At 42.4% G+C, this 55,770-nt stretch overlaps 1 protein-coding gene across 1 annotated transcript; it reads right to left on the bottom strand.

Moving 5' to 3' along the window:
• Positions 1-7,218: 7,218 nt before the first annotated feature.
• MCUR1 (mitochondrial calcium uniporter regulator 1) lies at positions 7,219-34,963 on the bottom strand. The gene is made up of 9 exons (XM_023191014.3): positions 34,267-34,963; positions 27,203-27,322; positions 22,867-22,970; positions 21,927-22,028; positions 20,990-21,031; positions 19,489-19,560; positions 14,912-14,965; positions 12,600-12,714; positions 7,219-11,251 (listed from the first exon to the last, which is right to left on the bottom strand). Exons 1-9 carry the CDS (start codon positions 34,709-34,711, stop codon positions 11,196-11,198), a joined length of 1,110 nt encoding a protein of 369 aa, XP_023046782.2. The 5' UTR covers positions 34,712-34,963; the 3' UTR covers positions 7,219-11,195.
• Positions 34,964-55,770: the final 20,807 nt, after the last annotated feature.

Here is a 55,770-nt window from a genome sequence, read left to right as displayed (position 1 = left end):
TTTTTTTTTTTTTTTTTTTTTTTTTTTTTTTTTTTTTTTTGAGGAGTGTTGCTCTGTTGCCCAGGTTGGAGTGCAGTGGCTCGATCTTTCCTCACTGCAACCTCTGACAACCGGGTTCCAGCAATTCTGCCTCAGCCTCCCAAGTAGCAGGGACTACAGGCGCATGCCACCACGACCGGATAATTTTTGTATTTTTAGTAGAGATGGGGTTTCGCCATCTTGGTCAGGCTGGTCTCGAACTCCTGACCTCAGGTGATCCACTTGCCTTGGTCTCCCAAAGTGCAAGTTTACAGGCATGAACACCACGCCCGGCCTGGAATTTTTTTTTAAGTAACTGAATACTTTAAACATTTTTATTTTATGGGGCGGTTGGTAGGCTTCTAAGGATTCCTGCTCTGTCTTAGGAGTTGTACCTAGGTTATGCTACTTTTATTTAAAACAATATGGAAAAGCCAACACTATACAAGGGGACTTCAAAAAGGTCATGCAAAATGCATATTATGAAAAAAACTATGTATGGATTTTAAAATGTTTTTGCACCAACATAAACGCACACTAACTTGCTATAACATGTCTGAACAGAACCTAGTTTGAGGCAGGAAGAAGGATATTACATCAGTTTGAAAACAGGCTGGGCATGCCTGGTGTGGTGGCTCACGCCTGTAATCCTAGCACTTTGGGAGGCTGAGGTGTGTGGATCACAAGGTCAGGAGTTTGAGACCAGCCTGGCCAATATGGTGAAACCTTATCTCTACCAAAAATACAAAAATTAGCCAGGTGTGGTGGCACGTGCCTGTAATCCCAGCTACTTGGGAGGCTAAGGCAGAAGAACTGCTTGAACCCAAGAGGCAGAGGTTGCAGTGAGCCGAGATCGTACCACTGCACTCCAGCCTGGGCAACAGAGTGACACTCTGCCTCAAAAAGAAAAAAAAAAAAATTAAAAAATTAGCCAGGCATGGTGGTGCGTACCTGTAGTCCCAGCTACTCAGGAGGCTGTTGTGGGAGGAATGCTTGAGCTAAGAAGGTTGAGGCTGCAGTGAGCCAAAATCTCGCCACTGCACTCCAGCCTGGGTGACAGTGTTAGACCATGTCTCAAAAAAACCAAAAAAAAAAAAACCAAAAAAACAGGCCAGGCACAGTAGCTCACTCCTGTAAATCCTAAAACTTTAGGAGGCTGAGGCGGGAGGATTATTTGAGGCCATGAGTTCAAGACCAACCTGGCCAAGAAAGCAAGACCCTGTCTCAATTTATTTTAAATGAAAATATTAATTAATTTTTTTTAAAAAAAGAAAATAAGCTGGGCACAGTAGCCGCACTCCTGTAATTGCTTTTGGGAGGCCAAGACAGGAGGATTGCTTGAGCTCAGGAATTTGAGACCAGCCTGGGCAACATGACGAAATCCCATCTGTACCAAAAATACAAAAATTAGCTGAGTGTGGTGGCACGCCTGTAGTCTCAGCCACCTCAGAGGCTGAGGTGGAAGGATGGCTTGAGCCTGGAAGGCAGAGGCTGCAGTGAGCTGAGATTGTGCCACTGCACTCCAGCCTGGGCAAAGGAGCAAATCCCCGTCTCAAAAACAAACAAACAAAAAAACAAACCTGTAAAGGGCACCCAATTTTCTTCAGTTAATAGTATAAAAAAGACTGCATTGATATGGTTAAGTTCCCAGGACCCTCAGTTCCTTAAGGATGGACTACATGGCTGGTATCATTGCTTACAAGACTGTTGACCTTGATGAAGCTTATATTGAGAAATAAAGTTTATACTTTTAATTTTTATCTTCTAATTCCATTTTTCCACAAAACTTTTTGAAGTCCCTTCATATAAATCAGTGAGTTTTGAGAAATGCCCAAGTGTGTACATGGATTCTTGTTTTTTTGAGGGAGGGCTTCACTCTGTCATCCAGGTTGGAGTGCAGTGGCACAATCATGGCTCATTGCAGCCTTGACCTCCCAGGCTCAAGTGATCCTCCCACCTCAGCCTCCTGAGTAGCTGGGACTACAGGTGTATGCCACCATACCTGGCTAATTTTTGTTTATTGTGTAGAGACAGTGTTTCACCACATTGCCCAGGCTGGTCTCAAACTCCTGAGCAAAAGCCATCCACCCACCTTGGCCTCCCAAAGTGCTACAGGCGTGAGCCACCGCGCCCAGCCTATGTGGATTTTTTTTTTTTTTTTTGAGATGGAGTCTTGCTCTTTCGCCCAGCCTGGAGTGCAGTGGCACGATCTCGGCTCACTGTAACCTCTGCCCCCTGGCTTCAAGTGATTCTTTTGCCTCAGCCCCCCCGAGTAGCTGGGATTACAGGTGCACACTACCGCACCTGGCTAATTTTTGTATTTTTAGTAGAGACGGAGTTTCTCCATGTTGAACAGGCTGGTGTCGAACTCCTGACCTCAGGTGATCCATGCACCCCGGCCTCCCAAAGTGTTGGGATTACAGTCGTGAGCCACTGCGCCGGCCATGGATTTTTTGGTTAACTTTTTTTTCCCCCCTCAAGCATCTGAGTTAATCCAGAATTATAGTGGGATCCTAGAAACTAGTCATAACATTAAAAAAAAAAGTAATTTAAGATTCGGTAGAGAGCTGGTAAAATTATGTGAAACACAATGAACTGAAATTACCACATGACACTGGAAATCAAAGGAGGGGACATTCTGCAGTATTTCCAGCTACTAAACGATGACAACTTAACACTCGCTGTATGGTTCTCTTTAGTGTGCAGCCTGTGTTTTATTTTTGTGAACACTGTAACCAATGCTGATGAATGCCAATCCAAAAACCACTTCCAACTTTCTTCTCCCTTGTCCACCTCCTACCAGAGGAGCGGAAAAAGCTAAAATTCCATTTTGCAACCAGTCTGTGTGACCCAATCCTGGTCTATGAGACACGTGGGGGTTTCTGTGGCAAGGAAGATTCTGGAAAATATCTTTCTCCCTGATTTAAAGGAGAGACATATGAGAAGGGCCCTTTCGCACCTCCCTCCCTTCTTGATAGCACCCTCCTCTGGGTGCTATCATGTGAAGATGTGATGCCTGGAGAGGTGGCAGCCCCCTTGAGATCAGATAAACCCCCAGCCTGAAGCTCAAAGATGACATATGTAGGAAGGTAAGAATGGAAAGATGAAAGGAGCTCCAATCCTTATAGGCACTGTTGAGCTGCCAATCCAACCCTGAGGATCACCCATTTTAGACTTAAGAAACAGAAGTCCTTAGGTGTAAGCCACTGCTCATTTTATACTAACTGCAGTTGAGAGCATCCATGGAATACAAATGTCAACAAAATATATGTAAGTGTTTTCATGGGGTCACTGTGTTGATTCTCTAGGCCTCCATCTTTTCCTCACGAAGTCTAAAGTCTATTCAAAAAAAAAATTTTTTTTTTTTTTGAGACACAGTCTCACACTATTGCCCAGGCTAGAGTACAATGGCATAATCTCGGCTCACTGCAACCTCCACCTCCCGGGTTCAAGCGATTCTCCTGCCTCAGCCTCCTGAGTAGCTGGGATTACAGACACCCACCACCATGCCTGGCTTATTTTTTGTATTTTTTTGGTAGAGACAGGGTTTCACTATGTTGGCCAGGCTGGTCTTAAACTCCTGACCGTGTGATCTGCCCACCTTGACCTCCCAAAGTGCTGGGATTACAGGCGTGAGCCACTGCACCTCACAGAGATTCTTTAGAGAGCGACACTGCCTATTACGCGCCCCTCGGAAGGCTGTGAGTTTCATGCACTCCATAAAATACTAGACAAATGTAAAAGACAAATAGTAACAAAATACTTCTGTGTTAGGAAAGGACACTGACTTTCATGCCACAGGGGACAAGATGCTATGAAGCAACTGTGTCTTTTCCCCTGGGGGAATGAATGAGCCTGTTGAGCCTGAGGTGGCGGAGTAGGAAGTATTTTTAAAACCTTTGTTGTAAGACATTAACTGCAGATATGCCACACTAAGCTGAAATTGGGAGTGCCGCTTCCTGGCTTTAACATTAAGCTGACCTGAACCTTCAGATCATGGACAACTAATCAGTTTACCGAAACACAGAGTATGTGGAGAAAAAAAAAAAAAACTACTTTAAACTGAAAGGGCAAGTTGGGACCTTATAAAGCGCCTACATGTTTCAACTACTCCTTGGGGAAGGTGTTGCTTAAAAATACTTATCTGTATATTTGTGATATGTAAACAAAGACCAAAATTTCACTGATCTCTACTTAAGGATGCTGATGCTTACACCTTGGTGGCTGGCAGTGGCCACCCCAGCCACTCTTCAGTGTCCCGAAGGCCACCCGCTTTGGGTCCTTGGCAAGAACCTCCTACAGAAGCTGCCGAATTAAGGTGGAGACAAGATGGGCAGCAGAACAACTGGTGAAGTTCTGCTGTGGAATGCCAGAGAGAAAGCTGTTTCTAGAAAATGCCTTTAAGACAATTTTCTTAAAGAAATCAGCCAGGCGTGGTGGCTCATGCCTGGAATCCCAGCACTTTGGGAGGCCGAGGTGGGTAGATCACCTGAGGTCAGGAGTTTGAGACCAGCCTGGCCAACATGGTGAAACCCGTCTTTACCAAAAATACAAAAAAATTAGTTGGGCGTGGTGGCGGGCACTTGTAATCCCAGCTACTCAAGAGGCAGAGGCAGGAGAATCACTTGAATCCAGAAGGCGGAGGTTGCAGTCAAGCCATTCTACTCCAGCCTGGGTGACAGAGCGAGACTCTGTTTCAAAAAACAAGAAAAAAAGAAAAGAAAAAGAAATCATGGCTCTGAGAGGTGGCTCCTGCCTATAATCTCAGCACTTTAGAAGGTGGAGGTGGGTGGATTTCTTGAGGTCAGGAGTTCATGACCAGTCTGGCCAAAATGGTGAAACCCCGTCTCTACTAAAAATACAAAAATTAGCCGGGCGTGGTGGCAGGTGCCTGTAATCCCAGCTACTTGGGAGACTGAGGCAGGAGAATTGCTTGAACCCGGGAGGCAGAGGTTACAGTGAGCTGGGATCGCAACACCTTACTCCAGCCTGGGCAACAAGAGCAAAAAATTCCATCTCAAAAAAAAGAAAGAAAAAGCAATAAAAAAAAAAAAAAACTCAAGGCAAAGAAAAGGTTTTCAGTTTGTTCCCCTAACACTGATGTGAAATGGGGATCTAGGGGAGATGTGGAAGGATGACTAAAATCTAACACATTGCCCACCATTTTTGAACTTGAAGGTTGAGTTTGTAAATCATTTACCACCTTTGCCTACCTGATCTGCTGGTTGCCTTCGTGAAACTTTGCAGTTCCCCCTCAAGTCTAGTTTGACTCTAACTTTGGTACAAGATTTCTGGTTGGAGAAAACGAGATGTACCTGAAATTAATTTCCAGGCTACCATTCATTCATTCACTTTAGATGCAGGGTTTTGCTTTGTGGTCCAGGCTAGTCTCGAACTCCTGACCTCAAGTGATCTCCTGCCTTGGCCTCCCAAAGAGCTGGGATTACAGATGTGAGCCACTGTGCCCAGACCTGTGTTTCATTTACCCCCTTTTCCGAGGTGTTCCTTTCCTCTCCTCCTGAGCAGGTATTCATTACACTAAAGATCAACCCACACAGGCTGACTCCAGAAGAGCTCAATTTTTTGGAGGTGGGGAATTTGCTCAACAGGCCCTCAGGGAAAGGTAAAGTATGCATCCCTCTGAGGACCCTTCTGCTTCCTGTGACCCCAGCTGCTTACTTTAGATACTTCCTTCCCAAGGTTTTTCAGGGTGGAGCTCGCTACTCATTAAACTGTAAGGGGATGTACTGGGTGTTTCCTGCAGACACACAGACTCTCTGTGCTTGAAGAAGCAGGTCTGGGAGGATTATGCCCTCCAGAGAAAAAGCGAAGGTAAGAGGTGCAGAGAGGAGATCTCACAATGGCATTTTTTTGGTCCTTCCTGACCCAACATAAGCCAAAAAAGGATATTCTTGGCTGGGCACGGTGACTCACGCCTGTAATCCCAGCACTTTGGGAGGCCAAAGGTCTTGATCCAGGAGATCAAGACCATCCTGGCTAACACAGTGAAACCCTGTCTCTACTAAAAATACAAAAATATAGCCAGGCGAGGTAGCATGAGCCTGTAGTCCCAGCTACTTGGGAGGCTGAGGCAGAAGAATGGCGTGAACCCAGGAAGTGGAGCTTGCAGTGAGCCGAGATCGTGCCACTGTACTCCAGCCTGGGCAACAGAGTGAGACTCTGTCTCAAAAAAAAAAAAAAAAAAAAGATATTCCTTTTTGTTTTGCTCAAGCTAGCCTGATTAGGATATCCATGAATCCTTATAGTTATTTTTATTTTATTTTGAGACAGGGTCTGGCTGTGTCACTCAGGCTAGAGTGCACAACCACAGCTCACTGCAGCCTCTACCACCGGGGCTCAAGCCATCCTCCCACCTCAGCCTCCTGAGTAGCTGGGACTACAGGTGTGTCCCACCACATCCAGCTAATTTTTCTATTTTCTGTAGAGACAGGGTTTCACCATGTTGGCCAGGCTAGTCTTGAACTCCAGGGCTCAAGTGACCCACCCGCCTTGGCCTCCCATACTACTGGGATTACAGACAAGGCCAACCGCGCCCGGCCAGGTATTTTTAAAAATTGTGTATTTCTCAGCCAGATGCAGTGGCTCATGCCTGTAGTAGCAGCACTCGGGAGGCTGAGGCAGGAGGATGGCTACAGCTTAGAAGTTTGAGACCAGCCTGGGCAACATAGTGAGACACCATCTCTACAAAGAATAGAAGAAAATTAGCTGGGTGTGGTGGCGCACGCCCATGGTCCCAGCTGCTCGGGTCCCAGGCTGAGGAGGGAGGATTGCTTCAGCCTGGGAGGTCGAGGCTGCCATGAGCAGTGACTGCACCACTGCACTCCATCCAGCCTAGGCCATGTAGTAGTATCTCATCTCAAAAAAAAAAAAAAAAGAAAAAATTGTCTATTTCTAAAAAGCTGTGTTTAAACCTCACCATTTCCCCTCAAACACGTAGCTTGTATAAAACTACTCATAACATGAACATGCTAAAGAAATTATTTTGAATGATGAAAATTTATTTTGTACATTATATTAAAATTTATTTTCTATCTATACCCAAATTTTCAAGTATTAGATTTACTTACAAATTCATCAGTGTTATCATTATACAACTGGCTGGAATTAACAGTTGCAATAGTTATTCTAGCTTTTCATATTCAATTTGAATGATCAGGAAAGTGTATGAGTCACACAGAATTAAATAGTTTAGATAGTAAGAATCTTACACTTTATTAGATAATAAAACATAATTGAATATCTGCTTAAGTAACAAAACAGTTAAGAAACTGTTTGGGTTATCAGCGAAGGAATGTAAGTGTAAAATGTGTAGAAAGATAAATATTTTCCAAATAAAATTCTTATAAAAGGCTAAACATTCTCAAATATTTTACATACATGAAGAATAAATTATTTCTGGTTAACATGTTTTTGCCTTAGTGCCAAAAAAGCCACAACCAATTTGATGAATTGAAAGTTTTCTAGACATGAATTCTATTATAACATCTCTATATTTGTTTAGAATTTTGCAAAATTCTTAGATCACATGTTAGGGTGGGGGAAGATAATTGCTTGCCAGTACTGACATGGTTAATTAACAGACAGGCTTGAAAGGAGGCGGCTAGAAATGAAGAGGGAAGATTATGTCACCAAGCATAGCTACAAAGGGAAAAGCCACATGGAAGTGGAGACAAAGGCTATCCCGGCACACAGAGGCATGTTTGCTGTGGCTCAGGCTTTCTGTTTTTCAAGTGTTCAGAGACGAATTCCAGCAAGACTTCTGGTTTGAGTCAAGCCTTTCAACTGAGCTGCTTGGCATACTTAATGGAAAAAGCGAGTACATTCAGATTTAGTTTTGCTAGATATTAAGCTAGAAAACTGGATGACAGTAAAACCAATACAGAAACGAAAAGTTGTGTTTCCAGTAAAGAACTGTGCACACAAGCAGGTTTTGCTCATTAATGCAGCAGGAGAGCATGGAAATCGGAGTTCAGATTCTTTAGAAAACATAAAAGGCAGGGGAGGGGAGAGAAGAAAAGAAGGAATGCAGGGGAGCCCTCTAAGAATGACGAGTGATTCGTGCAGGAGAGGGAAGTACAGACATTCTGTCCATGTGAGGTGCTGCTTCAGGCATTGGACGTCGTTCCCTCCACCTGCACCTAGAAGGGTATGTGTTCAGGATCTTGCTATGATTAGTTCCCGCTGTGCTACACACAGGTTGCTAGCTACAAGTTTTGCCAGCCATCTTCCCTCTTCCTAGTGCTAATGCCTAATTTCCTCAAGTAATCTGAATCCTTATAAGCCAGGGTAGCTCAGAAGGTTCTATTTACTTATTTATTTCTTTATTTTGAGACAGAGTCTTACTCTGTCGCCCAGGCAGATCTCATCTGTGGGCGAGTCTCGTTGCAGTGAGTGTTGCAGTGGTGCAATCTCAGCTCACTGCAACCTATGCCTCCTGGGTTCACACGATTCTCCTGCCTCAGCCTCCCAAGTAGCTGGGATTACAGGTGTGCGCCACCACGCCTGGCTAAGTTTTGTATTTTTAGTAGAGACGGGGTTTCATCATGTTGGCCAGGCTGGTCTCCAACTCCTGTCCTCAGGTGATCTGCCCGCCTTGGCCTCGCAAAGTGCTAGGATTATAAGGCTGGGATGATAAGCGTGAGCCACCGCACCCAGGCTCAGGAAGTTTTAATATTACGTCTAGTCGGCTCACAGATGCTTGAGCCAGAAGTGGGAAGGGCACACTTGTATTTTGGGCTCAAATGGTTTTCAAATAGATTTGACCAAATAAAGCGAAACAGTCCTGAACCCTCCTCACTCCAGATATGCATGCAATCCACACCATCAAAAGAAAAGAGTTCACTGTTCCCAAGGCCAAAAAGAGGCTATGCTGTACTGCAAAGAACTCTACAGGAAAATCGAACACCCAAATTAAGTGCCAGAATGATGCAGCCCGCTATCATGAGGAAGAATGACATGTGAGAAAACTTTCAGCAGATGCAAAAATGTCACCCCACCATATGTTATTTTAAAAATATGTTATCAGGATACAAGGACACTTCAGTTTTTAAGCTACACAAGGTTAGGTAATGTTTACCTTGATACATAATTGCATATGGCCCTTTCTGCCACTCACCTAGGCCTTTGATAATGAGGGCAATTGCTAAGTGTGCAGTCTCTTCTGGGGACTTTTCTCTGAAAGGGGGACAATATATTGATAACATATTTTATTGATCAGTTAAGAATTTTTGATCTACTTGGAAAAGACTAAATTATAATATTTCACTTTGAAACTGCTATTGCTCTTGCAAAAGTACTTGATTTTCATATCATATGGAGCTCAGAATCTTTGGACTACACAAACATTCTCTAAAAGGGCAATGATTTATATTTTCCAAAGTTTAGACATGACATCCAAAGGACAAAAGGTAACTCTTTTTTTTACCAATGTGATTGAAACAGTGACAACAAGTAATGTATTCACCAAACTGATCAAAAAACCTGCCTGTGGCTCCTCCGCTGTACCTGTGTGCATATGTGTGTATGCAGAGAAAGGCAGAAAAGGTTCTATCAATGTCATTGTCTCCAAAATGCTTATTCTTGCCCATGTGCCAGTAATTTGAACAAGATGAGAACAGGCCAGGCGCAGTGGCTCATGCCTGTGATCCCAGCACTTTGGGAGGCCAAGGCGGGTGAATCATGAGGTCAGGAGTTAGAGACCAGACTGGCCAACATGGTGAAACCTCGTCCCTACTAAAAATACAAAAATTAGCTGGGCGTGGTGGTGGGCACCTGTAATCCCAGCTACTCAGGAGGCTGAGGCAGGAGAATCGCTCGAACCCGGGAAGCGGAGGTTGCAGTGAGCAGAGATCACACCCGTGCACTGTAGCCCTGCGACAGTGCGAGACTCCATCTCAAAAAAAAAAAGAGAATGTGTTTTTCCAGAATAACCCCAGTTGTATCTGTAATTTGTTTTCAATATAAAGGTAAGGTAGGTATGAGAATGTTTTTAACAACAGAATTAGTCAATCTAGATTACGATGCTGGGTGGCATGACCATTCTCAAATTTTGAAAGCCTGAGCTGGTTGTGGGCAAGGGGATATTCATTAATGACATAAATTTCATTTATGAAATATGTATCCATCATCTAGATATCTTACACATGGAGAGCTGAGTGCATCCCTTGTATAAAAAGTAAATGAAGACCAGAAGGAAGCAGACTTCATCCTACAAACTGAAGCAGATTTCCATGCTAAGAATCAGCAGGTTTTCTAGGTAGGTAATAACACCAGTGCAGTATTATTACAGTTCACAGACCATGAAGGAAAGAGGTGGAGAAGAGGGAGGGAGGAGGGAAAATCTTGCATTATAAGAGGTAAAAGAGTCCCCATTACAATTGCAATGCTTCATTAGACAGCTGATTTTTCTGGCTGGAAGGCACATTAAAAATAACCCTAATAATAACTTACCAAGACAATGGAAATCAAAAGAAAAGAAGGTAGAGGTACAGCTGTCTTATTAACATAACCACCAACTACAGCTGAAACAACACTCTGGTACAGGGACTACCTCATGTTAGAGACTGGGTATTTAGATAAAGAGGATCTGGTGCTCTTGGTTTAGCTTCAGTGATTTTCCAGCACTTATTAAAGCCACTGTACCCTGAACATGGAGACCCTCAAATCCTCTATATGCCAAAGATTTAAGTTGTAGAGAATTATACCAATGTTTGCTGTTGGTGTGAACCACAGGCAAGACCAAGCTCCCTGGTCTGGCTGAGTGGAGTCTTCCATGCACTGTGCGCCGCTCAGTTAGAAAGTCAACTAAGCGGAAAGGAGATAAGGAATGGCTATGGAATACCTGACTTCTTTATCTTAGTTAAGTGTCCATAATTCACTGTAGCCTCTGCCCCCGGGCTCAAGTGATTCTCCTGCCTTAGCCTCCCAAGTAGCTGCGATTACAGGCGTGTGCCACCACACCCAGCTAATTTTTGTATTTTTAGTAGAGATGGGGTTTCACCATGTTGGCCAGGCTGGTCTCGAACTCCTGACCTCAGGTGATCCATTCGCCTTGGCCTCCCAAAGTGCTGGGATTACAGGCGTAAGCCATTGTGCCTGGTCAACAATCTGGTATTCTTAAGGCAAAACAGTAGAAATCTCTTTAAATAGACACTTTATTAGATCCACAGGCGATAAAATCCCAGAGCTACTGTTAGGCATGTAAATATAGACCCTGTAAGAAAGAAACAATTGAGAGTACCATTAGTTCTATTAAGTTACTTGAGGGAACATCTGTTTTTTAAGAAAACACACACTTATTCACTTATTTCCTAAGAAAACCTAGAAACTTAGATTGCTCACTGATGTGCCATATTCCGTGAAACACCTACCTACTGAAAAAACAAATCCCATACCCCTTATTTTATTTTCTTGTTTCAGAGACACAGTCTCATCTGGCACCCAGGTAGAGTGTACCATGAAATGGTGTGATTACAGCTCACTGCGCCTCAAACTCCTGGGCTCAAGCGATCCTCCTGCCTCAGCCTCCCAAGAAGCTGAAGCTACAGGCGGATGACACCATGCCTGGCTAAATTGTTTTGTAGAGACCAGGTCTCACTGTGTTGCCTAGGCTAAGAAAATTTTTCAATAAACATTTCGAATCACAAAAATTATGTGGTCACAAGGTCTACGTATATGCACTATATAGACAGGGACACACAATTTAATATAAAGAACAACACTTCACTGTTAAATACTGCTGTGACCTTAAAATATTTCATTAATCCAAGATGCTAAATCTGACTTGAAATAATGGTTAATTTGGGTGCAGGGGTGGTACATGAATGTTCATTCTCTCTTTTGGGTCAAAAATCTCGAAAGTAAAGTAACTCCTTAAAAGGAGTGTCGCCAATTGAAGCAGAAAGATTACAACTGAAACACCTTCCATTTTATCCATAAAGTATTTCCTGTCTTGAATCTCCTTAAAATCCCTAATAACTAGGCCGGGCGCAGTGGCTCAAGCCTGTAATCCTAGCACTTTGGGAGGCCAAGACGGGTGGATCACGAGGTCAGGAGATCGAGACCATCCTGGCTAACACGGTGAGACCCCGTCTCTACTAAAAAAAAAAATACAAAAAACTAGCCGGGCGAGGTGGCGGGCGCCTGTAGTCCCAGCTACTCGGGAGGCTGAGGCAGGAGAATGGCGTAAACCCGGGAGGCGGAGCTTGCAGTGAGCGGAAATCTGGCCACAGCACTCCAGCCCGGGCGGCAGAGCGAGACTCCGTCTCAAAAAAAAAAAAAAAAAATCCCTAATAACTATACTTCCATTACAGTATCTTATCAAATTTCCAATTCTATCAATTATAAAGTACACAATTACTTTATTCACTACCAAGAAAGAAAAAGTGCCAATTAAAGTATGATACTTCATCTATTAGAAACTGTAAGATGCTTTCCAGTTTCAGAGATGTTAACATATTTCAGAAAGTGTTGGAATCAATGAAATGCAGTATCTGTCAATGACTTATTTTATATATTTATTTTCTTTTCAGGTTGATTTAAATAGATATAAAATAGCTTACCTGCTAAATATTTAATATTATCAAGCTTGTGTGACTCAAGCATGGTTTTAAGGCCAGCAACCTCAGTTTCGATCTTCCTATCTGTCTGGGTAAGGGCCCGATCTTGCTGGGCATGCTTTTAAAATGAAGAGAGTCACAGCGTTAGACCACAGCATGTCCCCTCTGTTCACCATCTGATAGCTCATTCCCAATGGGGTGTAGTCACAGGGAAACCTGGGTAAGACTACGGAGGCCTGGGCTTTAGTCTCAGTGCTAAGATCCTAATGCTACGCTGCATTGGTCAGGACCCTTAACCTCTCTAGGCCTTAGTTTTCTTCTATTTGGAAAAATGAAAACAGAACAAAATGAAACAACCAAACCAGTGGCCCTGCCTTTACCTGGATTGTTTAGAGAGTCAAATGCGATAATCTATGTGAAAAAGCATTTGTAAGCTCTAGGTTGTTATATAAATGATGTGGCAGTATGAGGCCAGTCTGTTCTCAAAGGCAACGGCGGCCGGGCGCGGTGGCTCAAGCCTGTAATCCCAGCACTTTGGGAGGCCGAGATGGGCAGATCACGAGGTCAGGAGATCCAGACCATCCTGGCTAACAGGGTGAAACCCCGTCTCTACTAAAAAATACAAAAAACTAGCCAGGCGAGGTGGCAGGCGCCTGTAGTCCCAGCTACTCCGGAGGCTGAGGCAGGAGAATGGCCTGAACCCGGGAGGCGGAGCTTGCAGTGAGCTGAGATCCGGCCACTGCACTCCAGCCTGGGCGACAGAGCGAGACCCCGTCTCAAAAAAAGAAAAAAAAAAAAAAAAAAAGGCAACGGCTACGTCTCATCCTTCTAAATCCTCCTTAGTCAAAGATATACAGTAAACTCAAAAATGTTTTCAAGAAATGGAGTCTTAGATCATGTAAAAGCGGCAGTGCTTGTCTTGAGCTATTTCTAGTCATATTTTTAAAAAACTTTCTTCTTTCATGTTCAAATATCAAGTGTTTCATTGCTATGAGGCTTGGCTACCCAGGGCCAATCTGTGTCCTTCCCCAAATACAATACAGTTAAACTGGATACATAATCAACCCTCAAAAAGGCAGTGGGTTTGGCCGACCTTACAGGGGGTTGTATAACTGCATTAATGCATAAAAACCATGGCAATGCTTCACTAAAATTCCTAGAGCAACGGAATCTACCAATTCAGGCAGAGAAAGAAAGAAAGAAATGCCTGGATGAGTAGAAAATTATGCCAGAGAAATATCCCAAGATTCTGGAATTCTCTCATGAAAGCCTCTTGGGTGTTTCAGAGGCCCCAGGTTCCATACAGTATGGAAAAGGAGTAATGTATGCTATAAATTAAAAATAGAATAAGACTTTTCCATTCCTCACTATTCTTCAATTAGTGAGATTTAAACTTTCTTAGTAAAACTTTCGTTCAGAAAAACAAACTTTCATGCAGGGTGTGGTGGTGCACACCTGTGGTCCCAGCTACTCTAGAGGCTGAGGTGAAGGAGGGTGCAGTGGAGCTGAGATTGCACCACTGCACTCCAGCCTGGGTGACAGAGCAAGACCCCATCTCAAAAAAAAGAAGAAGAAAAGAAAAGGAAACTTTCATTAAGAAAGTTAAATCTTTCATAGGATAACTATCTTCCATTAAGATACCCAAATATTTTGTGAAGTGCAAAAAAATCCTGTGGCATTCCACTTCTGCACATATACCCGCAAGAACTGAAAGCAGGGGTCCCAACAGACATCTGTGCACCCACGCCCACTGCAGCACTATTCACCAAAGTCAACAGGTGGAAGCAACACAAGTGCCCTTGACAGATGAATAAAGAAAATGTGGTATATACAAATAATGGAATACTAATCAGCATTAAAAAGGAAGAAAGTCCTGTCATTGCAACAACATGGATGAACCTTCAGGACGTTGTATTAAGTGAAATAAGCCAGCCACAAAAAGACAAACACTATGGTTCTATTTATATGAGGCATGTAGAATAGTCAAATCCACAGACAGTAGAAAGGAGGTTGCCAGGGGCTGGAAAAGGGAATGTATAAAGGGTGCAGAGTTTCAATTTTGCAAAATAAAGAGTTCTGTGATAGACAGTGGCGATGGTTGCCCCAAAATGTGAATGTACTTAATACCACTGAACTGTATACTTAAAAATGGTTAAGATCATCATTTTTATGTTGTGTGTATTTTAGCACAATGTAAAAAATTCCCATGACAGTAAACCTGCATATAAGTTCCTATTATCATTACAAACAACCATGCGTGGGATGAAGCAAAGATGAGTACAATGACAAAGAAAAATCAAAGTCTCATTTCTCACCAATGCCACTATTTCTGTTCTCAATTCCAGCAGCTTCTTTTCGTTCAATGAATGCTGAAATAAACACATAACATGGGTCAGATTCTGATCTACTCCTCTCTCCTCTCCTTCTCTGGTGCCTTAAATATTCTGGTCTCAGTAAACTCCTAGAATATGTAACACCAGAAAGTCAACTCTGGGATGAAGTAGCCTACCTGCCTCTTTATATCTGTTATTTGAAGTTTCTTTTTGTTTTTTTTCAGAGATGGGGTTTTGCCGTATTGCCCAGGCTGGTCTCAAACTTCCGAGCTCAAGTAATCTGCCTACCTCGGCCTCCCAAGGTGCCGGGATGACAGGCATGACCTACCATGCTGGCTAAAGTTTCTTATTTATACTTACTCATTCCTCCAATATCTGGATTTCCTTAGTCATCTATCACTTCCCCCTGCATCTTTCCTGTGATGGCTTTAGGTCCCTCCCACTGTTGTAGCAGCACTCTCTGGGGACCAATTTCCACGGATGCTGAGTCATATGGTTTTTGGTTTTAAGAGGGTTGAAAATGGAGACTCAACTCAATTTAGGCGCTATCCCATCATAATTAGTAGCAAAACAAGTCATTACTTGAGTCTCAACACAAGACAGGAAAAGCATGAAGTTGGGGAAAAAACAGTGGCAAGGATTACTATTCTATGACAAAGACGTGCTGTGATTATAAAACACAATGTAAATACATAAATACACTAACTCACCACATGTTGGTTTTTTTTGTTTGTTTTTTTGTTTTGAGATGGAGTCTCACTCTATTGCCCAGGCTGGAGTGCAGTGGCTTGATCTTGGCTCCCTGCAACCTCTGCCTCCCAGGTTAAAGCAATTCTGCCTTAGCCTCCTGCACATGTTGGTTTTAATAACAATAAAAAAACCCATTTGGGCATAGTCATAATCCAGTGTTACTAAAGGAACTAATTCTACCCAGAGTTAAAGTATCTCACCTTTGGTTATTAATGTCAGTGAAAAGATTTAGTGCAGTTTTGGAGACAATAAGATTGAAATCAGACTTATCTCCTTAGTAGTAGGCAACAGGATTTAATTGAGCAAATCACAATGAGTAATTTAAATGAAGACTTTTAAGACCTACATTAACCTTGTTATACAGAGAAAAAGTTAATGCTTTGAAATATATAGAAACTTTCTAGCTGTAAAATGTTCTCCTGGGACTACGGGGAACTTAGAAGTAAAACAAAAAATAAGAGAGAGAGAGAGAAAAACAAAAACAAAAAACCCCAAAACCCTAAGCCAAGGAGTAGGTTGTAAAACCAAGAACAATGAACGCTCTTTAAACCTCAGGGTTTCAGACCAGGAGAGCCCTGTGCATCAGATCACCACTAGAGGGCAGCGTGGAACAAGATTTTGTGCATCACTAAACTTGTCTTCATTAACTCAACATTGACTCACCCACAAAAGAAAAGCCTAAATCTTGATGCTGCCATGGTTTTAAAAATAACATCTATGTAGCTATATATCCCCATGTCCCAGAAGTTTATATGCCATACTGCTTTTGGAACTGGCTGTAAATATCATAGTTAATTTTTAATTTAATATTTAACATTGTAACTTTATCAAAAGAATGAAAGCCAAAAAACTCATCTTCACCAATGCATGTAACAAACACACTAGCTTTATAATTTACTACTACCTTGTGCTTCAGAGTAATCTAAGTTTTTGATTACCAAGAATGACCTCCCAGTTAGGGTACTAAATCACATAAATTCACTGGCTTGATGGGAACTAAGCTATGAGGATGCAAAGGCAAAAGGATGATACAGCGGACTTTGAGAACTGGGGGAAAAGGGTGGAAGGTGGGTGAGGGGCAAAAGACTACACATTGTGTACACTGCTAGGGTGATGGGGGCACCAAAATCTCAGAAATCACCTCTAAATAACTTCTTCATGTAACCAAACATCACCTATTCCCCCAAAACCTATTGAAATTAAAATAATGACACACTAAAAAAAGACTACAAGAACAATTCATAGTCACAGTTACTGTTCAAATATACCATGAAGACACTTTTGTGTCATGTAGAAAAAGTTACTGTCATGATGGATAGGATTTAATTGAAACTCTGTGCATTGGTTGCTTCCTGGAGATTAAGGTCAATATCGTCACTCCAGATAAAATAATTACATGTAAATTATATTTATCAGCATAGTTAACTAGTAAATTCAAGTAAAATAAAATCAGGTTAAGTATTTTGAGTGCTGTATTATCAAATCTGCAAAATATTGTAAGCTTTACTTTTCTTATTTTATAAGAACACTGAATGGATCCACTCTATATATCCAATAATTTAAAAATATGAATATTTGAAGAATGAAATTTCTTTCTTTTTTTTTTTTTTTTTTTGAGACAGGGTCTTGCTCTGTCACCCAGGCTGGAGTGCAGTGGTGTGATCTCGGCTCACTGCAATCTCTGCCTCCCGGGTTCGAATGATTCTTCTGCTTCAGTCTCCCGAGTAGCTGAGACTACAGGCAACTGCCATCAAGCCGAGCTAATTTTTGTATTTTTAGTAAAGACAGGGTTTCACCACGTTGGCCAGGCTGGCCTCGAACTCCTGACCTCAGGTGATCCACCCACCTCGGCCGCCCAAAGTGCTGGGATTACAGGTGTGAGCCACCATGCCCGGCAGAAATTTTTTCATTTTGGCTTAAAGACGAAAACTGTAACTGTGGAAAAATATCTGGAAAATTTTTGTTTGCTGGATGATGTCACTGACTTAAAATGAGTAAAATCTAAATGTTACATGATTGAAAAATGTACATATGTATCAGCCTAGTTATGTTATTAAAATGACTCCACATAAAATTTTTAAAAAATTCACTGGCTTTCATCTACATTCATGCCCTGTATTTCCTGATGTCCTTGACGTAGTTTTTCCCAGATTGGTTAGCTACATGCAGTCATTTTCCTTCGTAAGTGAATTCGGTTCTTCTTGAGTACACAACCCGTAAAGACAAAGGTAACCAAAAGAGTTTCTCCTCTTCTGGACACCAGTGACATGCTATAGCCATTAACTATTTTAGTAATACTAGGTGATTTAATCTTTATGGGTGGAGACTGTTGTTGTAAGACTAGAAAGACAGCCTTAATAATTGTTTTGTATAACGAAGCTCGGATTAACTCTTGAAATCCAGTGGCAGTTCCAAAATACAAGTAGGTTACTTTTTTGAGTTTCAGTATTAGCTTCATTTATTATTATAGCACATTTTAATTAAAAGCAAACTGTCAAAAATGTGAAGACAACAAACAGTTGTGAGTACTCAGTTTCTGCATGTGTATTCAGTTTTGTGTTGGTGCAAGATGCTCTCTCTGTCCTATTTCTCATTATGCTGAGAATAAAAAAGGCACCCAATGTTAACCAAATTCAAATAAAGTCCAAGCAAAAAGACAGCAGAAGATTCAGTCAGGGTTAAAAATCACTACAGGCAACCTGACACAAATCTTTATTAAAACACACTTAGGCTGGGCACGGTGGCTCACTCCAGTAATCCCAGCACTTTGGAAGGACAAGGTGGGCAGATCACTTGAGGTTAGGAGTTTGAAACCAGCCTGGCCAACATGGTGAAACCCTGTCTCTACTAAAAATATAAAAACTAGCCAGGCGTGGTGGCGGCACCTGTAATCCCAGCTACTCGGGAGGCCAAGGCAGGAGAATTGCTTGAACCCAGGAGACAGAGGCTGCAGTGGCTGACGTGGTGCCACTGCACTCCAGCCTCGGCAACAGAGTGAGACTCTGTCTCAAAAACACCAAAAACAAAACAAAACAAAACAAAATACCCTCACAACTTCTCACTGCATTTAAAATACAACATAGAATTTTTTTTTTTTTTTGAGACTGAGTTTTGCTCTTGTCGCCCAGGCTAGAGAGCAGTGGCATGATCTCAGCTCACTGCAACCTCTGCTTCCTGGGTTCAAGAAATTCTCCTGCCTCAGCCTCCTGAGTAGCTGGGATTACAGGTGCCCGCCACCAGGCCCGGCTAATTTTTTTTATTTTTAGTAGAGACAGGGTTTCACCATATTGCGCAGGCAGGCTGGTCTCCAACTCCTGACCTCAGGTAATCTGCCCATCTTGGCCTCCCAAAGTGCTGGGATTACAGGCGTGAGCCACCGCGCCCAGCCCAGAAATGTTTTAATCTTGAATTCCAGTGTATAATTTAATATTACTTAATATTAATAATTTACTATTATTCAAGCCTGAGATAATCAACTTAACTTTTGCAAGATCAAGACCTATGAAGATTTAAGTCAGTATTAAATAGATGAAGATTGCATTTAATTTATGAATGTCTATGTAACATATATCTATAATTTCTGAAACAAAGAGTCAAATTGACTAATTTGACTAGGATTTTAATTTTAATGTTACTTTTGAAAGCATCAAATTTAAGTCTAAATCCAAAATGAATATAATGGAGAAAATACAGCTTAACACTGATAAACAGATATTTAACAGTACCTATGCATTTATATAAACTTAGGCTTAAACAAGCATTCCATACCAAAAATAAATTCATAATGCATTTTTAGTAAAGGAACGTACCAATTCTTTTACTCTGCTCTTTTCTAGGTTGAAGTCTAATTTGGTATCTGTTCGGACTTTGATCATTTCATCCTAAAAGGAAGGCAAACAACAAAGAAGGAGAAATCCAAATTAAGAAACCCAAACTCTCTGAGGATGTGACGGCGGGACCACTGCCCCCACTATCCCTATCCTAGGGGAGGCAGCCCAGGGAAGGACAGAGCCAGGGGCTTCCAGAGAAATGGACCTAGGCCTCCTGGCATCAGGGAACTCCGGCCACGCCACATCCGGAGCCCATCCCAGGACTTCCCAGTTAGACACAAATAACCCCCTTCTATGCTTATGCTAGTCTAGAGTGGGTTGTTGATGCCTTTTTTTTTTTTTTTTGAGATGGAATCTTGCTCTGTCATCCAGGCTAGAGTGCAATGGCGTGATCTCTGCTCACTGCAACTTCTGCCTCCTGGGTTCAAGCAATTCTCCTGCGTCAGCCTCCCGAGTAGCTGGGATTACAGGCGCATGCTACCACGCCCTGCTAATTTTTGTATTTTTAGTAGAGATGGGGTTTCACCATGTTGGTCAGGCTGGTGTCGAACTCCTGACCTTGTGGTCCACCCACCCAGGCCTCCGAAAGTCCTGGATTACTGGCGTGAGCCTTCGCGCCCGGCCTGTTGCTGCTTTTAACCTCAAGACTCCTCATACAATCTCTGAACATAACTTCTGAATAAAGCTGATCTGAAACAACTTTGGAAAGCAAAGATGGACTCAAAGCAGCCAAATATTAAAATCTGGTTTACACAGAGCCTTTTCTCTAATACACATCAAAGTCTTTTTTCCTTTAACATCTATATTTTTGCTATTTAAAAAAACATCAAATAGCTGGCACAGTAAGCATTTAAAAATCATGTGTGTTTCTCTAAAGACAGTCTAAGAGAATTTAAGGGTTCCTTCCATGCAGCTACTTTAGAAAAACTTTGACTTAAAAATGACTTAATTCCTCTTAGAACACAATTTTTTTTTTCTTTTCTTTTTTGAGACAGAGTTTCGTTCTTGTTGCCAAGGCTGGAGTGCAATGGCACAATCTCAGCTCACTGCAACCTCCACTTCCCGGGTTCAAGTGATTCTCCTGCCTCAGTCTCCCAAGTAGCTGGGATTACAGGCGCCCACCACCATGCTCAGCTAATTTTTGTATTTTTAGTAGAGACAAGGTTTCACTATGTTGGCCAAGCTGGTCTCGAACTCCTGACCTCAGGTGATCTACCCGCCTCAGCCTCCCAAAGTGCTGGGATTACAGGCATTAGCCATCGTGCCCGGCCACAATTTTCTTAATGAATATCGTTACACACAACAGTAATTCATTCATTGGCTGTGTTCTTAGCTAAATCTTCCAATGTGTACTTTTGAGGCATATTACACAAACATTTCACATAGAATTAAGTTGTAAAAATATTCATTTCTAATATTACACTTATTAATAAGTTTATATAATTACAAACAAGCCAACAAACAGGAAAGTGAATCTTACCATTACTTGTTGCTTTAACTGATGTAGTTCGAGTTTTATTTTCTAAAAACACATTAAAAAATAAGTCTTTAGAAAGAACAACATAAAATGCAGTAATCAACAAATATTACAATATGTATTTATGCACAAGTTCTTCAAGTTTTTCCTCCATTCAGAACACCGTATTGACTGCACAATGGCATTACAACACATGTATCTTGAAATAAGTTTGAATTCATCTTGAAGGCTACATAAAGTTAATTCAGTTGTGTTTGGCATACACATTTGCCTTCAGTAACTCTGCTTTATTTAGTATCTCCTTCAGTTTATCTTTTAACTAATTCTACCCTCAATTAACTGATTTCAAGGACAACCTAGAGAATCTGAAACTTTACCACTTTACTTTTTGCTAGAAGGTTTCTTACAAGGCTAGGGTCAACAGGCAATAAATGGCCTTCCCTAGAGGACTTTAAAAATGACTGAAAATAAAAGATGCAGAGAGAGCACTTATTTACATGCTGATCCCATATGCCCTATTTAAAGGAATGCAAGAAATATTTTGCAGCAGCAATTATTCAAAATAGCCAAAAACTGGAAACAATTCTAATTTACATTACAATAGAATGATGGGGCATATTCACGTAAGACTACAGACAATGAAAAAAATGATCTCTTGCTACAGGACACACAGCATGATACCATCAAATGGTTCTAGAATAGGCGAAACTGGTCAATGGTGTTATCAGCTAGGACAGAGTTTCCTCTGCGGCAGGGGCAACTGAGAGGCATGAGAAGGACTTCTGGGACACTGGTCAAGTTTTCCTGCTTGATCTGACTGGAAGTACACACTGTATGAAAATTCACTGAGATGCACACTTATGTGAGATCTTTTATGTGTATATATTTTATCTCAATGTCTTAATATAATCAACTTTCTAAGTGTGAGTGGCTGTTTTACCTCATTTTCTGCTCTGAGGGCTGAAAATTCACTCTTCTCCAAAATAATCATATCCTTTTTCACATTCGCAATCTGAGACATTATTTGTTGAAAAGTGATTTCCTAGGAAAAGAAAAACAAAACACATAATCTAGTCTACCCTAAAAAGTCCACTTCCTATCATCTCAACGTGCTATTTTCTTATTGAGAAACCAGAATGTGGACACAAGAAGAGGTTCAGTAAAGTCATCCTTTATTCCAAAAGTGGAAAAGGAAAAGGAAAAAAAAAAAACACATATCTGGCCAGGCAAGGTGGCTCACACCTGTAATCCCAATACTTTGGGAGGCCAAGGCAGGAGGATTGCTTGAGCCAAGGAGTTCGAGACCAGCCTAAGCAACATGGTGAAACTCCATCTCTACAAAAAGTACAAAAATTAGCCAGTTGTAGCAGGTGCACACGTGTAGTCCCAGCTACTTGGGAGGATTGTTTGAACCCAGGAGGCCAAGGCTGCAGTGAGCTGAGACTGCACCACTGCACTCCAGCCTGGGTGAAAGAGTGAGACCCTGTCTCAAAAAAAACACCCAAAACACAAAGAAAACAAAAGCCACATATCTGGTTATCATTACCAAGTGAATCACAGCTAAAAGGGTGGTGATCTGAAGACTTGAGAACATGATGCTATAATACTGCAATTCAGGCCATGTCTCCATTTATTAAAGTATATTTCACTGGAATAATTTTGAACAGTGAGCTTTCAGGCATAACAATTCTACAACTGTTGACTAAATAGCTCTGAGTAAGTATTTTTTATGCCACTGTAATCTTTTGCCTCTTAATCATGGTAAAAGTTACTATATACTTTTCAACTGGGTATTATCTAAAAAATTACATGAAAACATTACTACAAACAATACCCCATCTTCACAGTCCTGATTTGCTAAGCCACCCGACAAGGCTAACCTGCTGCATCTTGGTGACCATATCTTTGTAGACAACGTCCATGTTGGCTTCCAGGATCTTGACCAGTGCGGACACAATGATTTCTGCTTGTTGAGTAGCAAACCCTAAACAAGCACACAGGCAAAAAAATTCACGCTCAGAGTTACAAAAGCCCACAGCAAATGCACACAATTCACGTGAATGTCCGAATCCAGGAGCAGAGGTACAGCACAGTGTGGTAGGAGGCAGGGAGGAGGGCCGAGCCACCAACTACCATGTGTTGGTCACTCAGAGCAAGCACGAAACATAAGCTGGCTTCCCCAGGTACCAGTGGCTTTGCTGACTGATTTGTAAGTCCTTCCTAGCTATCAAAAGTCATGTTTTCAGAGATTATTTAATGACATAGACAATGCCGCCAACTCAATGTCCAGTGAAAAAAGGCAAGACTCAAAATTACAGATGCAATTCTTGTTTTTATAATTTAACAAAGATTCATAGTAATTTTTGTTTTCTTCTTTATGTTTCTCTGCATTATGTAGATTTTCTATGGTGGACAATATTTCTTTAACTTTGTAATGTGTACGTTATTAAAAAATAATTTCCTTAAACAGGAAAGCTCAGCTGTTTTATGTCTAGCATAAGGCAGTCAAATCATTGACTATATAGTCATCTAGCTGTTGGCTAACTTAATGTTAAAAGACAAAATCTGTTCTTTCATTTTTCCTGCACAATTCTCTTCAGTAACCAGTCTGGGGGACCCAAAGTGGAAAAAATATGTTCTTTGGTAGTCAATAAATGATACTGAATTGAACGATTAGAGGATTCAATGCCGTACTTGTTTTTTTTTTTTTTTTTTTTTTGAGACAGAGTTTTGCTCTTGTTGCCCAGGCTGGAGTGCAAAGGCATGATCTCAGCTCACAGCAACCTCCACCTCCCAGGTTCAAGACATTCTCCTGCCTCAGCCTCCGGAGTAGCTGGAATTACAGGCATGTGCCACCATGCCCAGCTAATTTTGTATTTTCAGTAGAGATGAGGTTTCTCCATGTTGGTCAGGCTGTTCTTGAACTCCCAACCTCAGGTGATCTGCCTGCCTTGGCCTCCCAAAGTGCTGGGATTACAGGTGTGAGCCACCACGCCTGGCCAGTACTTGGTATTGTTTTTAAAAACGTTGCACAGTAACTCATATTTCACATAAATTCTAATTAAATGCTTAAAACTGAGTGCCTGGGAAACAGTTCTATTAAATGCTTCCAGCTTTAAGAATTTCAGAAGAATCTATTGATTCCCTTAATTAATTGTGTATTGGAATAAAGTAGTACTTAATTAATGGAATTTGGATGAGATGAAGCATGGGACTATAATGAACAAAAAAACCAAAGACACAGATTTAACGGAGAAGGAAAAAACCTCCAAAGACCTATTGCCATCACTTTCATCAAAATCCTTTAATTTTTCAACATGTGTGTTGTGCACTTGTCTAGGAAAAAAAAATATAAAAGGTTACCCACCAAAATGTTAACACTGTTTAGCTCTGAATCTGTTTTCTTTTTTCTAGTCTGTCTTCCTAGTTTTTAAAAACTCAACCTAAACTTTTGCAAATTTTAAAGCTTTATTAAGAAGAGTTCACTGGCTGGGTGTGGTGGCTCACGCCTGTAATCCTAACACTTTGGGAGGCCAAGGCAGGAGGACCTTTGAGCCCAGGAGTTTAAAAAACCTGCATGGGCAACATAGTGAGATCCCATCTCCATTTTAATGTAAATAAAATTTTTAAAAATTTTTAATTAAAAAAAAAAAGAGTTCATGTTTAAACATAATTAGTTTTGGTGGCTGGACACAGTGGTTCATGCCTGTAATCCCAGCACTTTGGGAGGCCAAGGAGGGCGGATCACTTGAGGTCAGGAGTTTGAGACCAGCCTGGCCTACATGGTGAAACCCCATCTCTAGTAAAAACACAGAAAAATTATGCAGGTGTGGTGGTGTAAGCTCGTAATCCCAGCTACTTAGGAGGACGAGGTGGGAGGATCGCTTGAAACCAGGAGGCGGGGGCTGCAGGAGGCAGGACTGCACCACTGCACTCCAGCCTCGGCGAAAGAGTGAGACTCTGTCTCAAAAAAAAAGAAAAAGGAAAAGAAAAATAAAGGTAGAAAGAGAACTTATGTTGATTGTAAAACAAACTCTAAAGCCATATACTTTATAACCACTTGTGGGAGGAGAAAGGGATAAGAAAAAGTAGAAATCTGAAAACCTACTGAGTTATGAGGCAGAAATTAATTTTTTGTAGACACGAGGGAATAGGACAGAACCAGGGTCAGTGAGATCACAGGCATATGAGAAATTCTGTTTATCTGAAGACACAGGTCTGGATAAAGAAAGGGTAGAATATGCCTTATAAAGTCCTTCCAGGCCTCCTACTCAGCCAGTCATCTCAGACACCCGCCCCACTCATCCATGTTGGATTGAACAGCCCCTCCACACCACGTACTGCAGTGCGGTCCTCACACCACGGTCTTTAAAGATGCAAATAATCATGGGTTAAGGTTTAAAATCAAGAAAACTAGGAAGACTTCTGCTTATCAATTGTTTGTTTGTTTGTTTGTTTTGTTTTGGTACAGACAGGCTCTATGTTACACAGACTGGTCTTGAACTCATGGGCTCAAGCGATCCTCCCGCCTCAGCCTCCTAAAGTGCTGAGATTACAGGTATGAGCCACCTCGCCTGGCCTTATCAGAGTAACTTTACATGCTCCCCTCTCACTTCCACTTTTCTCTTTTAAATTCTGAACTGAAAGAAGTTTTGGCGAAAAAAGCCTACTGTTTGACAGGAAAAGTTAAAATTATTACACAGCATATGACAGTGTTTCCAAAGTTCATTCATGCATATTATCTTGTGTAATATTCAAAAAGATCTTTGAAATTCTTATTACACTCATACTACAGATGGGCAAATAGAAACAGAGAAGGGGAGAAAGGCTTCCAAAGCTATGCAACTAGAAGTCTGCAGAGTTAGGCTCAAGCCCAGAGCCGCTCTCTCCCACAAAGCACAGAATAATTCATTCCATCACTTTTGTCTTAGGCATGTAAAGCACCTCTACAGAGAACAGCTTTTCTGACACAAACATGTATAACTGGACAAATAACTACACAATGAAGTAAAAACACAGGGAAATTTATTTCACAAGCATAATTTACACTATTTTGAAATTCTGATTTTTGAGAATGTGTCACCATATAGAGAATTATAATCAGTGTATTTGTCTAAATATGATTTAGTACGAGAATCTTCCCTACATTCTAAGTCTAAAGTGCATTTTCAATGAACACCATATATACCAGAGCAATCTTTTACCTTAACAGCAATAAGGGAGAATGTTAGCCTGATTATTAAAAAGAAAAAAGAGAACCAGGCACGGTGGCTCACGCCTGTAATCCCAGCACTTTGGGAGGCTGAGGCGGGTGGATCACAAGGTCAGGAGTTTGACACCAGCCTGGCCGACATGGTGAAACTCCAACTCTACTAAAAATACAAAAATCAGCTGGGCGTGGAGGCACTTGCCTGTAATCCCAGCTACTCAGGAGACTGAGGCAGGAGAATCGCTTGAACCCAGGAGACAGAGGTTGCAGTGAGCCGAGATTGTGCCATTGCACTCCAGCCCAGGCGACATGGCAAGACTCCGTCTCAAAAAAAAAGGAGAAAAAAGAAAAAAGAACAGTAAGTTGAAATTATCAAGAACTGCTACTCGACAACATTTCCATTTCACAGGATTTTAAAAAGCACACAAGATGCACAGTAATAAAATTATCACTTCTGTGCTTCAGACACTGTTGTCATAGGAATCATTCCTCAGCTTTGCTGACTTATGTCTAAATTTTTACCTATAACACTGTACTTCCATGGTGATGTTACAGAAATACACTTCACTTTGAAAAAGAGACAATGTGTGAGAAAAGTCTCCACTGTATTGATGAAACAAAAATGTCCTCAAGCAAAAAACGAGGACTTAAAAAATGGAGATTAATTAAAAGATTACCCATAGGCTTAAAAGTCAAAGAGATACAAAAATTAGCCAGACGTGGTGGTATGTGCCTGTAGTCCCAGCAACTCGGGAGGCTGAGGTGGGAGGATGACTTGAGCCTGGGAGGCAGGTTACAGTGGGCCGAGATTGCGCCACTGCAATCCAGCCTGGGTGACAGAGCCAGACTCTGTCTCTAAATAAATAAATAAATTAATTAAATTAAATTAAATACAAATAAAAAATAAAAGTCAAAGAGAAATATGAGAACTTCAAATGAAACCAGAAGAGAAGTCATAATTTAAAGTGTTTTTCTGAGGCACTAAATGACAAATGAGAGAGGATTACCATTGTCTTCCAGTAAGCACACTAAGGCATGAGTGTCAAAGTAGAGCCTCCTACTCCCAGAAGAGGTGAAATCTCTCCTTCTGCGCTCCAGCTGCAGGTATCCAGCAGACAGGCTTAGCTCTAGGGTGGAAAGGACAGTAAGCTCAGAACAGACTTAATGCAAAACGGAAGCAACTCAGCACCCTGAGAAAATAAGGCATACGCCAAAGCCTACCTGGTATTTTATAACAGCTTCATTGAGATATACCATTCAATTTCAAGCATACAGTTCAATGGGTTTTGGCATAGAGTTGTGCAACCATCCTACAATCAAATTTAGAATATTTTTTCACTCTCAAGACAAACTGTACCCCTTAGCTGTCACCTTCCAATTCCCCCAGCCCTTCTCCACCGCCCCCAACCATACCCAGGACAAGCACTGGTCTATTTGCTGTCTCTTCTGTTTATCTACTCTGCAGACTTCACAGAAACTGAATCATGTAATATATATAGTCTTTTGTGACTGGCTTCTTAGCATGTTTTCAAGGGTCATCCATGTTGTAGCACGTCAGTACTCTTATTTCTTTGTATAGTTGAATACTCCTCCACTGTATAGCTATATTAAATTTTGTTTATCCATTTATCAGTTGAAGGATGCTTGGGTTGTTTCTACTTCTTAGCTATTATGAATTACATGGATGTTATGTTTTCAATGATCTTGAGTGTATACTTAGGAGGAGAATTGCTGGATCATATAACTCTATGTTTGTTTCAGCAACCGCCAAACTGCTTTCCAAAGCAGCTGTACCATTTTACACTCCCTCTAGCAGCACACATGGGTCCCAACTTCTCCCCATCCTCACTAACCCTTGCTATTATCTGGGTTTTTAAAAAATTATAGTTATCCTATTGGGCGTCAAGTGGTATCTCACTGTGGTTTTCATTAGCATTTTCCTGATGACTAATGATGTTGAGCATCTTTTTATGGGCTTGCTGGCCATTTGGATATCTTCTTTGGAGAAATGTGTATTCAGGTCAGCTATAGTTTGAACATGTTCCCCAAAGTTTATGTGTTGAAAACTTAATCCCCAACCCACCAGTGTTGAGAGGTGGGTCCTTTAAGAGGTGATTAGGCTATCGGGAGGGCTCTGTTCATGAATGGATTAATGCTGCTATCTCGGGGGTAGGTTTCTGATAAAAGAATGAGTTTGCCACCCCTTCCCTGACATGTGTGCTGTTCTGCCTTCCGCCATGTTATGAAGCGGCAAGAAGGGCCTGGCCAGATGTGGGCCCCTCAATCTTCAACTTCCTAGCCTCCAGAACTGCAAGAAATGTATCTCTTTTTTTTTTTTTTTAATAAATTACCAGTCTGTGTTACTCCCTTACAGCAGCACAGAACAGACTAAGGCAAAGTCCTTTGCCCATTTTTAATAGGGTTGTCTTCGTATTACTGAGCTGTGAGAGTTCTTTATATATTCTAGATACAAGCTCCTTATCTGATTATGATTTGAACATATTTTCTCCCATTCTGTGGGTTGTCTTTTCACTTTTTGATACTGTCTTTTGAAGCACAGAAGTTTACTTTTGATGAAGTCCAACCCATCTGTTTTTCCTTTTGTTGCTTGTGCTTTTGATAACATATGAAAGAAACCACTAGGAAATCCAAGTACATGAAGATTTACACCCATGTCTTCTAAGAGTTTTACAGTTTTAGCTCTTACATTTAGGTCTTTTACTCATTTTGGATTAGTGTTTTAAATGGTGTGTGGTAGTGGGTTCAGCTTCATTCTTCTCCATGTGGATATCTAGTTGTCCCAGCACCATTCCCTCTGCTGAAACGCCTTTTCACTCTTGTTGAAAATCAGTGAGCTTTGAGGCCTTGTGTCTGGGCTCTCCATTCTAATGCATTGATCTATATGTTTGTACTTATGCCAGTGCCACAATTTCTTGATTACTTGTAAGTCTGTTTTAACTTTGACATCAGAAAGTGTTTGTTGTTGTTGTTGCTCTTGATTATTATTTTTTTTTTTAAGGCAGGGTCTTGCTCTATTGCCCAGGCTGGAGTGCAGTGGTGCAATCATAGTTCACTACAGACTTGACCTCAGCCTCCCAAGGTGTAGGTTTTAAACTTTGTTGTTTGTCAAGGTTGTTTGGTTATTCTTGTTTCCTTGTATTTCCATATGAATTTTAGGATCTGTGTGTCAATTTCTATAAGAAAACCACTTGGGATTTTGATAGGGATGTGTTAAAGTTGTAGATCAGTTTGAAAAGTACTGTCATCTTAATATTAAGTATTCAGATCAATGAAAATGGATGTCTTTCCATTGATTTAGGAAAATTATACTTTAATGTACATTAGACTTTAAGTACATTGCACTTTCTATATGTTGCTGGATTTGACTTGCTAGTATTTTTTAAGGATTTTCTCATCTTTAATCGTAAGAGATATCAGTCAATAGCATTCTTTTCTTGTAATGTCTTTGCAAAAGCCTATCTTTAGAGAGCTATTTTCTACCAATTTTTACATTACCTTTTCTATAAATTTTTGTGCATTTAGCCTAGATCCAATCCATTTTGTAAACTTCTTGCTTGAAGGTACTCACCTGAGGGAGGTGGTTTAGTATATGGTTTAGTTTCTTGGCTTTTGGATTTTATGAATTGCTAAAATCATTTTTTTTTTTTTAATTGGGCCAAGTGAACTAGTTCATGGTTGTAAATCTAATACTTTGAGAGGTCAAGGTGGGAAGATCACTTGAGACCAGGTATTCGAGACCAACCTGGGCAACACTGCAAGACCTCATCTCCAGAAAAAAAAAAAAAAAAATTAGCTGAGTGTGGTGGTGTGTGCCTGTAGTCTCAGCTACTCCTAGCTACTTAGGAGGCTGAGGCTGGAGGATGGCTTGAGCTCAGGAGTTTGAGGCTGCAGTGAGCTATGATCGCACCACTGCACTCCAGCCTGGGTGACAAACGAAGATCCTGTATCTAAAACAAAAATATTAAAAGGCCGGGCACGGTGGCTCACGCCTGTAATCCCAGCACTTTGGGAGGCTGAGGTAGGTGGATCACGAGGTCAGGAGTTCAAGACCAGCTTGGCCAAGATGGTGAAACCCTGTCTCTACTAAAAATACAAAAATTAGCCATGTGTGATGGTGGGCACCTGTAATCTTAGATACTCAGGAGGCTGAGGCAAGAGAATTCCTTGAACCTGAAAGGCGGAGGTTGCAGTAAGCCGAAATTGCACCACTGCACTCCAGTCTGGGTGACAGAGCAAAACTCCATTTCAAAAAAAAATAAAAATAAAAAATAAGATAAAACAATATTTGAGTTGCCAATTTTTAATTGTCATGAAAGAACATTTAAATGTTGCTGCTTACTACTATTAAATATTATACTAAAAAAGAAATTATGACACCAAAAGAAAAAAAAAAAGACAATCTATAGAACTTCCATTTAATCGACTTAGTATATGAAAATCTTGCTACATATTTGTCACTGCTTTTCCAATTTTGCCATTAACTGGCACCAGTCTGAGGTCTGGTGTTGTAGAAGACTGGTAGGAGCAAGAAGGGTCACCTGCCAACTCAAAGGTCAAAGGTTTCCCCAGCAGGCCTCTGAATGACCAGAAAGATGCTCCAGCTGATCAGCCTCCACTCTCAGTCCTTTGCCCCTGATTACCCTACAATAAAATCGACAGTAAACAAAAATGTGATGTGGACTGAACCCTACAGATCTGACACTTCGCTGCAGCCTATGGGAGTCGTTCCCAGCCTACTCACAACTTGGGAAGAGGAGGGTAGCTGTGGTCACTGTAAGCATCAAGATGAGAGCAAGAGATGCAATAATCCTTATCTGTATCAAGAACCATTTGCAGACTGACAAAATACAAAGTGCAGTGACTTACGTGTGTTTGTATGTGTTTGTTGGTAAAACTGGGCCCTTAGATTCGAAGAACCACTGTGCTATGACACGAGGTCCTTGACCTGGCATACAAAGCCCTTGCTATTTATGACCACACTTATCCTTTCAGCTTTCTTTCTAGCAACCTAAGCTATTCTATTTCCTGCAATTCCATGCTTAAGCATGGCTTGTTCCCCTTTCCCAACTGTTAAACTTTAAGCATTCTTTTTACTTTTCTTCATTAAATTGCCAATTTACTGATATGTTTCAGATGTGGCATTTTCTTTTTTACACTTTATGGTTCTCTCTGCTTCCTCCACCCAGCTAAGGGAGCAACCTTTATTGCTCCCATACCTGTGTTCTCAGTTCAGTACAGATAGCTCATCTTAGCACTTAACACCTTATTTCCTCATCTGTATTATCTATTTGCCCAAGCTGCCCAGGAGCAGCCAGTCTTGCTCATTTTTTATCTTTAGCATCTGGCAAAGGGCCCAGCATACAGCAGGCTAGGAATATATATATAGAGAGAGAGAGAGAGAGTAATTGAACTGTCATGACTTCTACAATCTGGATTATGAAACTGTCTAGAGGGAAAATTTGAAATGAATTCCTTTCTCCTCAGTTCTTCCCTTTTCACACAAATGAGCTCACTTAAATCTGGTACCTCTTTTAGTTTACTTCTAGTCCTGAGACAGAAACTGGCCTCCATGAGAAGAGACCCAGGATGTCTGCTCAACACAGAAGAGACCTAGCTTGAGAAAGAGTGGGAGTGAATGAATGAAAGCACTTATCTAGGGGACCTCTTAAGGACCACCTCACCTGCCCTAGAACTCGACTGGACTGTCCCATGTGTCAGGGAGCTTGAAAACACCTGAGTCTGGAATGGCCTGTGAGAGTGACAGGGTTACTCTAGACCCAAATTCCTTGTTTCTAGTAAGAAAATAACCATTCATGTATTTAAAACATAACCTCCTCATCCCCACTCCCACATAAATGAAACAATCACAAGACTACTTTGTAACGCCAATTTAGATACTATAGCTTTTTGTTGTTGTTCTTTTTCAAAAAGATTGGAACCAGAAACGGTAAGGTTATTTCCTAGAAATCCTGCCTCCGAAAAGTCAACCGAAGGGCTGGCCACTTCCCAGTGGGCACTCCAACGCCTGCTGAGGGAAGGATATGCCCTCTTGCCTTCTGTCAAAGGGCAGTACCTGAGGACGCCGCCAACTCCTAGACTCCTCACTGATCATAAGGAAGCGAGTCAAATGAGCTGTGTCAACGTGTAACATGCAATTCCCCTTTCTGGGGACCTTAAGCATATTAAGAGGATAATAAAAACCCACAATGACAATAGAGGCCCAAAGTTAGCCTTGGACAGGATGTGGAAACCAAATACAAACTTCCTACTCATGACATCCTTAAGTAGCCCAATTGAGAACCTCAGGTACCAAGCAAACAAATGGTTGGGAAACGCTCATTAGCTGGTTAATGAGCATACACCCTCCTTAGCTGTGTCTCTGCTCTGCTTCTGTTTTTATGCATCCATACTTATGTTTTATGATGACTGAAGAATGAGATCGCCGACACTAAAACAACAGTACCACCTTACTGATTGGTCAGCAAATCCATGAGAAAGAACACTCTCTTTTTGCCCCATACTCTTGTATTGACAGAAAAACAAATTGGAAATTACTAGCTTGTCAGAAAAAGCACAACAAAGGGCAAAATACAGAAATAAAGACCAAACTCATCTCCGACTCCTAATTTCTGAAGGACAGTGGCACCGAGTTCACTACTCATTCCCCACTCTCTGTATATAAAGTTTCCTTCACTTTATTGCTCTACTAATCAGTTTTTACCCCAGCCAATGATATTCTTAAATTTTAGACATAGTCAACATTTGCTGGGCCTATCTGTCGAATAGGAAAAATGTGTGGTTAGTGATGGCTACTAATGAACATGTACAGACTGCCCAAAGTGATAATTTTGCCAAGTCTATTGATTATTCAAAATGATTTTTTTCTTTAATCAACAATATGCTGTCTAATAAGTTGATCCTGTTTACTTCCCTCATCTCCAGGGCAGTGATCTCTCTCACCTCCTTTTTAAATAGTCATGCGCCCCGCAACTACCTTTCAGCCCAGGACGGACGGGTACACACGACAGTGGTCTATGAGACTATAATACATATTTTTACTGTAGCTTTCCTATATTTAGATGCGCAAATACCATTGTGTTCAGACTGCCTCTAGTATTCAGTACAGTAACATGCTGTTCAGGTTTGTAGCCTAGGAGCACTAGGCTCTACCTGCTGGTCTAGCTGTGTAGTAGGCTGTAGCATCCAAGTTTGTGTAAGCACACACTACAATATTCACACAAGGAAGAAGTCGCCTAATGACTCATTTCTCAGTAGGTGACTGTTCTGAAGGGATGCATGACTCTATTTAATTAAATGCTAACTTCTCAATGAAATCGATTCTGATCACCCTATTTAAATTCACGACTGGATACCCATTCCACTTCCCAAGCCTTATCCTATAATTTTCCTATACCATTTATCAAATTAAGAATATATAAAATTATGTATATGTAAATTACATATACATCAATTATGCATATGTATATCCATACACATTTACTGCGTCTCCTCCGCCAGAATTAAGCTCGACAGGGAAACATTTTTTGGACTGATATATCCCACACATCTAGAAAAGCGCCAGGGACAGGGTAGACGCCAGGACTACACGAATTAATGATTCCATCAGAACGTGAAATCAAACTGTAAAGCAATCCCTTCATTTCTCAGAGCTTTGCTCCCCAAACATACCCATCCCTTCCCCCTGAGCGGCCAACAGGCTGCGCCCTGCCAAACAGAACGCCTGGAAGGCGGCGCCCAGAAGCAGACCCTAGGAGTGGGCGGGCACCACCTCCCCGCCCCAGCACGCACCTCCCTCCAACTTTAGCGCCCGGGATTCCCAGGAATTCGTCTCTTACTGGGCTAAGCCCCGCCACCGCGGCCGAGCAAGGCGGGCCCGGACCTTCGCCCCACGGTCCGGGCAGATGCCGGTGCCCTTGGCTGACCCGCCCTCCGGCCTGCCGGGCCTTTCCTCGGGAAGGCTGTAGCTGAGGTCCCCGCCCCGCCCAGCCCCGCGAGACCAGCACCCTCTCCTTTCCCACCTGGGCCTCACCTCTCCTGCAGGAAACGAGTGCAGGCGCCGGGTCTTTGCACTGGGGAAGGGCGCCGGCGGCAGAGGCGACGCCCGGACCGAGGCCCGGTGGGCACCTCCGCGCGCCGCTGCGCCCGGCCAGAGGTGCGGCATACCCGACGCGCGAGCGCTCCCAGTCCCCGAGCTGCCGGCGCGGGGCTGCGGCGGCCAAGCGCGGGGAGGGCACTAGCAGGAGGAGGAGCAGCGGCGAGGCACGTGACACGCCGCCGCGGGTCGCCCGGGCGCGAGGGCGCAGCGCCCCCAGACCGTGGGAGAGCGCAGAGAGGCAGCGGCGTGCTGAGGTTCCGCTGCCTCCCGGTCTTCCGCTGCCTCCCGGTCTTCCGCTGAGGCCCGCGGGCAAGAACAGAAGCCGCCGATGGCCGGGCAGGCGCTGGGTCCCCTGGCTGCCGACGGAGCCACAGTCCATCCCCTAGCCCTTCACTGGCCCGGATGCGCGCTCGTGCCTCTCGCTCAGGGCGCCGGTCACGCGCGGTCCGGGCCCAGAGTCCGACGGCGGGAGCGAGCGTGGGCGGCGGCGCAGGCCCGCCCTTTCCTGCCGGGCGCGGGTGGGGCTCGGGACGCGCGCCCGGGGCGGGGCGGCGGGAGCCTGCGGTGGCTCTCCGGCACGCGGGGCCCAGCGGGTGTGGCTAGTCTCGGGGCGCTGCGGGGACCGTGCGAGCCCCCGCCCCATTCGCTAGGCGACGGCAGCGACCGGGAGGAGCCTGCGGGCACTCCGGAACTGAAAGGAGCTTGTTGCTGCCACGATTTGCATATTCACTGCATTGCTGTCCTTAAAAAGGAATTAATTACTCCGGCGCCCTTCAGAGTCCTGTGAAAAGTCCCAGACCAACAGGCTGCCTTAGATTTCACTGATTATCCTAAGTTCCCCAACATGTGGTTCTGTGGAGCGTTTTAAGGAATTATTAGCAGGGCCCAGGGAAAGGCCCTCACATAATACATTCAAAACTAAATTTTCAGAGTTTTTGTTTCCAGATTAGAGCACCAAAAACATGGGGAGGTCGCAGTCTGGGAACTTAAAACGTGGGGCATGATCGTTAAAATGAGACCTGTCAGGTATATTTGAAACTGATAATGTTTAGTTTCGTGGACTTTTTGAAGGCCTGTTACACTATTCACAGATAACTGGTCCCTTACGTGAACTTGGAAGATGTTGAATGAATAAATGAAATGCATAAGGCATCAAGCTAGGAGATTTTATTAAAAATAAAAAACCCCAAAACAAATTGTTCTTATCCTCCAGAAGCTGTTTACCTATACAGCCATATGTGTACACATACGTGATGGAAGAAGAATGTGTTATGAGCCATGAGAGATGTACAAAGTGCTGGGCAGAGAGGAACGTGCCTGTGGATGTGAAAGATAAGTGTCTATCAAAATTTGAAGAACTAAAAAACAGGATTCAAGTCATAGGTTGGTGCAAAAGTAGTTGCGGCTTTTGCCATTGCAAGTGTACTTGCAACTACTTTTGCACCAACCTGAGAGACACTTTTGTAAAAGGAGTATACATTTATAAAACTGGCAGAAAAAGCAGTTTAGCAATGAGTATCAACAAAATTTGTAAACTTTTCTCAAGTCACCTAACTAAAAATGGGGATAATGGGAATAATCCAAAATATTAAAAATCTACTAGATTTGACCATACAAACTTGTCATTTTTAAGGGTCAAAATGTTTAATACTGGTAATTTCACATATGCACAAAAGATAGTCATTGTATCATACTTTGTGATTGGGAAAAAATGGGAAAAACTAGTGCAAAACATTAGAGGAACAATTAAACTGTGACAAAAACTTTAATGTTAGTCCTTTGTAATTTTTAAAAATTGAGGCATAATTTGCATACAATAAATTCCACAGACCTATATGTTGAACGTGATGACATTTAGCAGTTGTATACACCACCCAGTCAAGATCCAGAACATTTTCATTGCTCCAGAAAGTTATTTTGTGCCAGTTTTCCAGACAATCCACCACCACCCCATGGCAACTATTTTCTCTCTCTTTTTTTTTTTGAGATGGAGTCTTGCTCTGTTGCCCAGGCTGGAGTGCAGTGGCGCGATCTCAGCTCACTGCATCCTCTGCCTCCCGAGTTCAAGCAATTCTCTTGCCTCAGCCTCCTGAGTAGCTGAGATTACAGGTGCCTGCCACCACGCCTGGCTAATTTTTGTATTTTCAGTAGAGACGGGGTTTCACCATATTGGCCAGGCTGGTCTCAAACTCCTCACCTTGTGATCTGCCCGCCTCAGCCTCCCAAAGTGCTAGAATTACAGGCTTGAGCCACTGCGCCCAGTCAACTATTTTCAAATTTCAATGACCATAGATTATTTTTGTCTTTTCTTGAATTTCATATAAATGGAGACCTACAATACACACTGCCTTGTGTCTTTCTTCTGCTTTGTGTCTGACTTCAGTATCAATTAGATTCATCCATGCTGTTGTATCAGTAATTAGTTGCTTTTAATTGTTGAACAGTATTCCATTGTATGACCATATCACAAGTGGTCATCCATTCTCCTATTAATGGCCATTTGCTTTGTTTATAGTTTTTGGCTATTATGCATAGGGCGTTATGAACATTCTTGTTTAAGACCTTGTGTGTACATACATTTTTATCCCTCTTAGGGAAAGTATCTGGGTCAAATTGCTGAATCATATGGTAGCTTAACTTTAGACACTGCTGAATTGTTTTTCCAAAGCGACTGCACTCTTTTACACTCTTAGCAATAGATGAGAGTTTCGGTCGTTCCACATCCTTGCCAAATTTTGGTATTTTCAGTCCTCATAGAGTGGTACCTTATTGTGATTTTAACATACATTTCCCTGATGCCTAATGATGTTGACTAACTTTTCATGTATTATTATTACCGGCCATATCGAATACAATAACATATGTAAAGCACTTAGCACAGTGCCTGGCCTATGATAGGAGTATAATGAATGTCAGTTCTAACTACAGGTTGGATAGCATCTACTTTTCCTTGGATGTGACACCTGTTGTTTTGTTTTCCAAGGCATTCCCTTTCTTTTGGTCTCAGCACCCTAGTTTTCCATGGGCAGTCACTCTTCTCCACTCTCAGTCCATGCGGTTTGGAGGGACTGATTGCTCTGCAGACCACAGGCATGGGCATGTCACCCAATCAAAGTTAATGAGCAGCTGGGCGTGGTGGCTCACGCCTGTAATCCCAGCACTTTGGGAGACCAAGGCGGGCGGAACACTTGAGGTCGGGAGTTGAAGACCAGTCTAGAGAAACCCCATCTCTACTAACAATACAAAATTAGCCGGTTGTGGTGGTACATGCCTGTCATCCCCACTACTCGAGAGGCTGAGGCGGGAGGATTGCTTGAACCCGGGAGGCAAAGGTTGTGGTGAGCTGAGATTGCACCATTGCACTCCAGCCTGGGCAACAAGAGCAAAACTCCGTCTAACAACAAAAAAAAAAGCTTCTACTCTAGGATTATTTGTTTGTTTGTTTGAGATGGAGTCTCACTCTGTTGCCCAGGCTGGAGTGTGGTGGCTCGATTTTATGACAATGACATTTTTGAGGAGTCCAAACAAGTTGTCTTGTGAAATGTCCCACAATTGAAATTTGTCCAATTATTTGCTTATGATTAGATTCAGATTACACATTTTTTGCAAGAATAGCTAGTGTGTAGTTCAATGCATCACATTGGGATGCATACTGTCTTAGGCTTTCCTATTATTTATCGCGCTAAATTTGAGCGCTTGTCTAAGGTTAAGTGTTCAGCAGATTTCTCCATTGGACCTGGGTCACTTTTATTTGCCGTATCTATTCATTTTTCTTAAATGACTTTTGGGGTTTTATTTCCTTATGCTCACTTTGTCTCAAGACTTTCCTTCTTGGGAATAATTTAATTTTTTGCTATATCAATTTTGTTTCTTACGGATAAGCAGTCCTGCTCCTGATATTTGTAGGAGTAAGAGCAAGAAAATAAATGCAGGCCCATCCTCCATGTATTTAAATATTTAGAAGTTAAAAGCCAAACTAAAAAATTATTGAATTAATAAATATGCTCTATTCTTCTTTGACAAATATGCTTTCATACTAACAAAATGGAAAATATGTGTAAAAACGGTTTTTACATGACTGAAATTTGGCAAAATATTAAACGTGACGCATGTAATTCTAATTGGGCACATTTGAGTGTTCTGTTCATGGGCCAGCAACGGTTGTGTACTAAAGTAAAAATTTTGTAGTTTATATGCTTTTTGTCTATTCATAACATTAATTTTTCTTTCACTTTAGCAAAATCAATCATTATGTTGTTATTGAGAGGTGACAATGTGCCAGCAGCCCTCACTCTCAGCGCCTCCCCGGCCTCGGCGTCCACTCTGGCGGCGCTTGCGGAGCCCTTCAGCCCGCCGCGGCACCGTGGAAGCCCCTCTCTGGGCTAGCTGAGGCCGAAGCTGCCTCCCTCCGCTTGTGGGGAGGCGTGGAGGGAGAAGCGCGGGTGGGAACCAGGGCTGCGCACAGCGCTCGCGGGCCAGTGCGAGTTCTGGCTGGCGCGGGCTCACTGGGCGCCGCACACGGAGCGGCCGGCTGGCGATGAGAAGCTTAGCACCACGGGCCAGCAGCTACAGAGGTTGTGCCGGTGGAGTCCCCCAGCAGCGCCGGCCGGCCGGTGCCGCTCCCAAATTCTCGCTAGGCCTTAGCTGCCTCTCGGCGGAGCAGGGCTGGGACCTGCAGCCCGCCACGACTGAGCTCCTCCCCTTGCGGTGGGCTACCGCGCGGCCTGAGCCTCCCCGACGGGCGCGGCACCCTGCTTCGTGTCACCCAGTCCCATGGACAGCACAAGGGCTTAGGAGTGCAGGCGTGGGTGGGAACCGGCGGTCAGCTCCATCTACAGCCCTGGTGTAGGATCCACTGCGTGAAGCCAGCTGGGCTCCTGAACTGGATGGAGACTTGGAGAATTTTTATATCGAGCCGGAGGATCGTATGTGCTCCAATTGGTAATCTTATCTAGTTAATCTAGTGGAGACTTGGAGGACTCCCACTCTGTGACTGTATGTCTAGCTCAAGGATTGTAAATGCACCAATCAGCACTCTGTGTCTAGCTCAGGGTTTGTAAATACACCAATTGGTACTCTGTATCTAGCTAACTCTGTATCTAGCTAGCACTCTGTGACTCTGCCTCTAGCTCAAGGATTGTAAACGCACCAATCAGCACTCTGTCAAAACGGACCAATCAGCTGTCTGTAAAGTGGACTAATCAGCTCTCTGTAAAATGAACCAATCAGCAGGATGAGGTTGGGGCCAGATAAGGGAATAAAAGCAGGCTGCCACCGCCTGTAGTAACGCGTTTGGGGGTTTTTTTTGTTTTCTGTGTGGGGGTAGTGAGATTTTGTTTGTTTGTTTGTTTTATTGTGGTTTTCGTTATTAGTGGCTGTTGGGGTGCATGCCACTTTTAATGCGCTGTAACACTTCCTGTGTAGGTCTGTAGTTTCACTGTTGTAAATCAGTGAGACCACGACCACGCCGGGAGGAACGAATAACTCTGGATTGTGCTGGCTTTATAAGCTGTTATATTCACCATGAAGGTCGATGGTCTCACTGCTCACAGGCCAATGAACCTACGGGAAGGAGAGAAGTTATACTCCAGACATAGCTGAACGTCTGAAGCAGCAAACTTCGCATATAGCACCTTTAAAAACTAGTAATTGCCATGAGGGTCCACAGCTTCATTCTTGAAGCCAGTGAGACCAAAAAAAAAAAAAAAAAACTTGCTAATTCTGGACGGGGTATAATGAAGATTTTCATATTTAAGAATTTTTAAATTTTTTTTTTGAGGTCATTCTCCCTCTGTTGCGCAGGCTAGAATGCAGTGGCTTGATTTCAGCACACTGCAAGCTGTGCCTCCTGGCTTCTACGCCATTCTACATCAGCCTTCTGAGTAGCTGGGATTATAGGTGCCCACCACCATGCTCGCTAGTTTTTTTGTTTTTGGTAGGGAAGGAGTCTCGGCGTGTTAGCCAGGATGGTCCTGATCTTGTGATCCGCACGTCTTGGCCTCCCACAGTGCTGGGTTTACAGGTGTGAGCCAGTGCGCCCAGCATCTTTGATGTTTTACATATATGTAATGTAAAAATATAAAAAACGGCTGGGTGCAGTGGCTCATGCCTGCAAGCCAGCACTTTGGGATGCTTAGGCAGGCAGGCAGTTCATGAGGGCAGAAGGTCAAGACCATCCTGGCCAACGCGGTGAAACCTCGTCTCTACAAATAAAAAAAAATTGACTGGGTGTGGTGGGCGCGTGCCTGTAATCCCAGGTACACAGGAGGCTGAGGCAGGAGAGTCACTCAAACCAGAGGTTGCATTGAGCCCCGTGCCGCTGCACTCCCCCCTGGTGACAGAGCGAGACACCATCTCAAAAAGTATATGATAAAAAATTTAAAAAACAATTTGATTTTCATCGAAAACAAAATAGATGTAAAACATTAAAAGTTTTAAATTGTTTTAATGATTTTTGTATTTTTCTTCTAAAATTGAAATTTGAAAACTTTTATGAGGCAGAGTCGTCTTCTGTCATCCAAGCTGGAGTGCAGTGGCACAATCATAGCTTACTGTAGCATTGAGCTCCTGGGTTCAAGCAATTATCCCATTTCAGCCTCCCAAGTAGCTAGGTTTACAGACACATACCACTATGCCAGGCTAGGTTTTGGAATTTTTTTGTAGCAGAGGGTCTCATTGTGTTGCCTATGCTGGTCTTGATCTCCTGGCCTCAAACAATCCTCCCACCTTAGCATCCCAAAGCACTGAGTGACAGGTGCGAGCCACTGCATCCTGCCGGAAGCTTCTCTATCAAAAGAGATAGGGAGGGTGCAGTGGCTCATGCCTGTAATCCCAGCACTTTGGGAGGGCGAGGTGGGCAGATCACCTCATGAATCAGGAGTTTCATCCCAAGATGGTGAAACCCTGTCTGTACTAAAAGTACAAAAATTAGCCAGATGTGGTGGCAGGCGCCTATAATTCCAGCTACTTGGGAGGCAGAGGCAGGAGAATGGCTTGAACCCAGGAGGTAGAGGTTGCAGTGAGCCGAGATCGTGACACTGCACTCCAACCTGGGCAACAGAGTGACCCTGTTGCAAAATAATTACATTGAACAAAAACAAAAATTATGTGAAGTTGATATTTTATTTAATAATTAAAAAATTTAATACAATAATAGTAAAGATTTTTATATTGTAAAACTATTTGTAGTGTTAATGTTCAAAGTCCACATAGTTACCAATGTAAATAATTGGAACTACACTTCACATGTTATTTCTTGTCTGTATGTAGGTACACGTTTAAGAATAATATGTAATATGAGTTGTATAATGTTGCAAAATGCTCCTCAGATGCCATGCGTAAGTAACAGTTGTGAATATGCTGTAATATTTTAGTACCTTCAAAACCAATGAATTAGATACAAAAAGACATGAGAGAATGAATGCTTGGCCTTCTGGGAAATGATACTTTCTTCAGTAAGAATCTATGGGATTCATGCTGATACTATGTATTTGACAAACAAGTGAATTGGTCTGTTATCCTCCCTAAACTCTTCAGCTCAAATCTTTCTCATTCTCCTGAGCAGTGTCCATCTCTGATGTTGGCAAAGGCGCAAAAACCTTCATGGCCTTTGGCATTCTTCAGTACATCAGAAGAAACCTTTCCTTGGGGCCTGAGGGGTGTGAATTATGGGAGTAGGTTTAGAGTTGTGGGTTTTGCTGTGCCAGCACAGAACATCAGAGATGCCCATGTGTTCTTTAATAAATTTATCTTCCCGGTCTTTGTGATATCCTCAGTCCTCTAAAAAGCAGGGCCCAGAGCCTGGGTCTCTTTTCTCTGTGTGTAATGTCATATGTAAGAAGCAGAATCTATGAGTTATGATGAGTATTCTTTTAGTCTTTGATCTGTTTACTTAGAATTTTAAGTTTCTCTCTTCCTATTGCTTTGTGTTTCGTCTTGTCTTTAAGCTCTTATTTATAGAATTCATATTTGTTTTAGTTGCTTTACAGAGAAGCCATTTTAGAGAATTTCCTTCTCTCCTTTGAGTTATATTTTCTTTGACACTGGGTTCCGTATCTTTTTTTCTTAATCTGGTTGCTTCTTTGTCCTCCTTTTAAAAAAGTAATAAATTTTCATAATGCACACAGTAGTTTTTTAATCTCCTTTTTTTCTTTTTTGACACAAAGTCTCACTCTGTCGCCCAGGCTGGAGTGCAGTGGTGCAATCTTGGCTCACTGCAAGCTCTGCCTCCCAGGTTCATGCCATCCTCCTGCCCAGCCTCCTGAGTAGCTGGGACTACAGGCGCACGCTGCCATGCTCGGCTAATTTTTTGTATTTTTAGTAGAGACGGGGTTTCACGGTGTTAGCCAGGATGGTCTCAATCTCCTGACCTTGTGATCCGCCCAACTCGGCCTCCCAAAGTGCTGGGATTACAGGCGTGAGCCACTGCGCCCGGCCTTTCATCTTCTTCATGTTTAACGTAGAGAAGTCTATCCAGACTTTCAGTTTGCTTGGATGTAATTTCTCCTCATATCCTTTCTCATTTTTATGTAAGACCCATTTGTTTTGCCCTCTGGACTGTGGCTGAAGGACATAGTTCTAGCCCTCTGTCAGCTTTTCTGTATCTGTGCATTGGTGGGAAAGAGGTAGCTGGAATTTTCAGTATCCTTTCATTTCTTTTCTTTTTTTCTTTTTTTTTTTTGAAATGGTGTCTTGTCCTGTCACCCAGGGTGTAGCGCAATGGTGTGATCTTAGCTCACTGCAACCTTCATCTCCCAGGTTCAAGCAATTCTCCTGCCTCAGCCTCCCGAGTAGCTGGGATTTCAGGGGCACGCCACCACGCACGGCCAACTTTTTGTATCTTTAGTAGAGACAGGGTTTCACCATGTTAGCCAGGCTGGTCTCAAACTCCTGACTTCGTGGTCTGCCTGCCTCAGCCTCCCAAAGTGCTTGGATTACGCCACCACACCCGGACTCTAATATCCTTTCTTAGAGAAACTGGGCTCTAATGCCTTTTTGAGGTTTTAATAAGTATCTTGTGTCAGACTTTCCTTTTCTATGATGGGTTGGATGTGAAGGGGGAATATATGGAGGAGTAATTATATTCCCATTGGAAGCACAGATTTCCCTAGAGTGTGTATTTCTATTTCAGAGATTCAAAGCTGACTGCTTAATCTCCCATCTCTTCTGTCTTCTTCCTACCAACAGGTCAAAAATGACATTTTGAAAATTGGTCTTGCATCAATAACCAGGATGTTTTTTTTTTTTTTTTTTTTTATGGCGTGGTGTTCTGTCCCCCAGGCTGGAGTGCAGTGGCCGGATCTCAGCTCACTGCAAGCTCCGCCTCCCAGGTTCACGCCATTCTCCTGCCTCAGCCTCCAGGATGTTTTGAAATGGAAGAAATTGGATTCAGGGAGACCGAAGAAGCTGCTCTTATGGTAATGCATGTGAGAAATGAATTAGGTGAAAACATTGTATGTGAAGAGAAAAAGATGAACTGTCATAATTTGGAGAAGAAAAGACCTCGTAAACTTACAGTGCGGAGGGGACACCCATAACAAAGAACTGGGAATAGATAACATTTATTTAACCTTAGGGACTGAAGGATTCATAATGCTATTTGCAGCATGCTGAAAACTGTATTGATTCTTCTGAATGTGCAGAGAAAGATGACCTCAGTTTGGGCATCATGTAACTTTTTTAAAAGCGAGAAAGTATATATCATATACTATATCTTAATTTGAGATATATATGTATGTATGTTTAAATTTAGAACCATATATTAAAATTTTTGCAGTGGTTATTTCTGAAAAGTGGTTTATGGATGGATTAAATTTCTTTCTTTGTACTTTTCTGAATTTTTCAACTTTTCTACAAATTACCATAGTAGAAAATAATAGCGAAAGCTGCAAAAAAGGAAGAAAAAGTTTTATAATGGAGAAAAAGTTGCAAAAAAGAGAGACATTCTAGTTTATAGTCTTATATTTTAGGCAAATTGCTGTGAAAAATTGTTAAACTTAAAAAAAAAACTTAAAGAGGTAAGATTTGGTGTTATTGAGCACTTCAAATGTGGCTAGCTCAAATTGAGATAACTCTAAGTGTAAATTACCAAATGGATTTCAAAGGCTTAGTGCAAAAAGAGAATATGAAATATCTCATGTATTTTTAAACATTGGTTACATGATAAAATAATTTTGTTAGATTAAATAAACTATATTATTTTCTTAGTCCATTTTGTGCTGCTATAACAGAATGTCTAATACTGGATGGTTTATAAAGAACAGAGGTTTATTTCTTACAGTTCTGGAGGCTGAAATCCAAGGTCGGGGCTGGCATCTGGGAATGGCCTTCTTGCTGCATCATCCCATGGCAGAAGGCAGGAGGGCAAGAGAAGGTGTGGGAGAGAAATAGAGGGCCAAACTCATTTTTCTAACAAGACCTCTCTTGTGATAACTAACTTACTCCCTCAATAACAACATTAATCCACTCACAAGGGCAGAGCTTTCGTGACCTAATCACCCCTTATTAGGCTGTACCCCCAACACTGCTGCATTGGGGATAAAGTTCTGATACATAAACTTTGGGGAACATATTCAAATCATAGCAATTGTTAAAATAATTTTATGTATTTCTTTTTCCTTTTTAAAATGTACCTACGAGAAAGTTTAAAATTAAATATATGACTGATGTTTGTGGCTATATGTGTATTAGACAGTGCTGGTCTAGAATATCATCCAATTTTTAATAAACCCATGAAATCCAAGTGACTTTAAGTGCTTTACCTTTTGCCTAACATCCTCTTCAGTATTATCCAATAAAACGACTTTATCCTTCATCCTAAGTACTAAGGTCATCTTGTTCCTCTTCCTGTTCCTCCCAAGGTTCTAGTGACTTTGGTGTATTTGGGAAGAATACAGAATCTATCCACAACACAGGTGGGTTTGCAGCTGGAACCTGTCAACTCATCCCTGTGTAGATTTTTGAAAGTACTGCCACTGATGATTATTATTATTTTTGAGATGGAGTCTTACTCTGTCACATAGGCTGGAGTGCAGTGGCTCAATCTCAGCTCACTGCAACCTCCGCCTCCTGGGTCGAAGTGATTCTCCACCTCACCCTGCCGAGTAGCTGGGATTATAGGCATGCACCACCATGCCTGATTAATTTTTGTATTTTTTAGTACAGACAGGGTTTCACCATGTTGGCCAAGCTGGTCTCAAACTCCTGACCTCAAGTGATCCACCCGCCTTGGCCTCCCAAAGTGCTGGGATTATAGGTGTGAGCCACCACACCTGGCTCAGGCAACTGGATTGATGTGCTGCCTCGTGATGTCAAAGGGATTACTGAAGAATAAAGTAATTTTTGAGAAGTATTGACTTTGGAGAAGTTGAGTTTGAAGTGCCTGGAGAATGTGTAAATGAGTATGTCTGGTAGGCAGCTCGGAGATACAAGTCAGGAGAGTGGTCTGGCAGGAGATACAGATTTACCATCTGCAAATAAATGGTGGTTGAAATCTCTGAAATGAGTATGCACACCACACCCCCCCCAGGGGAGTTGTATCAGAGTCACCACAAGCTCAAAGCCAAACCTTCCCTTCCCTCCCCTCCCCTCCCCTTCCTTTCCTTTCTTTTTTTTTTTTTTTTTTTTTTTTTTTCTTTGAGACGGAGTCTTTCTCTCTTCCCCAGGCTGGAGTGCAGTTGTGTGATCTCAGCTCACTGCAACCTCCGCCACCCGGGTTCAAGCAATTCTCTGCCTCAGCCTCCCAAGCAGCTGGAACCGCAGGCGCCCGACACAACACCCGGCTGATTTTTGTAATTTTTGTAGAGACAGGTTTTCGCTACACTGGCCAGGCTGGTCTCAAACTCCTAACTTCAAGTGATCCACCTTCCTCGGCCACCCAAAGTGCTGGGATTACAGGCATGAGCCACGGCGTCTGACCAATGCCACTTTTTTGAGGCATGGCTTATCAAGAAATATTTAAGGAAATGAATGTGTTAATTATATCTCAATAAAACAACCATAAAGTTAATCTGTATGAATGGTACAAATCAAATTAGAAGAAAATTTACATTTTAAATAAGAGTAATTAGGAACTCAAAGTCACTAGGTATGCAAGGCAGCCTCCAGGGTGATTCTCAGTATTGAATTCTGCTTCTTGGTATTCATGTCTCGTGCTTGCTTCCCCATCTTCTAAGGGGACTGTCTGTGTGGCTAATAGCGTATGGCAGAAGTGAGAATACGTCACTTGGGTCATTTACTCTGCGGGAAAAGAGCTGCCACGGCATGAACAGCCCCATGGAGAGGACTACACGGTGAGGAACTGAGGCCTCCTGCTGACAGCCCTGTGAGTGTGCCATTTTGAAAGCAGAGCCTCCGGCCCAGGCCGACCTTGAGCTGGCTGCGGCCCCTGCCAAAATCTGACTGCGGCTTGGCCTGAGATCCTGGGCCAGAACCGCCCAGTTAAAGTGCCCCTGATTCCTAAGACTCAAACACTATGTCGGATAATAAGGTTTACTGCTTTAAGCCACCAACCATACAACTAAAGATAATTAATAAAATAGGATGTAATAATTTATATAAAATAATTATGTCTTGTTTTCATGGAAATGAAATTCTTTATGACAATTTCTGGGCTTACTTGCACTAATATTTTATTTTCTATAGAAATGATTCTAGATTTTACAACCTTTCTTTTGACATAGTAGACCTTAAATAGGTTTTAAATACATTTTAGTTTTAAGAAGCTATATTCTCCAGTGGGGAGAAATAATTTAAGGCTCAGCATTCTTATATTAGAATTTATAGCATATTAAAGTAACGTATAGTAACAAGCTGCTGAATTTTAATACACGTTAAAATTTTGCACTTATGACAATTTCATAATTAAAATAAATGATTGCTATAAAATAATTAGCCTAGTGTTACTTATTAATTTCTAATTTAGTTCCATATAATAGTTACTACTTTGAATTATTCATGGTAAATACTATTAGTGGTCATATTATGATGGTAGATTTATTTATTTATTTATTTATTTATTTATTTATTTATTTTTTTGAGACGGAGTCTTGCTCTGTCGCCCAGGCTGGAGTGCAGTGGCCTGATCTCAGCTCACTGCAAGCTCCGCCTCCCGGGTTTACGCCATTCTCCTGCCTCGGCCTCCCGAGTAGCTGGGACTACAGGCGCCCGCCACCTCGCCCAGCTAGTTTTTTGTATTTTTTAGTAGAGACGGGGTTTCACCGTGTTAGCCAGGATGGTCTCGATCTCCTGACCTCGTGATCCGCCCATCTCGGCCTCCCAAAGTGCTGGGATCACAGGCTTGAGCCACCGCGCCCGGCCATGATGGTAGATTTAAAATGTGAACTCAGCAATGCCGTCTGATACAACAAAATGACAAATGATATGAACTACAATATAAAATAGCAAATGTAACCAGCACACTAATATCAAAAAGCAATTTATTAGTAATTTTATGGCAATTGCTGATTAGCCCATCACTCATGAAAGGAGCAACTCATTTAGAAACTCAGGTTATTTTAGTTATTGCTAGATCAACAATGTTTTCTTTTTTTAATAAGCTAAAGTGGCATTGTTTATATCTATCCTGTTAGAACAAGGCACTTTATTTCCATTTGCTGGAAAAATTTTATACTGGATGTACACATTCTTATTTGGAGGAAAAAAAGCCAAAAAAAGAAAAGAAAAATCACCCACCAAACCCCACAAAGAAATAAAGACACCTGTTATGTGAATGGCATGTGGTGATCTCATGAAATACACAACCTAAACGCATGTACATGGCAGCCCTGAGTGTGCAGGCTGAGAAAAAAAGTAGCAGACTGGGATCCACTGCCTTTTAATCTGAGGAAGAGATGAGAATGACCAGTGGGATGCTGCCAGAGTCCTCCCGAGTTGGAGTTTTGAATATAACTCTCTGGGTTATTTTCCCTCCCTCCCTAAGGCAGCTACAAAATTAGAAGAATCTGCTAGCCTTGCTTTAACCAAATTCTTTAAGGAAATCCCTTGAGTGTCTGCGATAAGAAAACACCGCACTGTAAACATCTTTGAGGCTCAGGGTGCACCCAATGAGAAACAGCACTTTGAGGAGTGGAGCAGAGCACTTCGGGGGCAGCAGGTTTGCTGTCATCTTTAGAGCTTGCAGCAGGCTTGAAGAAGTACCACATGCAAGCCCACCTGACAGCAAAGGAAGGGTCCTAGTAGTTAAGAAAAGGTGCCCACTGATGCCAGCCACTGGGAGACACTTGGGTAAGTGGGTGTGAGCATCCTGTGGGACCCTGTTACAGCCTTGTCCAATGAGTTATTTGGGAAAGCGACTTGTGGGGATGAGTTCAGAGCTGGCGAGGAGGAGGAGGAGATATTCTGAAGTATAATGAATAGGTCTTCTCCTCTCCTTTTTGTCTTTTTTCTTTGGGGCATTTCCTGAAAGGGAATCCCCGGGGAAATGGAAACTTCGAGTGCAGACTTTGTGCAGCCCAAAGTGGAAACATCTCTTCCTGGAAAACGTTTATCAAAGCTAAACGACATTCAGGAGGTGGTTTTCACACATGTGAGGGTTTGGGTCTAGGGACTTGAGGACTTGGCATGGAAGAGCTTGGTGACATATACCCTCTTAGAAAGAGTAAGCATGTGTGATAGCAAAGACTTGGAACCAACCCAAATGCCCATCAATGACAGACTGGATAATAAAGAAAATATGGCACATATATACCATGGAATACTATGGAATACTCTGCAGCCATAAAAAAGTATGAGATTATGTCCTTTGCAGGGGCATGGATGAAGCTAGAAGCCATCACTCTCAGCAAACTAACACAGGAACAGAAAACCAAACACCGCATGTTCTCACTCATAAGTGGGAGTTGAAAAATGAGAACACATGGACACAGAGAGGGAAGCATCACACACCAGGGCCCGTATTGGGGTGGGGGGCAAGGGGAGGGAGAGCTTTAGGACAAATACCTAAAACATGTAGGACTTAAAACCTAGATGACCGGTTGATAGGTGTAACAAACCACCATGGCACATGTACGCCTATGTAACAAATCTGCACATTCTGTACGTGTATCCCAGAACTTAAAGTAAAAAAAGAAAGAAAAAATAGAAAGAAAGAATAAAAGAATGAATGCACATGTGTGAATAGCTCCTACCCGTGGAGAGCACTTCGAGGGAGAACTGCATGGGGGGACTCCTAGTGCAGGATGGTTGAGTTAAGTGAATTAGCAACATTCAGTACCTAAGGGAAATTGGATGAAGGCTTGTGATTGGTTTAAGATTGACAGGAACATTTTCAGTCACTTTTGTCATTTTCCCTGTATATCCCAGCCCTGGGGTATCAGGTGTTTGACAAAATTCAAGGAACTCATGGATTTAGAGCTAGACTTAATTGTGGTCCTTTGAAGGTAAGAATGATGTAGAGGTTTGTGTATCAGATGCCTTTTTTGTACCCCCTCGTATCCTTTCAGGCTTGACTCTGATTGTAGTCAGGGCTGGAGCAAATAGTTCTGTGAGGGCTTTGACTCATTTCCTGCTGACAGCATCTTACCTCAAGCACCAACTGTATGTACCTTTTATGTTCTGCCCCAGGTTTCTCCAATCAATGGTATGGGATGACAGTGAATGTTTGCTCTGTATGCACAAATGTGAAACCTACTAGACGCAAGGAGCGAGGTTTCTTGAATCACCATGTGGAAGGCTGCCTGCTGAACAGTGCATGACTGGTTCATGACATGAGTGGGAAACACATCCCTCATATATGAGACCACTGAGATTTGGAGGTTATTTGTATACGTGTTAGCCTACCCTGACTAATACACCACTGTACAACTCCAGGGGGAGGCACTCACGTAACAAGGATGTGAATGGTGGCCCTTCAGAGCTACGCAGTACATAGCCTGCATGGCTGCATAGTAGCCTTACTTGCCTTTCCAACAGAAAAGCCAGAAACACACTTTCCTAGTATCCCTTGCAATTAGATATGTGACCTAACCTCTGCCCTGCAAATATAGACATGTGCCAGAGTGAGACTGGGAAACAATGTGAAGGCAAGCACCATTTTCCTGGTAATGATGATGGTGGAGGCATTGAATTTCAGGGGAGGCAGTAAGAGCAGTTTTGGCATCTAATGCACAGCACCAGGTATGATCAGCAGGACCTTTGCTGGTGTAGTGCTGTCATATGGTAGTACATTGGGCATTTTTCCTGGTTATGTACTCTCCAAGCATGGCTGATTCTCTTGCAAATTCTGTGACCCACCTAAGTGTCTTTATTAAATTAAATTTCTGCTTAACTAGTTAAATTGGTGTACTATTTAGGATGTAGGTTCAGCATCTAAAAACACAAGCTCTACAGATAAGATTGAGATCTTTTTTTTTTTTTTTTTTCTGAGACGGAGTCTCGCTCTGTCGCCCAGGCTGGAGTGCAGTGGCGCGATCTCGGCTCACTGCAAGCTCTGCCTCCCAGGTTCACGCCATTCTCCTGCCTCAGCGTCCCGAGTAGCTGGGACTACAGGTGCCTGCCACCACGCCCAGCTAATTTTTTGTGTTTTTAGTAGAGAGGGGGTTTCACTGCGTTAGTCAGGATGGTCTCGATCTCCTGACCTCATGATCCGCCTGCCTTGGCCTCCCAAAGTAATGGGATTACAGGCGTGAGCCACCACTCCTGGCCTAAGATTGAGATCTTTTCTCTCTCATGTAACCATACAGGGTTGATATGGTGGCTCCACAGAGTTGGCAAATCCACTGACTCACTACTCTTAGACAATTGTCATTGTCTGCCAACATGGGTCACCAACATTCTGGCATTCTACCCAATAAGAAAAAGAAAGGGAAGATATGCCTCTTCCTTTTAAGAACATGACCTGGATGTTAAACACATCGCTTCCCCTTACATCCTCCATTGGCTAGAACATAGTTATATGGCCAAACCTAGGTTGCAAGAGTGTCTGGGAAATGAAGTATGAAAGTTGTCAGAATCAAAATGGAGTCACTAATGTTAAGAAAACCTTGACAAATAGAGCCCGAGAAGGTCATGAAGAGAAGATTCATAAATTAGCCGGGTATGGTGGCACATGCCTGTAATCCCAGCTACTTGGGAGGCCGAGGCATGAGAATCACTTGAACCCGGGAGGCAGAGATTGCAGTAAGCCAAGATCACACCACTGCACTCTAGCCGGGGTGAGAGAGCAAGACCTGTCTCAAAAAGAAAAAAAAAAAAAGATCCTCACAGTTGTTCACCTGATAAGGAAAAAGACTACAAAAACCACAACCTTGGACAAAGGTCTTTGCAACCTTATACAAAAAATACTTCTCCAAGGACATCTGCCCAGCAACTACCTGTCCAACCTCAGACTGACATTACTCTTTCAATTGATCATTGTAGCCAAAGATAATATTTCAAAACAATTACGTAATCTTCTTTATTATTTTCTTTCTTTCTTTTCTTTTTTTTTTTTTTTAGATGGAGTATTGCTCTGTTGCCCAGGCTGGAGTGCAATGGCACGATCTCAGCTTACTGCAAACTCTACCTCCTGAGTTCACGCCATTCTCCTGTCCCAGCCTCCCGAGTAGCAAGTAGCTGGGACTACAGGCACCTGCCACCATGCCCGGCTAATTTTTTTGCATTTTTAGTAGAGACGGGGTTTCACCGTGTTAGCAAGATGGTCTCCATCTCCTGACCTCATGATCCACCTGCCTCGGCCTCCCAAAGTGCTGAGATTACAGGCATGAGCCACCATGCCCGGCCTTCCTTATTATTTTCTTTAAAAACATTTGTCAACTGGGCGTGGTGACTCGTACCTATAATCCCAGCACTTTGGGAGGCCCAGGTGGGTGGATCACCTGAGGTCAGGAGTTTGACACAAGCCTGGTCAACACAGCAAAACCCCACGTCTTCTAAAAATACAAAAATTAGTCAGGTGTGTGTGCATGCCTGTAATACCACCTACTCAGGAGGCTGAGGCAGGAGAATCCCTTGAACCCTGGAGGCGGAGGTTGCAGTGAGCTGAGATTGCACCTCTGCACTCCAGCCTGGGCGGCAGAGTGAGACTGTTTCAAAACAAACAACAAACAAACACCTTTGTCTTCCTTTGCCTCCCTGAATATGCACATTGTTTACGACGGCATGCATATTCCCATTGCAAAGCTCTATTCCCAGATAAACATCATTTCCTTTAGAGCCTCACTCTGTTTGTTATTTAGGTTAATGTTACTTTCAATGTTCAGAAATCTTTGTTGGCTTCCAGAAATAGCAATATGCAAAGGATCTGAGGATAAGGAAGAATATGAAATGCTGGGTAACGGCAAGTAGTTTGGCGTGACTGCAGCTTACAGTGGAATGGGAGACCTATTAGTGACAGGTAAGGCCAGAGATTGAGCAGTGCCTATATGCCAAGATAAGGAGTTTAGACTTTATCATGGTGACGTTTTGGGCAAAGACAAGAGATGATTAGTTTGCATTTTAGAAAGGTCATTGTATTTGCATTTGCCTAAGTTCTTGCACAAAAGAGAAGCTGACTCTGGCTGATTAGGCAGAAATAGAGTTAATTAAAATACCATTGCATCATAGAAGTATTAAGAACTTGGTCTGAAGTTCGGTTTCCATGAACAGTGTCCCAAATCACATGGCAGACCTGGTTTGATGGGAAAACTGTCCTTCCGCTGTCACTGTCATCATGGAGCATTAGTTGCTATAGTTTGTACTGCTGCCAGCAAGTCAGCACAACTGAAATTTCCACAAACTCCAGCCACTGCCGCCATTTCTGCACCTTAGGAATCCAAGTTGGCAGACACTGCTGTTTCTGAAGGCTGGATACCTTTACCACCAGCAAGTAGATTCTACATGGATCTTCCCACCCACTCTGGTCTACTGCTGAATCAGATTCTGATTTAGACGTCTGATTGGTGGAGCTTAGGTTACAATGTGCCTGCAAAGAAGCCTTTCGGGTAGCATTTTCTGAGTTAACTCCCCAAACATAGAAAGGATGTTTCAAAGGTACCAGCTGGCTGGAAAACATGATAAATGCCCACGTCATAACTTTTTCACGTGGTCTGGCTTTCCAGAAATACACTGTTTGGGCCCAAACATTTATCTTGGTCTTGGACAAGAGCAAGAAGGTAGCAATTCGTTTTGCTAAGCGCAGGTGTTACTCGTCTTTCCAATTCCACATTTTAAAAAACAATCACAAGTTTTAACTCAGATTTCATTGCCAGGCATTATGCCAGGTACTTTTATTACATTCCCTCTCAACTCTCTGTGCATCCGCTCCCCACTATTAGACGGATGAGCAAACTGAGACTCAGAAAGTTTAAATGACTTAAAAAGGCCAGGGAACTTGGAAGTGAGGGAACCAGGATTCTAACCCAAGTTTCCTGACTTCAAGTCTTTTTCCATTATACTTGGTTGCATATAAAACCCTGGAATTTTCTAAAATTAGAAAAAGATTTTAATAAGTTTTGCGAACTTATTGATTTCCTTACTGCTGGTAGATGGGAACTCATGGATTTGGCTTATATAAAAACAACATCTTTCTTTTTAAGTGAGCACAAGGAGCCTTCTACTCATTCCATGAGGTGTTTCTTTTTGTTGTTTTGTTTGTTTGTTTATTTTTCAGTTATTCCAGGGCCCCTGGAAACCTCTAGGTACCATCTTTTCTTTGAGTAGATATAAACCCACCTAGCATCCCTAGAGCTGACTAAGCAGTAACCCTCGTGGCTGCTGTGGCTGATGGGCCTAACTCATAGTAACTCATGGTTGGTGATAACTGGACCTTTTGGGAGGCACAATTGTGAATGCAAATTTGGGATTTAGTGCCAAACACTCTCCCACCCTCAAATGTTTACACCCTTATACTTATGAAAAATAAGCATGATACAGTAAGTTTCTTATGACAAAAACAATTTATTCATTGCTTATCATACTGACATTTTGGCCTTCCCAGTTTGTTACCCTTGACATAATTTTTTTTTCTTTTTTTTTTGAGTCAGTGTCTTGCTCTGTCACCCAGGCTGGAGTGCAGTGGCATGATCTTGGCTCACTGCGACCTCTGTCTCCTGGGCTCAAGCCATCCTCCCATCCCAACCTCCTAAGTAGTGTTATGCCCAGACCGTTTATTTCCCAAAGAAGACCACCAGAGTCCAGAGTCAAAGCCAAGCGGCAAGGATCTTTATTGCAAGTTCGAACTTGGTCCCTCCGTTCCATAACATACAAGAGGGCCTCGAACAATGCGTGCGCTCGCTTTTTATAGCCCGATGAAAACAGGATATGTAAGGTTACAGAGAAACAAGGGAATTCTTTAGGTTACAGCATTACAATTGGTTAACATATTAAGTTATACATTTAGCAGTTATCTATTGGTTCCCGTGCTTTCAGTACAAACGGTACTCTCCAGATGGTGTTTGTACTGGGCCCTGGAAGTTTGGAATGTTTACACTGGGCCCTGGAAGTTTGGAATGTTTACACTGGGCCCTGGAAGTTTAGAATGTATGGAGGAAGCTGAGAAGTGTGTCTGGCTCCTTTCAGTAGCTGGGACTGCAGGCATGCACCATCGTGCCCAGCTAATTTTTGTATTTTTTTGTAGAGACAGGGTTTTGCCATGTTGCCCAGGCTGTTCTTGAACTCCTGAGCTCAAGCAATCCTCCTGCGTTGGCCTCCAAAGGTGCTGAGATTACAGGTATTAGCCACTGCTCTCAGCTGACATAATTTTTTTTTAAGAAAATCATTGTTTTAGTATATAATAAGTCTCTTTATTTAACTTGTAAAAAATGTTTTACTGATCTGTGAAAACTGAAAGATCATTTTACTGAAAGGAAGGCCTATTCTACTTGGAAGTATTTGTGTATGTTTGTATGTGTAAGACAGACTTTTATATTGCCAGAAAAAGAAACACACACACACTTCCTTAGTGAACAATACTGCAAACTATTTCTTTTAATCTTGATAATTTGACTGAAGCCAGGTCCAGAAATCTCACTCTTGTCTCCAAAGGCTAATCTGTTCCATTTCAAGGTGCCTGCCTATTGCTTCACTTTAGATTCAGCCAGTTCTAAGCAGGAGCCTGCCCAGATCCTGACTTCCCAGTTGTTACCCACTTTGGGGTTTTCGGCCTGCAGAAAATGAATGTCCAGCAACACAATTTATAAACGTTCAAGTTAATGTGACAAGTTCAAAATACATTTTTTTTTTTTTTTTTGAGACTGAGTCTCGCTCTGTCGCCCAGGCTGGAGTGCAGTGGGGCGATCTCTGCTCACTGCAAGCTCCACCTCCCAGTTTCACCCCATTCTCCTGCCTCAGCCTCCCAAGTAGCTGGGACTACAGGCACCCGCCACCACACCCGGCTAATTTTTTGTATTTTTAGTAGAGATGAGGTTTCACCGTGTTAGCCAGGATGGTCTCGATCTCCTGACCTTGTGATCCGCCCGCCTCAGCCTCCCAAAGTGCTGGGAT

Source organism: Piliocolobus tephrosceles, chromosome 5, assembly GCF_002776525.5.
Source record: "Piliocolobus tephrosceles isolate RC106 chromosome 5, ASM277652v3, whole genome shotgun sequence".
In the NCBI taxonomy this organism is placed as follows: domain Eukaryota; kingdom Metazoa; phylum Chordata; class Mammalia; order Primates; family Cercopithecidae; genus Piliocolobus; species Piliocolobus tephrosceles.
This window is presented reverse-complemented; position numbering and strand designations above follow the sequence as displayed.

What these genes read in the sequence shown, in the direction of transcription:
- MCUR1 (XM_023191014.3), bottom strand. Translation starts at nt 34,711, where the DNA reads ATGGACTGTGGCTCCGTCGGCAGCCAGGGGACCCAGCGCCTGCCCGGC. An exon ending in GAACAGAAATAGTGGCATTG is followed by an intron (nt 12,715 to 14,911) that starts GTGAGAAATGAG and finishes TCATTTTAAAAG; the next exon opens with CATGCCCAGCAAGATCGGGC. An exon ending in TAATATTAAATATTTAGCAG is followed by an intron (nt 11,252 to 12,599) that starts GTAAGCTATTTT and finishes TCTTTCTTACAG; the next exon opens with GGTCTATATTTACATGCCTA.